This window comes from Catharus ustulatus, chromosome 5 (assembly GCF_009819885.2).
Source record: "Catharus ustulatus isolate bCatUst1 chromosome 5, bCatUst1.pri.v2, whole genome shotgun sequence".
Classification (NCBI taxonomy): Eukaryota; Metazoa; Chordata; class Aves; order Passeriformes; family Turdidae; genus Catharus; species Catharus ustulatus.
This window is the reverse complement of record NC_046225.1, coordinates 62,359,120-62,423,102: the sequence shown is the minus strand read 5'-3', so window position 1 is coordinate 62,423,102 and position 63,983 is coordinate 62,359,120. Positions and strand designations below refer to the sequence as shown.

The window sequence follows — 63,983 nt, the reverse complement described above, 5'->3', positions numbered from 1 at the left end:
AAAATGTACAAATATTGAAAAGTCTTGAAACTGCTTATGCATGTTCAGGGAAAAATCCAGCTCACACCCACGGCTGTAATAAAGTAATGCCTGCAATCTAGTACTAAAAATAGTGTTAGAGACTTTGATTTATGCCAACATTCTCAATGACAGAAGGGCTTGTGAATTTAGTAACACACAAATCAAAACTGTTCCAAGAGAAGCACCTAGAGCACCTGATTTATCTTCTAGCTTATTTACTCATTCTCTTTATTTTATTTTTTGGTGAACCTTCTCTAAACACAGCTGTTTTATAGTTTTGTAGTTGAGATTCAGAGCTGAAGGAGCTGGGCATGTCCAGCCTCAAGAAGAGATATCTGAGCAGAGACCTCATCAATATCTGTAAGTGTCTGAAGGGAGGCTTCATGAAGAGATGAATCCAGGCTCTTCCCAGTGGTGCCAAGCAACAGGACAAGAGGCAGTAGAGAAAAATTAATTGCACCTGAATATTGAGGAAGAACTTCTTTACTGTGCAGGTGACAGATATTGCAGAGATGTTGTGGTGTCCCTCATTGGAGATCTTCAAGAACCATCTGGGCACAATCCTGTGCCAAGTGCTCTGGGATAGCCTTGCTTGAGCATGGAGGTTGGACCAGATGACCCACTGTGGTCCCTCCCAGTCTCAGTCAGTCTGTGATTATGTGATCTGTCTACCTGTGGTTCTCGTAGATCCACAAGCAGCAATCAGCACTTCATATCAGATAATTTTGTTACAGGACGGAAAGGAATGCAGGATGGCAACAGGACAAGCAGTGCTGGTGAATTCCTGGTGACAGGACCATTTTCATGGACAGCAAGGCTGCAAAGGATGCAGGAAGTCAAAGAGCTTGGTTGCTGCTTCTGTTTGCCAGTTAGCAGCACTGCTATCAGCGTTTCCTACTCGGGTGACAAGCCTTGGCACTTCCAGGTGCCGACCCTCCCTTTAGGAGCTTCAGCAGGAAAACTCACGAACGCCGAGCCAGCACTGCATGGGGCTGATTCACAGGACAAACAGAGAAGGAGAAAAACACCAGGCTGGAGCTGGAATTCGGAGGTCACCAAAGACGGCTTGCAAATGGCAAACCAAAGGGGACAAATAAGGTGGAAACTGCTGGGAATTTCTCCCTGTTTGGTGGTTCAGGGCTAGAGCCTAAGTGAGAAAGAGATGCTGAGATCTGACCTGATCTGTCCAACTCCTGTCCGCAAAGAGAGAATTCATGCGACATGGAGGGGAAATCGAGTTGCTTTGGACGCAAGATTAGAAAATGCAGGGAGGGGCTGAATTTAGGTAGCTGTAAAACACTGAGGAAGATGCGAATTGTCTCTCAAGCGTTTATTTGTTTCATTTGATTTGTTTCATTTGGCCTTATTCAAATACTGAATAATCTATTTGCATGTATTAGAGGAAATCGCCATCCTAACCTCAGAACTGGCTAGCTACACATAGCCAAGAAAGAGAGGTAAAAGTGCTCAATCAGTGTTGAGTGTCAGATAACTGATTCCGTTTTACTGACATGAAGTATACTTATTGCAGTCTAGACTTTCTCAGATACAGATAGATGTGATCAGAAAATCTGTTGGCTAGCAAACTATTTCTTGAATTATTGTGTAAAATATTATAATCTTGTATTTTAGGAATGTTCCCAATTCTTCTGGTTTTGAAAAAAAATGATCTGCTAAATATAGCTCACTTTTATGAAAATTTGCAACAATTGGTGCTGACCAAGAGAGGCCAGGAAACAAAGTATAGAATTACAAGAGTAAATATTTATTCATGTGCATGAGGTGTCCCAGCCGAACTGGGTCATCCTGAATGTGGTTTTACACAGGGTTCTTATACCCTTCAACCACTCCAGTACAGTATGATTTGACAAATAACTAAGACCCACACTACTGATTTCTAATAGTTGTAAAATTTTGCCAGGCAACTGTATTTCTGCAGCATTCTTGCTGCTTGTCTATTGATCCAGATGTCCCTGGGGTCAGTTTTGCCAGATAACATTGGAAGGGTTTCCAAGACATATTAGAGTGACTAGAATTCTGGCTTTATCTGGGTTTTCCATGGGTGTCCTCTATCTTTTGTGGACAGTTCTATGCTTCCAAGAAGCAAAGCCCTTATTTCCAGGGCTAGTCTGTCCTTTAGTTTGTTTTACTTGAGTATGAACAAAGTCAAAGTCTCCAGTAAAATTCCACTATCTCATTCCATTCCACTGTGTTATGTGTACTAATACATAGTAACAAGGTGCATACATTTTCATTTTACAAATACTTATTTAACAGTTAGGGAAGTAAACTTTCGTAACACTACGTATTCACCTTTGCAGAATAGCTGACACCAGACAGTAACTGCAAATTGTCCTTGGTGGCTTTCATGGGATCCACACACACAGGTTCCAACTGTGACTGCTACAATGAACACTCATAATTTTTAGCTCTTTGTTATATCAATAGTATTTTTAAAAAATCAGATAGAAGCTTTCTTAGCTGTTCCTTCCGTGAAAGTTGAGAGCAAAGTACCTTTGATCATCTTTTTTACCTTTCACTGAACCTTTTCCACTACTATTCTATCTTTCCTGAGCTGAGAGAACTTAGAAACTCAAAGAGCTTTTAAAATGTGTTAGGTCATGAATTTACATGGCAGCATTAAACTGCTTTGTTCTCTGTTCTTTTTCAAATGTCAGCATTAGCCTTATTTTTATCAACTCGATTAAGCCCAGAAGTGAGACTTTCATAGAAACTTTTTCTAAGGTCAAGATTTTGCTTCTGTACAGCACTAGTCAGCTTAGAGTTCATGATTTTTTATTTGAAGTCAGGGTGTTTTTCCTCACTGTGTATCACCTTTGTCCAAAATCTAATCCATCCTTTTACTGTCTAGTTATTCACCTGCATAACGTCCTTCCACAGATCTTTTGCGGGTTCTTGTCCTCAGGTCCCTCAATAGCTGGGTACGATCAGAAGGCTGTCACCTGAGTGCCCAGCCCCCTTTTCAAGCCACTTGTATGCTGAGCAGGTCCAAACAGAGATTGATACAGTAACACAACCATCATCTCTACGCTACAAGGACCACACACTCACTCCGCCCTCGACCAGCTATTCATGCCAAGACATTTGGTCTCACACCATCACAGTTTCGTTTCTTTGACAGTGTTTCTCAAAAGCCTTATAGAAATCCCAATCAGCCATAAAAGTTTCTTCACAAGTTTAAAGATATTCAGTAGACTACAGTGTTCGAAACTGCCATTGAGAGTGCTTTCTTACAATGCTAATCAAAAGATTTAACAAACTCTTGACGGCAAGATCTCATTTTGGAACTAAAAAAATTATAATTGAGAAGATTCTTTACCCCCAGAGTTCCCTTTTCTTTTGCTATGGCCTGAAGAGCCTATCCTAAAATCCAAGATCCCTATGTCCATGCCTAGACAAGATCAAGCACTCTAAAATCATTCCAGTAGAGAATAGCTCGGAAAATGTGTCATGGCAACACAGATTTCAACTTTGAAGACGTGTTAAAAATCTTTCATTTCAAAGACCTCATCTGGCAAGATTTCAGGCCCTGTGTTAGATATGGTTTGTTTTTAAAGTGGGGTTGATTTGATATTGCAGTGACATCAAAGGTATTTTATAGGGCAATATGCAGCCAGCTAAATCCTCTGCTAAGAACACTATTTCAAAAGACATCTGGATTTCATAGGAAGGATATGAAAATACCCAACTATGTCACTGCAGTGCTTCTCTGAGTGATGCCCGTGAAATGTGTGCCCATACCCCAGTGAACCACAGCGGAATGGGATGTAGAGAGGTTGTTGGGATGAAGAGCGCATCCTTTGGCCTGTTGTGGCAGCATGGAGGGGCAGCCAGCGGTAAGCACCCACAGCGCAGCTCCTCACACACGCGGCCCGGCGCTCCCCTCGCTGGGTTCCACCCGGTGCCCGGTGCCCGGTGCCGCAGGCAGGTGAGCGCTCGGTAGAGCTCTACGCGCGGCGGGCGGGGCCCGTGAGGTCAGTTCCGCCGAGCGGGCGGGGGCGGCCCGGCCCGGCGGCGGGGGCTCGCTCGCCCGCCCTGCCGGAATGAGCGCCGCAGGGCGGGGCGGCAGCGGCCGCGCAGGACGCGGGGCGGCGCTGCGTTCCTCCTGTGTCCGGAGACAACCGGAGCGGCGGCGGCCGGCGGGGTCAGCGCCGAGGGAGGCCGCCCTTCCTTCGTGCCCCTCGTCCCGCTCCGAGCCAGGTAAGGCCCCGGGCCCGCGGCTCCCGCCGCCCTCGCTGCCCGCCCGCGCGGGGCCGCGGGGCCGGGGCGGGCACGGCGCGCGGTGCTGCCCCCTGCGGGCCGGCGGCGGCAGTGCGCGGCGGGCGGAGGGTGCGCGGCCCGCGCAGCGCCTTCTTTCTCTCAGCGCCTTCTTTCTCTCAGCGCCTTCCTTCCCTCAGCGCCTTCCTTCCTTCCCTCAGCGCCTTCCTTCCCTCAGCGCCCTCCTTCCTTCCCTCCCTCAGCGCCTTCCTTCCCTCAGCGCATCCCCGCCGCACCGCGCCGGGCCCGCGCACGGGGCTCCCTTCCGCGGACAGGCGGCAGCACTGGGGCGTGGGTGGGCTGCATGCCCAAGAAAAGGAGGGTTTTGGTGCCTGCTGTCTCGTGGACGCCATCAGGCCGCTTTGGACTCGTCTGGACCGAAGCTGTTGTTCAGGTTTGTCGTCTTGGTCATCCTGAAGAAAAGGAGCTGTCGGGTTAGTAAATGTATTCATGAGCAAAATAGAACATCCTGTGTTTTGTGTGCAAATGAGGTTCTTTTGAGTATTTTGGCATAAGATTGGCTTAATTGAATCCCATATTGAATTTTGTTGCAAGACAATCTATCATTGGAAAGTGTTACATTGGACTCTTAAAAGAATTTAGACGTATAAAACGATTTTCTTCTAAATAAATAATCCAGTGTTGTCGTAGATGTAGCCAAAATGTCCTGTAATGTATATTTATTTTAAAAAGTCTGTTGTATGTTTAAGAAGACTAATGGTGTTTTACAGGATTTTTCTAGCAGTCTATTGTGCATTGTTACTGCAGTAGATGGTTGCAGTCAAGGCTCTTTTCTTGCACATACAAACAGTATGTGGCTGGTTTTAGCAGGAATGAAATCTGTGGCAATCAATTTTAACATCTACATGAGTGCTTTGAGATCTAGGCATGGAAGGATATGTGCTTTTAATGGGACTCTTCCCTCTCTTCTGTTTTCTTCAGTGCCATACTTTGCTGTATTTCCTACAGGCCTTAGAACTCAAGAGTAAGGTAATGCTTTATACTAGTCAGTATGCTTTGGATATGCAGAAAGATTTGGAAATCGTTGAAAATTGTGTGAAATGATGAAATGAGCAGCACAGATTTTAAGAAATTGATCATACATGTAATGACAACTCTATAAACGTCTCTGAGCACTCTCTAGAATACTGCTTTTGATGCAGTAGTTATTTGGTAATGCCTTGTTTAGCTTATTGCAGGAAGACCACCAAGCAGTTGAATGATATGACAGAAGTGTGTATCTTTCAGATACAAATAAAGCTAGGCCTTGTTCCTAGAGCTGCAGGGAAGCAGACCTCCATTTCAGTAGAATGCTGCATGGTGCATACATGTACCTGCGTCCATACAATGCCAAGAAACGTTAGTTGATTGGACAGTTTATCACTTATGCATTCAAAAAATAGCGATTTCCTTTCAATTGGTGTTTTGCATGACTTTATAAGTAATAAACATTTTAAGTGTAATTGATTTTTTTCCTGTAGAGTGAAAGAACTGTATATTTTTTTAATAAAATGAGCTCTAAAAACTTGATGCATGGTCCTTGCTCTTCTTAATTGTCTGCATTGTCATTCCTCATTCGTTTTGCTTTGAAAAACCTCATGTGTATTTCAGCTAAAACCCAAGAACTGTTACCACTGTGTGATTAGCTGTTGTGAGACAAAATGGCTTTTTAAGAAGAAATACTTGTAGACAAAATTTCTTTGGTGTATTTGAATTGTTTGTTTTTAATACAAAATTAATTATTTCAATTAATACAATATGTAATACTTGAGTGAAGCACTTTGACTCTCTCTCTAATTTAGGCCTAAAATTAGTGACTGGTAATCTGCAGCTGTGTAGTTGGGTCAGTAGAACAGTTAACTCTGCTGAACAGAGATAGCCAATGTTAAACAGTCAGTATCTATACAGACATATATATATAAAATTATAAAATACAGACAAGGCAAGGTAATTTTAAGCATGCACAGAGATTTAAATTTTTCACAGTGGCTCAAATTTTATACTCTGCATCCTCCTGATGCAGTGATGCAGAGTGTCAACCAATTTAGTTTAATCTTCTTGGTTTTTTAGTAATGACTTATATGGGGTATTTGGTACCAAAGCACATCCCGATTATTGGCTGCAGTCTATGATCTTTGTGTGTGAGAGGTGTGTGCTTTGCTGAAGGGCTCATTTATTTCATCACATAGGCTAAATGCATCCTGCTCATCACACCCTTTTCATTGATAGCAGCATATAGTTTGAACTAAAGGAAACTAAAGCCCTGGAGTATACATATTCTTCTTTGAAACGATGAACAAATTTTCAATTTGAAGTAAATAGAAATTTCCAGTCTGAAAGTGGCCACATCAGTGGTTTGTAACCTACTGCAGTGCAAAAACCCTTGTACTGGTTGAATTTGGCATAGTCAGGCTGCAGAGGATGTTGTGTCCTATTTTCCTTTGTTTTAATGGATCTTTGTTTTTCAGCCTTTATGTACGTGGGATATCCACAGTTTGGAATGCCTTTTAATTCCTGTGGATCTGTTAATCTCTTGTGTCTTGAGGAGCAAAGTTCAAAATATGATAGTATTGTGTGTAAGGCAGAAATGTTTGTTTTGTTGAATGCCTGACCTTTTAATGTCATTGAATTGCAGGTGTTTGGTAGAGTGAATGGGAAAATTTGGTGTATCTTTCTTGTGATGTCTTTTTTCCATGTGCTTCTTTTTTTTACTTTTTCCCCCCAAACTCGAGTCTCTAATTTTTTAAATATGTTTCCTAATTTGGGTATTTTGTAGTGTTTCTGAATATTCTTTTTTTTTTTTTTTCTGAATTAATTCCTGTGAAGACAGTGGCTGGAATTGATTTTGACACTCTTAGTGTCTGTTACTTCATTTTTCATCCATCCCATTCCTGTTTTTGCCATTGAGACTCTTTGTAGATTTTCTATCATGATACCTTTGTGTTGGTCTGTGTGCACTGCACGTGATTATAACTCATGAAATCAACTATCTGTCTTTTAATTAAATCTTCTGGAGTGTGTTACTGGCAACCCTTCAAATACCAAAGCAAATCTTTAGGGGAATTCCTCCCCTTCCTCACCTTCCCCAGTGGCATGGAGTGAATGTATGTAATGTTCACCTCTCTGTGTACATTGATGATCTTGGCTTTCTGACGTAGCAAGAATTTTTTTTTTCCCTTTTTAATACAGGCATTAAATATAATTTTGGGCTTGTTTTACTCAAAATAAGTATAAATTGGAGCTGTTTGTATCAAAACCTTTGTTATTAACTGGTCAGTGTTCAGGGTACACGGTGAAAAACTAGGAAGACAGTAGGGATGTTATTTTGACATCAATTGGTTATTCAGTTCTTTTTTTACCTTTTACTGGGTCTGGTTGGGATGGAGTTAAATTTCTTGAAAGCAGCCTGTACAGTGCTGTTGCCTTGGGTCTGTGGCTAAAGCAATCTCGATAACACACTGGTGTTTTGGTTGTTGCTGAACAATGTTTGCACAATGTCAAGGTTTTCTTACCCCCGCCCCCCCCCACCTCACTCTAGTGGGTAGGCATGGGGTGGGCAAGAGACTGGGAGGGCACAAAGCTGGGACAGCTGTGCAGAATTGGTCTGGGAATAGTCCTAGCTATACAGTGTTATGGTCAGCCATGAAAACTGGAAGTAGAGGAAGAAGGGCAGAGAGGCGCTTCCAGGTGCCTTCCAGGGTGGCAGCTGCTCGGAGACTGGCTGGGCATTGGTTTGCTTGTGGAAGATGGTGAGTGATTTCCCTTATGCCACCTTCCTGCTTCTTTGCTTCTGTTAAACTGCCTTTGTCCTGCCCCATAAACTTTCCTGTTCTGCTTCTCTACTTCACTCTCCTTGCTACTGAGAGAGGGGAGGGTGGGACAGCAGCAAGCAGTTCTGTCTGTGGCTGCTTGGCTCCTGCCTGGTATCAGCCTTGGCGCATATGGAACGCAGGCACACACCAACGCTTGAAACCTGCATTCTAGCAACATGGTTACTTGTCACAGGTCTGCATGAGAGTGTGGGTTTGGGCTTAAACATGGCAGACTTTCCTACAGAAAACTGTTTGAATTAGAAACATTTGGAAGGATTACTAGCCTGTTCTTTGAATTACCTCTGTTAAATTGTTCTGGCATAGTCTTGGACTCAGAAGCCCAGAACTGGAAAATTCAAGTGTTCTGAAAATGTTGGGCTGTATTTCTTGTACTTTCTTGCCCTTTAAAGGCTGTGGATTCTTTTTCATGTTCTCCCATAAAATGAAATCTACAGAGTTTAAAAAATACAAGAAAATTCTCTGGGTTTATACTTTTTTTTTGTGGTCAACGATGTTGATGGCATAAATCCTCTATACTTAGCTTTCAGTTAGTTCACGTGGAGGGCAGTTTCAGTATTAATGGATAACAGCAGAGAAAGGCAAATGCTGATGCGTTTTCTCTGTTTCCTTTCAAATGCCTTATTACTTCTTTCTTAAAGCTGTATAGAAATGCATAAAGCATCTTTGATCTGGATCTTGAGCTTATCAAGATCTCTTATCATTTTTTTCCTGAGACAAAACAGTGGATGTCCTGAACACAGGCCTTCCACCGCCCTTGTGTGTCAACGGGTTAATCTTATATCTAGAAAGTGGTAGTAGCCAGGGAAGGATGTTCCATCTGAACTACTGCAAATGTTTTGCTTTTCTTTCCTCTTTAGAATCAAGGTAATAGAGCACATGTCATCCACATTAGAATTGCCTTAAGAAAATTCTCCAGATCATGATACAGCAGTCATGTGTACTTTCCTCCTTGCTGCAAGGCCGCTATTGATTTGTTTTTCACATTGTGTGTATTTTCACAGCTGTCTGCATAGCAGTGAGATGAAATGAGATTACTGCAGTTCTAGAACTACTCACTAAAGAGTTTGAGTGTACACCTATCTATCTGCTTCAGCGTGAAAAGCTTGTAATGTTGTCCCTAACCAGTTTTGGAACTTACTTTTACTGTTATTTGTGGTTACTTCAGAATACTTTGAAGATACTCATCTTTAGGGCAGCATTGCTATAGCAGTTATGGAAATCGATGGAGTACAAGGAAGATCATGGAGTCACTGAGTGGTTTGTGTTGGAAGATACCTAGTTCAACCTGCTGCCATGAGACAGAATGCTCTCTACTAGACCAGATTGCTCAGGGCTCCATCCAGCCTGGCCTTGAACACTGCCAGGGATGGGGCATCCACAGCTTCTCTGCACAGCCTGTTCCAGCGCCTCACCACACTCACAATAATGAACTTCTTCCTCATGTCTAATTTAAATCTACCTTTCTTCATCTTGAAGCCATTCCCCCTTGTAAAAGTCCCTCTCCAGCCTTCTTGAAAGTCCTCTTTTGGTACTGGAAGGTGCCATAAGGTCTCTGTGAAGCCATTTCTTTGGGCTGGACAACCCCAATTCTCTCAGCTTGTCCTCTTAGGAAAAGTGCTTCAGTCCTGTGATCAGCTTTGAATGGGTCCAGAGGAGGGCCATCTTCCTTGTGTTGGGGGCCCCAAAGCTGGCTGCAGCAGCAGTCCAGGTGGAGTCTCACGAGAGCAGAGTGGGAGAATTGCCTCCTTTGACCTGCTGGCTATGCTGCTTTTGATGCAGTGCAGGGTATGGGTTGTGAGCACATAAGATGCAGGAAAACCTTGTTGGATCAGATGTTTAGTCTTGTCAAGCCATTGGGGAGATCGCAGAATTATATAGGCTGGAAAAGACCTACAAGATCATCAAGTCCAACCTGTAAGCTAGCACTGCAAAGCCAACCACTAAACCATATCCTTGAGTGCCCAGTCTATATGTCTTTAATCACCAGGGAAGGTAACTCCACTACTTCTGTAGGTAACCTGTTCCATTTCCTGACAACCCTTTCAATGAAAAATTCTTAATGTTCAATCTAAACGTAGTCTGGTGCAACTTGAGGCAATTTCCTCTTTTCCTGTCACTTTTATCTGGGAGAAGAGACTGCCACCCACCTGGCACAGCCTCCTTTTAGGTAGTTACGGAGAGCAGTAAGGTCCCCCTGAACTGTGTTTACTCCAGGCTCGACACCCCCTGCTCCCTCAGCCACTCCTTGTAAGATTTACTCTCTAGACCTTTGACCAGCTCCCTTGCCCTTCTCTGGATTCACTCAGGCACCTCAGTGTCTTTCCAGTACTACAGTTTAATTTCATGATTAGTGTATGATTACTGTGATGAGAAACTGCTTAAGTGAATTCAGCATTGTGCTTTTGGAGTCCAAATTAGGCCCTGATCTTTGTAGGTAGACTTGGTGAGGATCTGGACTTCAGAAGCAGAAACCTTTTGTAGGGTGTGTTGAAAAACAGAAATCGCCTCATGCAATTGAGTCTGTGATGGCAAGTGTGTGCAACAGTGTGTCTATAACTAATGGTGTTAGAATAAGAAAGGTGTTGATTGGACTTCATGTATGTCTCAAAAGCCTAATTTGATTGTTTATTTTCCAAATAACAGTGGTCTCATAGTCCTGCCAAAAACTTAAAGGTTATTCTTTCTGCTAAATATAGTAGAGACACAGTGCTGGAACCTGTGGGGCAAATACATTGCATGGGTTAATTTGGAGTTTCACAGTGATATTACTGATCTCCTTCTGCCTTATGTTGCATTGTTTATTTTGCTTGATTGACATTCTGTTTTACTAGGATGAAGTGAATTATTTATATGCTTGTCCACCTATATAGAAGGGATTACACTGTAATATTAATGGAACAGAAAGTAATTAATTTTGCAGCCACAGATTGTTTTGACTTCATTACTTTGAGAATATGTGAACCATAAATCACATCTTGTTATGAATTAGTGTTCAAGACTCTTTGTATCTGAAACATTGGCACTGATTAGAAAGGAATTCCTTCTGTATGTCAGGAATTTCCGTGCTAACTTAAAAATTATTTTATTTAAAAACAAACTAATAGTTCTGTGTTTCTAGTAACCATCGCAGCCACATTCTGTTTGTCTGCTATTCACATATGAATGACACTTGCAGTGTTTCATGCTATCTTGTCCTGAGTTGAGGGCTATATATGAACTGAAATAATACTCTGCTGCTCAGTTCTGTTATCAAGTATCTTGTTTGGCTTATAAATACATTTCGTAAGTGTAAAATTTTTCATGACATGGGAGAAATTCCATGAACTCCTTAGGTTTTGGTGCATAGCAGGTAATTATATAAATTTGGGAACATTTTGAATGAGAGCAAATGTTAAAGGATTATTTTATTTGGTGGGTTTTAGGGGTTACTGGTTGTCTGTGCAGAATACGATCAGTGATATATTAACAGTAGACTTGCACTCTGTAATTCATCTGTAGTCCACTAATAGTTCAGTTATTAATTCATTGAATTTCAGTGATCACTGAATCTTAATTAATTTAATCTTCTTTTTTTTATTCTTTAGTGCTGCAAGCTGATTTGCTAAGAACGTGAAATATAATATGGATGCAGTTGCTTGAACACCATTTCTTCCAAAGCTTTTATTCTACAGATTGGTGGCCTGAATGATTGACTGATAAGCAACATACGCAAGACTAATACCAAGAAAACATTCTGCCTGTTGCCGCTGTGTTTAATGAAAATGGTGCAAAATTGCTTCTTCTGAAATGCAGTTGAAAAAAATGAGGGAAATTTTACCAAGATTGTACCCTGGCCAAATTAATGATAAAAATAATTCTTTAACTACATCCCCGAAGCAATCTGATGATAAAACAAATCTGTCAAAAGGGGCGGATGACCAAAACTACTGTTACCAAGGAACTGAGGCTGAGAACAATAAGTTGTCACTGATAAGCTGTATAAAATGCAGAAATGTTCAGAAAATTTCAATTCAAGATATAGAAAAACATAAGAAGCTTCAGTGGACTGAAGACAAAAATTTCATCTGCAAGAAGTGCAGTCATATTAAACCACCAGGTTTCGATTTTGTTCCTGAGGGTGCCAATGCAGCAGACTATGAAAAACATGGAAGAAAAACTCCAAGTAAAACCCAGAAAACATTTAAAGTAAAAAATTTTCTGCCAGGTAAATACTACTGTGATAAATGCAGATTTTCAACAAAGGATCCTTTACAGTATAAAAAGCATGTAGGGCAACATGAAGAAATTAAGTTTCTTTGTTCCCACTGTAGTTATGTATCCTACACCAAAGGAGAATTCCAGAGACATTTGGTGAAACACACTGGAACCTTTCCATATCAGTGTGAGTACTGTGAATATGGTGCTGTTAGACATGACTATATAGTTAAACATACAAGAAGAGTGCATGAAACACCCAGAAAACGGCTGCCAAATACTCTCATGAACCACAAGCAAAAGAAACAGAGTCAAAGCACTTTATGTAAAAAGCAGAAATACAATAAAATTCCTCTTCAGAATGAACTTTCAAATTTTTCTTCAAACATGGTTTGTGAGATTCCAAGTAAAGCAAGTAAAACTGTCTGCTCATCTCAAAATGTAGAATGTAGCATAAACACATCATCAGTCCAGGATAAGACTATATTGGAGCCATCTGAAATGAGTGTATGTGAGAATCAGAGTGTGGAGGTTGAGGTTTATTCTCCAAAAACAGAGCCTTTACAACCTGGGATGCCTTTAACAGTAATTGCACCATCTGAACTTGTAGTTCCTTCCAACTGTTTAGCTCAGATAGTAGAGCTTAAAATAGTGAATGGAGCACAACAACTGGTTCTTAAACTAATTCCCATGAAAGAAGCAACTTACAAACCTGTGAACTGTGCTGAAGGGGAACATGAGAGTCAAGGTATAGAACAATCTGCAGAAGTAAAAAACCCGTCTTCTGTGTGTCAAAATGAGTTACTAACTATGGAAGTGAATGTAAACAAATTATCCAGTGTTAGTAACCAGCCCAATTTGGATAATATGTATGACAAGAATTCTGAATGTTTTTGTTCTTCTGATCCTCAACTCTCAGGCTATAACTCTGTATCTATACAGAGGGAAGATACATCAAAAGTATGCTTTCATTTGGTGAAAGGTATTGATGCCCATTCAGGTGTTACAGAACTTTGTTCTCCATCTCTGGTGATGAACAGTACTGAAAAAAAAAGTGATCTCAAATCCTCAAGGGGGAAAGTAGATGTAAAAAATAGTGATCTGTATTGTTATAAAGAAGGTGAAGACACATACCGTGCAAAATACACTTCAGTTTCTGAAGGCAGAAGTTCTAAGAATGCTTCAGTAGAATCTGCTCAGGAGGGCAAAAATTCTTCTGCTGTCTGTAAAGAAAAGGATATATTGTCTGTGAAGAGGGTTGACAAGGAGCAAAGGAGACTAGCAGTCAGCTCTACTGAAGCACATTCAACTGGAAAGGATTTTGATAAAAAACCTATTACATCTTCTGAAGCAGGAAAAAACTTCCATGTTACTAGAACTCCACCTTTTGAGGATATAACTTTTGGCTTGAGCAAAGTAAAGAGAACTGAAACCATAAATCAAAAGAGCGGTCATCTTCTGGAACCACTAGAACTACAGAAGATGGAAAAGAAAGGCCGTCCTTTTGAAGGACCTGTTATTTCATCTGTATTTTCTCTTAGCTCTGGGGCTAAAAATATTCCAGAGGATATCAGATGGGATGACACAACACGCAGGAAGAAATCAGCAACGTTGCTGTGTAGAAAGATAGCTCAACTCATGAATGCTGCTGAACCTAACATGAAATCCATGCCCTTGAGATGTCAGGCTTCTAGTAAGAAGTTGCTTTTGCCTCAAGAAAATTCAGCAAGTTGTGCCCCTGAAGTGGAGCAACCTGCGACTGTGTCTGAAGCACATGGTGGAAGAGGTGTGATTAGTAATGAAGAACACAGTGAAGATCAGCTCTTTACATTTGCAAGAACTTCTAAAAACAGGGTAACTAAAAATTCCCATGTTGCTACCCCAATGTTTATCCCCAAAGGGACAATGCTAAGAGTGCTGAATGCTACTAGCAGTCAAAGCTCATATGGAATAGAAAACAGGAGTGAAACATCAGCTCCTGTGCATCGCAATGAAATGTTTCTGCCTCGCCCAGTCCCCGTGAGTGTTTCTGAGACGCCTAGCAGTAAGTTCCCATGTTTGCCTAATCAGAGCGAACCCAATGCTGAGTCCCAAACTATATCACTCAGGCAAAGACCAAAGCGAGAGGCAAGTGCTAAAAATAACAGCAAGCAAACTGGTGTACCATTTCAGAAAAGCAGTGATGTAAGCAAACAAAGCAAGCCCTATTCAAAAAGTCAACTAAGTCCCAAAAATAAGACAAGACAAGCAAGCATCAGAGAACTTCCTAAGAGGAAAGCAAGAGCTCAGTCGGAAACCACTTCAAGTTCTGATATGTCATACCTGTTGACAGCAAGACGTCTTCGACTTGTTCCTCTGAAAATGAGTCAGTTGATAAAATGCCCTCGTCGTAATCAACCAGTTGTGGTATTAAACCACCCTGATGTTGATACACCAGAGATAATTAATGTCATGAAGACTATCAACAAGTATAAAGGTCAAGTCCTGAAAGTAGTTCTATCAGAAAGGACAAGAAGTTGTCTTGGTGTCAAGCGTTACCGAAAGCGTCTTACTCTACAGAATGCTGAGACAGGAAACCAAGCAAAAAAGCAGAGTATGCTAAAAATGAAGCTAAAGAAGACCCACAAAAACAACTACCAAGTGGTGGCAACTTCACCAGCTGAAGCACTTCAATGTCTGTTTAAGTGTTGGTTTTGTGGAAGAGTATATATGGACCAAGAAGAATGGATAAGTCATGGACAGAGGCACTTAATAGAGGCAACCAAGGGTTGGGATGTTCTTTGTCAAGGAAAAAAACATTAAGTGAGAGCCTAGGGGAGGTTTCCCCTCTGGCTTTTAATGAGTGACATTAACTTGCTTGGAATGGAGGGTGGAAATAACTGCTTTATTTTGCCAAAAGTCCTCTACTGTTAGCAAAGAGGAGAAGAGAGTAGAGGTACAGAGAGATAGAGAAGCTGATAGTGAGGATTAAGCGCTATTTTGCACTCTTATGTTTGAAATTTGTTTTGGAGGTCAGCTTCATCTGTTTCACAGGAGAAATTTGAAGAAGATTTGCTATGCAAACATCTTTCTAGTTACCTTAGGATACTGTGCTGTATGTGGTTTGTGCTAGGTCTGTATGGATTAAAATCTTAGATGATGAGATCTTTGTAAATTTAACAGGATTTAGTTTGCTTTATTACAGCATGGTGTTTCAGAGATCGAGCACATCTGTATGGAAATACACCTTTGGTCCTCTGTGGGCAGCAAGTGTATGTCATAGGTTTCAGTGGCAAATTAGGCACTATGCATAAAAAGTAAAATTTAAATGCAAGTGCTCTGTTTCAGTGAAGTACAAACACTTCTGCTGACTTCAGAGGAGGTACAGGGGTGTAAATGAAAAATCGATGGAAACAGTTACTCCTGCTAGATCAGACAGCACAAAAAAGTTTAATTTTGTTTCGTACTGAGTCCTTACCTAGACTGTATTGTGTAGATGTGAGGGAGCAGAACGGTCAGGATTCTGTACCATCAAGCCAGAGATAACATCAGGCTTGGGCTGATAGTTAAAAGCACTACTCTGTATGGCCTCAAGGCTGTTCTCAAATAGTATTAGCCAAACATAAACCCTCTACCATCTTGTGTGTGATAGAAGCATTTACAGACTCAGTATTTGGTTAGAGCTCTAGTTGGTGAGTTTGTTTACTGGGGAACTCGTTGAAGACTTTTCAAAATGAAAAGCCATGTTGCACAGCTTTGATATTGACAGTGTTGAACCACATTTTCAGTGCAATCTTTCATTCATGCTTATGAATTTAGATGTTGTTCCAATTTATTTTTTTGTAGGCCTCAAATTCATACAAGCATGTGCCTAGTTACAGATTATGTCTGATGCATACTGACTTAAGTGTAGTGTAAACATTGCTCAGTTACTTAAACACTTCTCTAAATCAGGGCCAAATTGCAGTTTTTTAGTAAAAAAAGGGATGGGATGACACTGAAGTTACTGTTTCTGTATGTGAGCTGTGGATGTTTCTCTTCGTATTGTCAATTCTAAATAATTTCAGAATCATATAGAATGAAGTATATTGAAGCACATACTTACAATTAACGTGTTACAGTTTAAGAAATATGAAAATCAATACTGACTCTAATGCTGGATGTGTGTTCTATGTTTGAACTGGGACTTCTCTGGTAAACTGGTAGTCCCTAACTCTTTTCACTGATGGTGCATTTTTGTAAACAGTTTAGCTGGGAATATTTTTTTATCTACTCCAGCAGATTATACATTGTTTTGATAAAATATTTATCATATCTACATTGGAATGTAAATATTTTAAAACTACATCTGACTGAGGTTTATTTTCAAAACCACTTATTTCTTTCCCATAATTTTGCAATACAGTGTTAAAATCCTTGTGATAGCTGGTGCTTTAAGTCAGATCTTTTTTCATCGTGTACACGTGGAAAATTTTTGTATCATTTGTATCACACTAACCTATTCCACAGAACAAACTTTGTTTTTCCTGTTTTGTCAATAATAAGGAAATGACAGTTCTCATTTTGTATTCAAATGGAATTATATTTTTTTAGATGGGTACTCTAGAGGGTTTTTTTTTTTTCCGCTTCATATACTTTGATGCCAAACCTAACAGTGCTATTTGCATTTTCAATGGTGAAAATAGTTTCCATTTTAAAATTATAGTGTATCATATACAATAAATACTGAAATGGTTAACACAAAAACCCAGTGGTTAGCATTCCTTTGTTTAAATTCCTTCAGTCCAGGTTACTGGTCAAATTAATTTTGTTTCCATAGAAGCTACCAAATAAATAGTTTCGAATTTGCTTTGTAAGAGTTGTCACTGGCAGAATCAGAACATTGCTCGTGAAAACTGTACCGGGGGGATGGGGAAGTGTTGCTGCTCAGCTTTGTGAACCCTGGGTGGTTTAAGGATACTAGTAATGCTTGTCTTCTGTAAGAAAGTTTGCTGTTTACTTTAGTAAACATCTGCAAAGCTCTGTATGTCACTGCCATAATCTGTTATCTAAATTGTTAAGCCTTGGGTTTTTTTAAGGTTTTTATTTTTAATTTTTTTTTTTGTTTCAACACGAAAACCTGTTGTATGTTAAGTTGTATTGTGGTTATGAAATTCTTAAAGCAGGTTATGTCATCGTTTTTTTTAATGAACTCTGCTAAACTCTATTTTAGCAGCTTCTGTTTTGTTACTTTTATCAGATAAAATTATGTCAATTTCCTTCAAGTTTAATGCTTTCATCAGTTAGAGAGAAAATAATTTGCAGTGGATGTTTTCTTCCCTTTTGATGCAACATTGAGAAATAAAAAGGTTGCAAGAAAATAACAATCAATTGTTAAATTTTTTTAGAGCTAGTTTGTGCCACTACATAATAATGTCATAAATTGGGTTGGAATGTTGTGGTTTTGGGCTTGAGTGGTTTTGTTCTTCTTGTTCCTATTCTATAAGGATAAAGTAACGAAAGTTCCTTTTTTGGTATATTGCAATATTATTTGGTATATTACAATAACCTAAGTATATAACCTAGGTATATTACGTAACCTAAGTCAAACTTCTGAGTGAGGTTGGGAAGATTATCGATGCTGTGCAGAAAAATCCCTTCATGTGCATATGGAATGGTTTGCCTTCGTATACACACAGAACTTAGCTGGGCTTCCAAAACTTACATTGTGTGAATGAATATTTCTGCATTTTTTTTCTGGAAAAATAATCACATTCTCATGTTTATTGCTCATACACACTGAAGCGTGTTTTCTTGCTGATTTTGAAGTACATCTACTCTTCCTGCTTACAATTTTTATTTCTACATTTGCACCTGATATGAATTTAAAGTGACTGTTTGCATAATGGTCCTATTACATAAGTGAAGGCTCAGGTATGGAATACAAGTATCTGCTACTTTAAACTAAATAATAAGTACTCATTGAATAATAGAATTTACATAATTACAGTCAGCTTTAAAATCTCCAATACCTATAAACATCAGCTGACATTAACTTCAGTGGCAGCTGAGCACAGCTTGTTGTTGAGCAAACATGCACACCACATGAAATTGTTAGACAGTGAGAACTCTGACACACAGGGTTTCATGTGTATTTTTAAAAGCAAGAATATTTATTTAATGACTGTGGTATTGTGCTGGTATACTTTATTGGGTTTTGCTACTTAATGGAGTTTCAGTGACATTTAGGTAAGCAAGGGAGAGTTTCATTTTCATCTTAAAGCAAGGGCAAGTTTCATTTTCATCTTAAATTAGAAAGTAGAGTACAAGATAAGCAAATTGGTCATTCATTGTCAAGATACCAGGAGTTGGCCTCAACACCTTCCTGTGAATTATAAATTGATATATTCTTTACTTATATCCTCAAAGTGAAAATGCAACAATCAAATAATAGAGTAGATCTGAAAAATGCTTCATTATGTTATGGGGAGCTCCTTGCTCAAAAGGTGAATCTGATTCTTGAGACATTTAAATAAGTGTTCTATTTATATCTGTGCGGATAAATCAGTAACAATAAGGCAGAAAACGTCAGCGTGACTTGAATGGATGTGAGAGGTAGCATTGTTCTCTGTGGTTTCCTGACTGATCCTTTCCGTCAATGAGTGTTATGGGAACGGATTTGTAGAAGTCAATGATCTCTTCCACGGAATTAAATTTCTGGGGGGGGAAAGACAGTAATCAGTGATGGAAAATGAAATTGCTAGATGGTTTAATCTATAACATTAAAAGACTTGCAAATGAGAGTATTAAAAACAGGTAACATTTTGCATGGAATTATGATTAGATGAAAGCAGTTCTACAAGGAAAAGCACCATATTTTGATCCCCATATTTCTTTTTTGTATCTCTGTTGTGTGCAGTACAAAGCAACTAGCTCCTTAGGGCAAAAAGAGAGCATGTCTAAACCCTGGTAATGCAGTATCACATATAAAAGATTGTGATGCCAGATGTGATGATAGATCTTGAAATGATGGAGCAAATATAAATTGTTACTAGCTTTTTCCTGCCACAAGTTACACATAATTAGCAGTACATGATGTTTTACACTGTGAGTTTCAATGTATCTTATTAAATGTACACTTTGTTCTCCCATTCAGTTTATTAAGTTGCTATAGAATCCCTTTGAAGCATGGAACAAGAAACACCTTGTTCTCTCACACCCAAAAAAATGACAGTGTCTAAGCAACTTCCGAAGTGATAAAGGTCTGGTTCAAGGTTGCTGATCTGATCAAACAGCAGCAGAAAGCTATCCAAGGTGTTTATTCTCATCTGCCCTAGTGGAAGAATAACACTCCAATGATTAGCAGTCCTTCAGTTTAAATAGTTCTCTTCCCTGTGTGCACCTTCTAAGCTCTCATCAGACCACAAGCTTTCATCATACCTGTTTTCCTCTTGAGCTGGTCTTTGTACTCATTGGTATTAAACCACCAGAACTGCACACAGTAATGAAAGCTTACTTTGACATTATTACTTATCACCTATTTATATAACATTTACTGTAAGCATGGTTCTTCATTGTACACCTGGTCGTGTCTCATGGTAGTGTCTCTCACCCCCGCCTGATTCACGCCTAGTTTATAACAACAGAATCTGATTAAGGATGTGATTTGGTGAAACTGTTCCTGTATTAAAATGAAAACTACTTGGTCTCAAAGCCAATATGGTAATTTTAAAAAGTTTGTTTTACTTCATATGCATTTGTTTTACTTCTCTGTTTTGTCTTTGCTTATGTTCAAAGTCACTGTTGCTACTGAAAACTGAGGCAAAACCGTGGTTGGTATTTCATGCCTTGTGAAAGTAATCCTTACTTTTTTTATTCTAAATTAACTCTTCCAGCACCAGCTCTTTTCCTGTTTTTGAATGTTTTCTGTTGTTTGGGAAGTCAAAAGTACTATAACTGTTCATCTGCTTTGGCAGTTTAATTAGGCTTCACTAGGTTAATGCCACATTGTTCATTTTTCTAGCTCTTTGGTAATGAGTGAAAAATGTCTCAGTTTTATGTCCTCAACTCTTTTAATGGAGCTCCACCTTTTGTTAGGCATAATGACATCTAAAGACATATAGATGAAGAAAATTCAGTATTTGATTTGTTTCACTGTGTGAAGAATCTCAGCCCATCTCTGCTGTTGTAGGAATTTTCAATCTGCAGGTCTCCAGTCTGTTCTGGGGAGGTGGGAATAGGGTCTCAAGGGCTGCTCATGAAAGGTGTAGTCCTGAATTGTGTTGGGAAGGTGGGAACTGTGGTCTGTGTTGCACATCCTGAATGAGACTGTTCATCCCTGAGCTGTCATTTAAGCGGTGGACAAGATGCTTATCTTCTAAGCATCTCTCAGTTGAAGGTACTGGCTCTTTGTTGTGCCTCTTTTCCTGGCAGTAACTGTTGACATAATACCATCAGTGGGAGTTACTCCCTAAGTGGAAGTGCTCCCTAAGCTGCTTGGACGGGCCAGGCCAGTTTGGTGGCTGCTGAAGGTGGGTGCAGCTAATCCACTTGTCTCACATGGAAATTAATCAAGTGAAATGCTGTGACTGATAGTTTGAAGATGAAGGGTAGCTGCAAATGCAGTGGTGAGGATGGAGAAAGTATCTGTGGCTGGAACAAGGAGATCCAGAGATACACACCAGGTTCTGCTTTAAACTTCTTTGTAAAGCAGACACCAAGTTGAAGTGGTGCCTACTTCTGCCTTTCATTTTTATGCATTTTTCACTGCATAGGGAGTTGAGATTGATGCTACAGACCTGCTAAAACCATGTATTTTGAGTGTGGCAGATTGGTTTTGAAAAGGAGATAAGAAAAATATGTACATTTCATATAATGATCAGCTTTAAATATGAGCAAGATTTGTATTTCATCATTTTCAAAAGAACTGTGCACATGAAAAAAGCTAGTGTTACAGGGATCTCTGGATCTTTAATAGCGAAATTACCTGGGTAGAGGAAGACAACAACCAAGTAAAGGGTGCTCAGTGTAGCAGTTTTGAATGTAAATTCCTCAATTCCATGTATGCGTCATTTGGGGATCTGCTCTTTATAGCTTTGTAATTAGTATATTAAATATGTACATGGGTGTGAACATCTGTGGCTAAATAGCTAGCAAAAGATGTACCTCCACTAAGAGAGTGATTTTCTTTTTTTTTTTTTACCCTTCTATTTATTATATTAGAGTTTGATACTACTTTAACTGCATGGAACTTCAGATACTTTTACCATAAAAATCTGATGATCAGCCCCTTTTTTTCCCCTTTATGACCTTATAGGGCTATATGGGAACTAATGATAAAAGTACTCATGAGAATTAAATGAAATACATTTTAAAAAATAACTGTTAATTTTAAATCTCATTTGATGATATAATATGCTAACAACTTTTAGGCTGTATAGTAAAAACTGAAGGTTGCAATAAAATAGGGAAAACTTGTGTTTCTAATGGATGAAAATAGACTAATTCAAAAGTGAAAACAAACTGCAGAAAATCTTAAGACCAAACCTCTGAATAAAATCACCAGTTGGGGAAAAATGCAATAGGTCTGCACATGTTTGCTGGTGTTTAATTTTTCTCTGGCTGATGAAGAGGGAATATTCAGCTAATCTAGACAGAGCAGCAAGGTCTGGCTGCACTGCAAAATGTGGTGTAACAAAGGGTATCCAAGCAGAGGGACAAAGCAGAGTGCTCTGGAAAGCATTTTAAGAAGTTACAGGCAGCAATTGGCTGTAATTCACAGCCTTACAAAATGTTTTCACCTTCTTTGGAAAAAATCCTCAGATGAGCTGCAAAACTGGAGGTGACAGTTTTCAAGAATGAGCCTTTTTGGGGAATGCTTTCAGACTGCCTGAGATGGAAGAAGCTCTTCTGAGCATATTTGTGCCACTGATTGTTCATTACTGCATATGTGCTTTGTGCCCAGTTCTGTTTTCGTGTCTACTGCTGAGAATAATACATAGGAGTGGAAGATTGCCACGTTTGTGATTCGCTGGTACAACGAGAAAGAATCCTTAAAGAAGAAGGCATGAGGTAGGCAGTCATGATTACAGATTTGGCCTGGCAGAGCTACGTCTTGGATGCACTGTGTGTTGTTAACTACATGCTTGGAATCCTTACTTTGAAGTTGTACTTTGCAATTTGACTTGTCAGTCCAGACCCACTGTTTAAGATACATACTGTCTGTGCAGAAGTTGGAACAACAAAGTCATATATTTTGGTATTTCCTGAGATGGGAGCGATTGTGTTCTCCTTCCTTTTAGTTCAGTAAAAGTTGTTCATGTACTGTTCAAGTAATTTTCCAGTTACCTTAATTGTTATAGCTGTTAACATAATGAAAATTTAGTCCTATGTCTTTATTCTCCAGTGAGAATACACATATAGTACATTATGCTGTAATGTGCCTTATTTTCTGTCACTGTTTTTGTTCTGAGCCTATTTGTATTAGGGCCATTACAGGAAGACTAAACAATGTCAGAACCATGGAAAACTAAACTTGCTTTCTCCTGAGTCGTACTAAAACTCCAGGAAATCAACTGGGAGTTTCAGTTCAGAAATGCAGCCAATCCTTTGCAGAAGACTGATGGTTACTACAGCAGCACCAGGATGATGGTTCCTGCAGTTCTTGATTTGTGCAATCACTCAGCTTCCAAACTGTTTCACTGTCCTTGCATAATGAAGGATTTTTTTCCCCCCTTTATCATTAAACTAATGTCCCTAAAGAACAACTTGCCAGTAAACCTTGTTCTTGTGAAAGCTCAGGAATCCTATCACTTGTTTTCTAATAAAAATTCTAATATAAATTTTGGACCCATCAAATGCCTTAAATCAGCTTGGATCATTTGTGATTTCAGGCTTTTAAAAGTCTATCTGTACAAAAGGTAAGTTCTGAGTATTGATACGCATGAAAAGGATGTAATTGAAGATTCAGCTACAGAGTCTTTGCTGTTTCACCTGAGTTGGATTTGTGTCAGTGATTTAAATAGTTAATCCATAGGAGGTTGTTGCTTTGCTTTTTTGCTCTGCAGCTGAGCATTCTTTATGTCATATTTTTCTTGTTTTATATATGTTTTGGGGTTTTTTTGTTTGTTTTGCAAGTATCACATTTTTATAGAGTTGACTTTTAATGTTTAATTTTTTGTTGTGTGAAAGACTTGCAAATACAGTGTTTATTATTTAACCATATATGCAGAATGAGAATTAGACTCTTATCATGACTATAATTGAATTTAATTATGTAAAAAAGCATTGCTCATCTAAAGGAATTTTCTAATTGAAATTTACCATATCTGAAAGACTGATTGCTGGGGACCCAGATGATTTAATTGCTTCTGAATATCCATGACAACTGTTGTCCTATTGTTTCATAGCATGAGATCCTGCTGTCACATATATGGAGCTGTCTATATTTGAAAATGCCTCCTTAAATTATCATGAGTTTAAAAATATGCTAAAATAATATGTATACCAGAAAAGGTAAAACTTCTCTTTCCTTTTTACTTTGCAGGTGTTACTTACAGTAGACAGAACTATTGTAAATAATTTCACGATTATAAGCTGCACCTTTTTGACTAAAATTTTGCTCCCACCCCGGAAATGCGGCTTACACTCAGGAGTGGCCAATATATGAAAAAAGTTCTGAAATTTCCAAACCCGGAAGTGCGAACCAAGGTGCCGAGCCAAGCACCTGCCATTAAAACCCGGGATTGCGTGATTGTTACAAATTGATTACTCTGTTGCGTGGCGGATGGAGGTGGGCTCCATGCCGGCAGCACGGCGGGGAGGCGGGGGGCTCCCTCCTGCCTCCCGCCACTGCCGTGGGAGCAGGTGGGCTCCATCGCCACCGTGGGAGCGGGCGAGCTCCGTCCCTGCCGGCCGCCGCGGGGCAGTGTCAGGCCGGGGTGAGTGAGCCCGGCAGCAGTGGCCAACCCTGAGCGGCCCCTCTGTGTGACAGTGCCGAGCTGGGCCACCTGGCCCCATCAGCAGCCCCGAGTGGGCCGAGCCCGCCCAGCCCCGAGCCAAGCCAGTAAACCCCGCAATCCTGCGATTCTGTTTCTAATTGGCAACTTTGTTGCACGTAGGTCCTTGCTGCGAACAACAGAGCGCCTTATAATCAGATGCAGCTTATATATGGACAAAGACCTAAACATTGCCGGCACCCGGAGGTGTGGCTTGTAATCAGGTGTGGCTTGTAATCGTGAAATTACTGTACTTAGGAAATTTTTACATTACAGTAATTTCACAACTATAAGGCTTACTGGATTATAAGGTGCACTTCCAGGTGTCGGAAAAAATATCCAAACATTTTCAGTATATAAGGCACACCAGATTATAAGGCACACCTTTTTTTCCCAGCGACCATCCGTCCACAACAAAGCAGCCAATAAGAAACGTAATAGTGCGAACCCTGCCAAGCCGCGCGGCCCCACCCCAGCCCCGCTGAGCTGCGCAGCCCTGCCCTGGCCCCGCCCTGGCTGAACTGCACGGCCCCGCACGGACCCCACGGGTCCATGCCACCCACCCCTGGCCCTGCTGAGCCACGTGGCCCCGCCCCGACCCTGCCAAACCACGCGGCTCTGCCCTGGCCGAGCCGCACAGCCCTGCCCCAACTAGCTTAGCTCGCTGCTCACACTTCTGGGTTGGCAGATTTCTGAACATTATCCATATATAAGGCGCACTGAATTATAAGGTGCACTTCTGGGTTCGAACCAAAATTTTAGGCTTTAAGATGTGCCTTATAGTTGTGAAATTACTGTAATTTAAATCTGAATTTGAGCATGGTACACAAAATTTGGTTTTAAATTATTATGAAGCTGCTTGAAACTTGAGACATACTTAAAATGAGGGTATTGTGAAAGAAACTTTAATGAAACAACAAGTTTGTTACGTGGGAGAGTTTGTTACTAATGTTTAGTATTAAGAGCTTGTGAAGTCCGATATAAAAGCTATAGGCTGTAAGGTCAGATGGGATTTTACTTACACACTCTCCTCTGAGCCCTGTTCCCAATGCGTATTGTTGGCTTTCTTCCAGAAAACGGACTTTGATGTTGTATACTCTTCTTCCATAATAAACAACCAAAACGTATGGTTCAGCCTTTGATTTCTTTGAACAATCTCTAACCAAGAATGTCTCGTCCTATATGATACAGATTTAAATTATGGATTGTATGGTTAGTTCACAACAAAACTTGTAAGCCTTTGTGGACAGCTTACAGAAATTTTCCCCCAAGAGTTTACATCCCAGGTTTTGAGATAAATGGTACTTACAAGGTTTTTCTGTAGCAGTATCTTCTCTGCTTTATGGCGATCATATTCTCCAACGTACCATTCACATTTGTTTAAATCCTTAATTTTAAGATCGCGTAATCAGTGTATGGAAATAAACAACAGCTGGCAGAAGCAAAACCAGATTCTATCTGATCTGCATTTAAAGGACATTCAGCACAGTATATAATGGTAATGCATCTATATTGTTAGGAAGTTTTAGTCAAATTGGACATTTAAATTCTTATCCATGGTTTCAAGAGCTCATATTGGACTTTCTCAAAGGTGCTGACCACCCACAGCTTTCAGAGGGGGTCAGGGGTTGTGCCGTACAGTTTTTATCCTGTTTCCTGAAAACTTGTCTTTTTATGTAGCAAAGCTGGTCTTTACCTTTTCAGTGGGTTGAGATTGCATTTCCTGTTCCACAAGCAAATGTTTTGATTTATTTTTGCATGTTGCATATGATGGAGGAGGTGGTGGCTTCTTTACTGTCAAATTATCCACACTTAATGTGGAACCTGTAAAAGTAAATTCAGAAGGAAAAAAGTTGCATCCTTAGAAGTTATAATTTTACACTATGTTTTACTTAATAATTTTGAGAATAGTATTTTTAATTTAGAGTATTGTGATATTAAACTTAAAAATTCAGAGCTGTCAGTTATGAGTGGTCTTGTGCTAATGCAGCATCAGTGATTTCAGATTAATGCCCCCAGAGATTTAACACATTAGTTTCCTGATGGTTTTTAATTTACTTCAGTCTGACAGGCTATTATGCACATAGCAAAATAATAAGCTCTTAATAAAACAGCAAATGCTAAATAAAATACTAAATATGGGATGAGGATAATGGTTCATTCTGTTCTACTTTCACCTTTTGAGTCCCTTTTGTTTGCGTTGGATTGCAGGTGCTGTTATGTTGGATCATATTAAAGCCCCTCACTATTAGATTGCCAGCTAGCATTGTTTCTACCCAGCTGTTGAAACCTCAAATGATTCAGAAGTTCTGCCATGCTGATGAATTTCAGTCTGCTCCGTGACTTGTTTCAATTAACGAATTCAGGACCAAGTGGTGAGATTGCTCTCACATTGAGGAAGTGGTGCTGGTCTTTGGCTGCGTGTGCCTGCTCCATACAGTGCTGCTGGTGCAGCCTGGAATTGCTGAAACCTTTCTCCCAAAGCAAATGTGATTTGCTGTCTGCAGTTTAGGGCTACCCTTTACTAACTAGACCCAGCTACCCAGGTCTCTGTGGAGCTGAACAAGTGCAGTGGGTGGGTCAGGAACACAAGAAGTTGTGTAATATGGGAGGCTTGGACTGACTCTTGAGTATGCAGCAGAAGCAGAAACAGCCTGGAAAAAGCAAGGGCTTCCTTTCAAGGTAAAGATCAAATGTGATTTTCAGATATGTGACACAGGGAAAAATTGTTAATTGAAGATAAAAACCCACCATATCCTGTTGTACAACAGAAAACAGTTCTGTGTGTTTCATGCAATGTTGGTGGGAGAAATGATCTAGTGTCCATTTTAAAAGTAGATGAGCGAAATCTGGTTATCAATGGCTTCCATCTTTTTCTTCTGGTTACTGTCACCCAAGTGCTGTTTGTCAGGGGTGTATTTCATTGTGCTTTATCTGTTCCTGCTTTATTATCTGTTCCTAGTTTATTATTGTTATGCTGGTATGCAGCATATGACAATATTAAATTTTACTAGGAAGTCTTTCTTTTACAGAGGGGAAGCCATTTTCACTGCATTTCACTGTTCCATTTATATATGTACTATGTTCTGATGTATAACTGCATTACTTTTGTTTTTAAAACAAGATCCACTGATAGCAGTAGACAAAGAACCCTGATCTCCAGTAGGCAATCAGTCTGTTCAGTAATGAAATCTGTTCAAAGGGTCTGGTACAGACATCAACCTTTTGTTTCTGCAATCACTTTGAGCTGTCAAAATGTGAAATACTCTTACTGTTCAGCTTATTGGATCGTGATTTTTAGCATTTTCACATTGCATTTTTAGGGGCTATCCCCAGAATTTTCGTTTTGTTTTGTTTTGTTTTGTTTTGTTTTTTTTAAGAGACCTCACTACTAGGACCATAGTTACTTTGTGACCTGTGCTGTGTATATTTTGCAGATTTTTTTTGTGGTGTGTCTTAACTAACGTGTAGAACAAGAAGGGTAAAATTCTTTTGCAATGCTTATATACCAAATCTGACTGAGATGGAACTAAAAACAGTTTGTCAAGAAATTAGATTTAACAAAATTAATATTTGTTCTTAAAATATTTTTTAAGCCAAGTATAGACTTTAAAGGCAATTGTAGGGTAGCAAGGGAAAGGCTACTTATTTGTTCTCTCCCTGTTGCTTCAGGGGGGCAAGGAATTGACAGAGGAAAAAGGTTACTCTGTTGTCCCAGAGAGCCTGAAGGAGCAAAAGCCCTGGTAGGGATGGCAGGAAGTGTCTGAAGTGGCAGCAGCAAACAGAGACCTAGATGAACTTTACAAATTATGTAAAGAAGGATTTTTAGTAGGTATCCAGAAGAAAGTGTGTGGAATTTCACCCCAGCACTAGAAGGAAGCGGCTCAATGGAGGGAACCCAGCAGGATCTGGGAGCTGGGGCCTGTGAGGCAAAGCTGGGGGAGGTGGGCTTGGATAGCCCAAAGTTAATTTGAATCCTACTTGATTTGAACAAATAATGCAGTCCATATGTTCTTTCTGGTGGTATTTGCTTTTACCGTAAGTTCGTGTTATGCACTCATAGGTTCTTGGCACAGCTTAGGGGTTTGTTTTTTTGATTAAATTGCAGAGGCAGTTACAGGAGAGTAAAAGTATGCTATGTAGTCAAGGACGGTAGGAAGTGCATTGAAAATCCTCAGTGCAGACATACAAGCATAGTAACCTGAATCTCTTTCTTACTCTTATTTTTCCATGTTTAGTTTGGCTTTCAAAGCATTCTCTGGTTCTTACCTGATCTGCAAATGTTTTTAGAGCTCCATGTACATTGAGGGCTGGGAAAAAGCAATGAATAAAAGTAATGTCAGAAAAATATTTCTTTTAGTGGCAGTGTAAGAGTCAAATTAGAAAGCAAAGCATAGCTGTGTTTCCTCAGAATACCCCTTCCTCTCACAGGCAGCTTTGGGCCTTCTCAGGTTTTGGGTGGTAATACTGTATTTAGTGTCTTTTGACAAATTTCCCTTATTTTCACAGCCATTTTTTCAAGTTGCATTAGAGTTTTGGGTTTTTTTTGCTCTCCATTAGAGTTCCACATTTTAATGGCGTATATAGTGAAGCACTGTCTGCTTTTGTTCACTGCTGATTTCAGCTGATGTTCCCAGTGCCTCTGTAGGAAGACCCAGGGAGCAGTTCTTCCCTGCCTGTTCTGATTTTCTAGACTGCTCCTGAGTGGCCAGTTAGTATTTTGTTATGTTACACTGGGAGAAATATTGACCAAATAACTTTACATGATACAAGCATAAGAAGAAACAGAATACTAGGGGTCACAAATATGGTCATATTTAGTCCATACAATAATTTTTATCACAGAGAAATGCCATTATTTTAAACAATGCTACATGAGAGATTCTGTGTTTGTCTAGGAACGATGTTAAATCATTCATATGCTTCTTATGCCCTCTCCTATATTTTTTGGTTTTGTTGCATATTTCAGGGGGCAAAAAAGAATGCAGGCAATTGGAAAGGAAAGATTTTTATAGCAAAGCCAGGCATGTATCCTTTGTAAATAAAAATAGAAAATGAGGGGGAGAGGAAATGCTGAGGCTGGAGATAAAGCTTCTTTATACAATATATTTAACACCCTATCACAGAAATAGTAGCAGAAATGTAATACAGCAGCATGCTATTAAAGATAAAAATTGGCTGTGCAATTACAATCGCTTGAAAGCAATTCCCAAAGATGGTTCTTGTCATACATCAGGGTAAAACATAATATATCACTGCATGGCATCTGAAAGTGGTATCATCTTGCTGTTATTGCATAGTGAAGTATAATTTTCTAGGGCAGAATGTTTAGTCCTTGAAGCATCCAGTACAAACTCATGAAATTCTTCTATTCTTACCTGGCTTCAGGAGTATGCTGTTGTGGTTGAAAAGATACTTCAGGTTTCTTCCCCAAACTTGTAACTATTCATAAAAAAATTAGAAATTAATATTTCCTCTTTTGTGTAACTGACAGCAACTAGCAACTACTAGATAAATTAAATAAATTCATAGATGAGGGTGATGCAGTTCAATAGAAAACCTTAAAGGGCTGTAATCAGTCTGGCTTGAATGAGTCAGCTAATGATTTCAGTGGGAAACATTTGGACTAGTACTGAATGTTACATGGGGGACGTTACAGGCTTTGCTGAGCCAAATATGGCTCAACAAAATTGTAAATAATGTAGAACGTTGAACTAAAAGTATGTGGAGAGTTCATAAATCCTTTTTATAGGACAGGATAGGCATTGAATTTGTTAAAGCAGTCAATTCTATTTCTTACTGAAAATCAAGAAATGGTGCCTTGATCCACAGAAGGAAATACCAGAGGAAATGATGAACTCATTAACACAAAGTGCAAGCAGCATGAAAGCCATGTAACCTGTATCTATCTTCAAAGTATTTTGGAGTCACCTTTGTCATGGACCTTTGCACACACAGATACAGTGAGTGGTTTAAGCCATTTTTTTCAAAGCTGTATGTATATCTAAAGAACTGAGATGTTTTTAAAACATTGGAGGTTTCAATTTTTACATATTTTTTAGCTTCAAAAGCCGAAAGCTTTTAAAAACCTTTATTTCAAAATTCTCCCCCTCAAGGGTAGAGCAGTAAGAGAGAGGGGTGATGTCCTCTGTGCAGATCTCTTTTGGATATCATTTTCTAGGTTTTTTAGGCACCAACACTCCTGTTTTCCCCAAAACCTTAAGACATTTGCTTAGGACAAGTGTGATACCCTGGCTCCCCAAATAGCTGTAGCTAAGGCCAAGTTAAGTTTCCTTTTTTTCCTACTACTCATCAGCAACTATTGAGGTCTGTCTAACTCTCTCCATTCTCAGCAGATGAATTCCTGAGGGAGGTCTCTTGTTTCAGCCAGAATTATAATGATAGAATATTTTAGTTTTAGATCATAAAGGAAAGACAACAAATGATCATATTATTGAATACTGACCTTGGTCTCTTCCAGGTACCTATATAAAATGAGAACATAGTAAATATTTTTCTTTGGATTTGTAATTTGAATTTATCCCAACAGACCCAACTATCCACCAGTTTAAAAATAATTTATAGACATTCAATCTTTAATACTTGATAATTTTGTAAAAACCTGGGCTGAATACTGATCTCAGTCTGCTAGCAACATTGAGAATTGGACTTTTTAGGGGTGTAAGTAAGCATTTAATGATGACTATTGTGTATCAATTTAACTTAACAATATGGTTTTCCATCATTGATCTTGTATTAAATCAAGATTGATTATGGTTGACTGGAGAGACACTATCCAAAGATGAAAATTAGTCACTTCTTTTCGTGCTCTTTATTTGACAGTACAATTATTTTTACTGTCATGGCAGATATTTCATTCAAAATCACTGTGTGGAGAGTCTTAATCCAGCATATTATGTTAAAAATAGGAATGATGGGTTTCCAAAGGTTGGAATTTGACTTCTGTATTTTGATTCACATATCAAAATGGTGGGAATATCAATTATTTTGTTTGTTAATTTGATGCATCTAAGACTGTAATACATGAATATTGAAAAGAAAAATAGTTTATTCTTTGTAGATGTTGCATTTTGAGCTTTCCTTATAAGTTACTTCCCCAATATTGTTTACCTATTACTTAGAAATTTCAAGTCTTATTCAGGCTGGCAGGTCCTAGTCCAAGCTCCTGCTTAAAGCATGGAGAACTGTGAGATGAGACCTGGTGTCTCAGAACTTTAACCAGCTGGGTCTGGCAAACTTCCCAGAATGCAGGTTTCACAGCCTCTCTGGGAAACCTCTTTCAATGTCCTCATAATTAATTTTTCTTCCTTATTTCTCATTGAAACCTTCATAATTTCAAGATTGTTGCCTTTTGTACTTCCACTGTACTTAGTAAAGCACCGTGCTCTGCCTTTTTGACAAACATCTCTCAGACTCTGACTGGCAGCTATTGTGTTCCGCCAGGGCTGTCCCCTCTCCAGGCAGAGGGAACCCAGTCCCACCAGACTCATTTCACAGGGCAGGCACTGCAGGTCCTGGCTTCCTGGTGACCCCGTGCTGACCTTCTCTGCTCTGTCAGCTTCAGCCTTGAGCAGTACTCCAGGTGTTGTCCACTGAGTGATGAGTAAAAGGGAATAGTCCCTTCCCTTGACCTCTTGGCAGTGGTTCTGTTGACTCAGCTTGATATGCTGTTGGTCTTTATGGCTACCAGGGATACACCAGTGGCTCATGTTCAGCCTTTGTCCCCAGGTCCTTCTGAACTGAGCAGAGGGTTTGGTTCACTCTTGGGTAGCATTTTGCCTTTGTCCTTTCCACTTTCAAGAGGCTCCTCAGTATTCTCTCCTGCAGCCTATCTGGGTTATGGTGAAGAGTAAACCTTCTCTCAAACCTATTGACCTGCTCTTCAATGTCTGAAACCCTGACAAGGGCACATTGTCTTCTCCTCCTCCAGGTCATACTGAAACTGTTTAGGCCTTCTTATCTATATGAATGGGAAGTGATCAAAATTAAATTTTATCTTTTCAATGTCATGACACACACAATATTTCTCCTTAAGATGTAGCCAAACTAAAAGCCTGTTAAGAGATGAAGTATTTGTGCAGCTGTACAGTGTCCAACCAGAAATATTAATTAGAGCTGTAAGATATTTATTTTTCTTAGGAGTGTTTTCATATTTTATTTGTAATGAGTCAGTATCCAGGACAAGACTAAGTCCTTTTTTTTTTTTTCTTTTTTTTAAATGTTATCCTTCTTGCCAATATAGAGCTTTTTAAAGCGTTAAGTGTTGATTAAAATATTGCTATCAAACCATGTTTTTGTCACTATCTTTCAAACTAAAGAAGCTTCTAACCAAGAGGAGAGAGGTTTGGGGCAGCCTTCTGATCAGAACTGTGGAGAAAGAAAACTCAATTGATTTAAAAGTTAGCACAAATCTACAGACTTGTCTACAACCTGCTGTAGAAGGAACAGTTGGGATTAACTACTATAGATTCCTTTCTTCTGTTCCTTCTAATAAGAAAACAAAAACAATTCAGTAGGAGCACATTAGTGCAGGAACTAAAGCATTCAGTGAGAAGCTCAAAATGCTATAAATTATAACCTCTTTCCAAATTTTACAAACACTGCATGATTGTAGGGACTATATCTCTTAATAAGTTTTATGGGAAACCACTTGTCGTAACTAAGCTCCCTTATTGCTAAAACCATTTCCTCTGCTTTGCTTCATTGGTCTGAGTAGAAAGTGAGTGGGGAAGGAGAGGCAAAAGGGAGCTGGGGGATAGCAGGGATTGTTAAAACTGGATTTAAAAGTTGTCTATTTTTGTTTCATATTGAAATTGGTCATCTTATATTTGAAGTATTTATATTACATTAATGCTATTACACTCCTCTATTGGCCTTACAATTTCAGTTTTCTGTTTGTAAAAATGTATGTAGAATCTCTGTTTGAAGGGGACTGTCTCCTGCTGCTCCCTCTTCACAGGCATCCACATCAGGCAGTTAGGAGATGCTTTACGTGAATAGTTGGACAGGTAACTATGTTTTTATTTCTGCAAGCAAATTCAGAAACTTATCCCATTCAGGAAGTAGCAGTATTGAAATTGCAACACACATTAAAGATGGACACTTTTATGACACAAAGCTGATGTTACTCTTGCAGGTTTTTATAAACTAATAGGCTAAAATAGTATTAGAAGAGAGGCTGTGGAGCTGTGAAATGTGTTTGGCTTTTATGGTTCTCAAACATACAAAGATGAATACTTACTATATTTGATTCTCTAACAGATGAATGTCTGGAAAAGAAAGAATAATATGCAAATCATTTAATTATAATAATTAAAATAAAAGTCACTTTGACTACATCATCACTGGAAACTAAGATCCCTTGACAAGGGAAGGATTTTGTTATTGCTGGAGAAGTTCAGAGGCTGGTTATTTTTTACACAAATTATTTTCAGGAGGAGTATCTTGTACTTCCTTAGAAAATGAATAGTGTCCACTGAATTCATTATGGTAAAAGACAATTTTGTTAAGGATTTATATTGGGAGGAGGGGAAAAAGAGGAATATCAACTTCAGTACATTTCATCTCATGCCAAAGGGTCTTATCACACACTTTAGAGTCAGCTATAAATGGAAGTAAGTTCCTTGAAGATTGAAGAATTTAATAATTGAAACACTCATAGCTGAAATGGAGAGTACAGCTGAAAGGAAGTGCAAACCAGAGAAAGATGAGTGGAGAATGTTCCTCATGGCCCTGATTAAGTAGGTGATAAGGTATTTCTCTGCCTCCTCCTGATATGCCTGATCAACAGGAGTATCTTCCTTTCCTGGGAAGGAAATATTCTCCCTCCAAAAAAAAAAAAAAAAAAAAAAAGGACAAGACATTGAGTCTGACATATTTTGTTAGATGTTTTGGTTATGATGAAAGCTTATGCTTTTTAGCAGCATGTATCTCCTAATAAAAGAGACAGGACCAGATTTTACAAGCTACTTAGCAACATAAGGTGTGAATAAGCATCTAGTAGCTTTTGGAAGGCTCTGAGATTTAGTCCTTGTTTAGCCTATCTCCTGACTGAAAAAATATGACAGTGAGATATTTGGATAAATCAGCCAGAAGACAAAAGGAAGATCTGGTATAGGAAACCCTGGGAGCTATTTTTCAACAGTGACAAGGGCTCTCTTCCTCATGTCTATGTTGAAAACATCCATCAGCACGGAGGCCCAAGGCAAGAAATTTGGAAATTATCTGTATTATTCAAGAAGGCTAGGAGAAAGGAGCGGAACTGTTTTGGTTTGGATAGTTGTTTTTGTGTTCATTTCTTCAATTTTTTAGCTTGGTCTCCAGGGCCATTACTTAATGTGTGAAAGCCTATATTCAGGATGTTGGGTGTGTGGTAAAGTTCCATGACATTAAAGATGTGCTTGCAGGGCTGGCCTCCACCTCCGAGGGACATGGCCCTTGCATGGCCTGCAAGGTTCAATCACACCAGAGCTTCTAAGATGCATTCCAGGACCCTGCACTTGCCCATTTTTTATGAAGCTATTTTTAGGCGTGTATAAATAATGATGTGTTAAATTTTATAAGTCTTCCAAATTTTGTTGGAAAACAGGACTTGTGCTTCTAAATCACATCTGTGGTTGGACAGCTTTGCTTACAGTCTAGCAAAGGACTGTAAGCTGTAGTGCCTTATTCCTACCCTGTGCAACTCATATGCATATTTGCTCCTTAAAGCTGTAACTGGACTTAGGACAGGTGAGAAATATTTTGAGGGAAGTGCTTGTGGGAAATTTTTACCTTCCCCAGATAGTGTGTGATCTTATTCTGTGGCACTTCTATCTTACTCATGTGATAAAAATGCCTAGTAAAATAGGCATGACGTGTTTATATTACAGAATTTGGCTTTATAATAGGACCTTTTAAATCCAAGTGCTCTGCATGCTGATATCTGCTGGCAACAGGGATTATAACATTTCTCACAAAGCTTTCAATCTGTGCTGTCCTACCAAGGGAGGGGATCAGTCGTGGGATTTGGAACTTTGAAGCTCTATGTCAGGTCCTGTGTCTGAATACGAATCTACATCATATTGATAAAATGTCTTAGCAACCAACAGCTTTTGGGACCTAATCCATGAAAGAATTTAAGCACCATTCAGGAAAAAAACCCCACCCCAAAAACCATAATTAGAGCTCACTCATTAAGAATATACAGTAATTTCACAACCATAAGGCGCACCGGATTATAAGGCGCAGCTCTGGGAGTCAGCAAATTTCACAACTTTGTACATTATATAAGGCGCACCGGACTATAAGGTCCACTTTTTCTTTGCCGCGAAGATCCATGCTGCTCTCAACAAAGTAAGGAATTACAGTAATTTCACGATTATAAGCCGCACTTAGTATAAGCCACACTTCCGGGTGCCAGCATCTTTTCATTCTTTGTCCATACATAAGCCGCACCTGATTATAAGCCGCACGTTACAATACAGAGTGTGATAAAAGGTATCTATTCTATCACCATCTGTTGAGGGTGGGGGCAGTGATCCTTATCTCCGTGGGCAGATATTCTGCTAATGGGCCATCCATTGAAACCAGGCAGGGCATTGTTCTTTATCTTTTCACAACCCATCCTTCCTCCAGCGAGTAATTTTCTGCTAATGGCCGTTGAGTCCCACTGTGTGACTGATAAAATTACTGCATCCCATTGGAAGTTGCTCCAGCCAGGGGGAAGAGCCCAACATTTCTTACCAAGATAAAAACAGAGGTTTTGGGACACTAAGGGAGCCCCTTTCTCCATTGGACTCCAGAGGAAAACCGGATTTCTCCACATCACCACTGGACCTCCAGAGGGAAACTACACCTTCTGCAGGAGCACTGCTCCAACTAAATCACATCTGTCACTGCAGGAGGATGCAGCCACCATTTAATGGAACTGCAACCAACACCCTGCCTGGTGGGGTGTCAGGTTGTACTCTGACTTTGTCAGGGTTTGGGGTTTGTTTCTTTGTAGTACTGTATTTCTATTTTAATTTCCCTAGTAAAGAACTGTTATTCCTAATTCCCATATTTTTGCCTGAAAGCCCCTTGATTTCAAAATTACAATAATTTGGAGGGAGGGGGTTTACATTCTCCATTTCAAAGAGAAGCTCCTGCCTTTCTCAGCAGACACCTGTCCTCCAAACTAAAACAGCAACTTTTCATTCTTTGTCCATATATAAGCCGCACCTGATTATAAGCCGCACTTCGGGTTCAGACCAAAATTTTAGTCAAAATGGTGCGGCTTATAATCGTGAAATTACTGTAGTAATGGAATCCCGCGATCGTGGCGTTTACTGGCAGGTGCTCAATTTGCAAACATTTTTCACAGATTGGTGTAGCCTTTAAATGCAGCCTCAAGTGCCCTCCCTGTGTGGGGGCCGTGGCACTCCTGCCCGCCCCCGGCTCGAGGTGGTTGCAGCTTGCAGCTGCGCAGTTTGGGGTGGCTCGAGGTGGCCGTGGCTCACGCTTCGGGGTTCCTGTGGTTCAGGGCGGCTCAGGGCCGCCTGCTCTCTCCCTACCCATACAGCTCCTGCTGGCTGGGGTCTGCCCAGTCCCGCCCACCCCGCGTGGCTCCTACCGGCCGCGGCCGCCCGCTCCCGCCCCCCCTTGCAGCTCGGCGCTCCCTTGTGGCTCGGCTCACGGCTTGCACTTCCGGGTTGGCAAATTTCACAACTTTGTACATTATATAAGGTGCACTGGACTATAAGGCGCGCTTCTGGGTTCAGATCAAAATTTTAGTCGAAACGGTGTGCCTTATAGTCGTGAAATTACTGTACTTAACTTTTAGTAAAAACTTATTTCCTTGATTTGTAACTTATTTTCCCCCCAAGGGATTTGAAGTGACCTCTGTAAAATGAAGCAAAATTCCATCGAGATGAGCTGAAATTGAAATAATTTAAGGAAGGATGGACAAAACTGACAGAGCTTCTAGCTGTTATAGATTTTTTCTCAAGAGTCATTTGAGCATCATACCCTGTGGGCCCTGGATTTGTGTCATTCCTCTTCTCAGCATGTGTCCAACACTGTCCCCCATTAGAAACGTTCATTTTGGTTACACAGCAAGAGCACATCTGCTTATGGGGCAGTGAGCACATCTGACCAGCTGTGTGGAAAAGGCAGCCAGACTCATAACCTGGCATAAGCGTGTTCTGGGTCATACAGCTGGGCACAAGTCGTTTGTGCTTCAGGTGCTCATCCTCACTGCCATGTCAGGATGCTGAATGACCACGGTTGATGTGTGGCTGAGGAGTGCAAAACGGAAAGGGCAAGAAGTGATTTGTAGCCTGGATTAATTGGTCTCATGGGCTGAAACCAGGCTTCTGCCTACAGATGAGTCCTTTCTTTTGCTGAATGTAGTATCTTTGGGATGTGGAGTGTGTTTCTGTATCTCTGGTGCCGTCAGTGGGTTTTCCTATCACTTGATTCACTAATTGTGCTAAGTAAATAGCATTTTTGTTCTTAAAAGTGGTTGCAAGACCTCTAAATATTATTAAGGGAAAAAAAATAGGACAAATCGTAAAGGGTTCATGACAGTTTTGTCTACTTTTCTATACCTTTGCTTCTTTACTGTTATTTTGTCAATTCTTTTTTTTTTGTTTTAAATGCCAGTGTCACATTACACTAAATACCACTTCTCTCAATTATTCACAGCTGTCTAAAGAATAACTTTCTTAAGTAAAAGCAGAGGTGTGATGGAAGTAAAATTTTGTGGTTTGAGCAGGGAGAGTGTTTTGATTCTCAGGGAACGAAGATGAGAAATGCACTGTACCTTGTGACTTGTGCTGATATTGGAAAGGTGGGATCTTGGCGGACCGTGTTCCTCTTGTGAAAGACCTGGCTGCTTGTTCTTGGCTCTGGAGGAAGGGGCTGATACTGCTTTGGCAGCATCCTTGGAGGCCTAGAGAAGTCAGAGGAGAACTTGAAGAGCTCTTAGGGAATAAAGGAGGTGCAGGGACTGGGTTTTAAACACAATTTCTAGAAGAAACTGGAATTTTCTGAGAGTACTTAAATGCAGTTGTTCTGAGCCAAGCTCAGATCCAGGAGCTCTTCAGGGCCCTTCAATAACTATAGTAATATTGGATAATATTCTACATTTGCAAGACATTACTGAAGTGTGTTGTGTGCCACTAAATACTGCTTTTGTGTGCCTCACCAGGGTGTGCCAAGTACAGCTCTGCAGTGTGGATATTTCTGGGTGGGCATGGCTGTGCATATGGACCAGCCAGGGAACACACTGCAGTTTCAGACATGGGGAAAAATGTTCTTCATCCCAGAAAGCTCCCAGGTAACATGGGCCTGGTGTTTTCTGAGGGATGTGGGCACGCCCTGCCTGTGCTCTGAGACCAGCCCAGCTCCAGCAGGGAGAGGCTGGCTGGACAAAACTGGAGCTGCATCCGAGGCGCCTGGCAGAGCTGCCTTCAGTGGTGGGCTCCTGCAGAGGGAGCTTTGTGTTTGGACAGTACATACCCAAATTAAGTGAGAAAATTAAGAACCATTCTGGCTGCTATGTTACAAACAGAAACAAATAGTCAAATTTTGTAGAATTGTGGATTGTGAATGTTCTTATTTCTGCATATTACGGTTTTGAATTTGTGAAATTTTACTGCCCTTTTATGCTATTTCATATTTTTTAAGAGTCAAATTTAATATGTAATGCTAATGATATTTTACAATTCTTTATAAAAGAGTTTCTTTTAAAGCATTCAGTGTAGGTATGGAGGAATAAACTTGCCATTCCTAGATGACTTTTTGAAAGGAGGGTTTTTAATTATAGCAGTTATTGAGGTTGACCAAACAAAGAGGTGATTATTTTTTTATTTGTGGGCATATAATAGAAAAATATATTTGTGGAATAGAGCTTGGTCTATCTTCTGTGGGAATAAGTGGAAATATTCCAGTTGATTTCTAAACATGATTTAGAAAAAAATTGTGTAGCAAAAAGCACTGGTAAATTGATTTAAGTGAGAAGGAAGTCAATATTATCATATGGAACTGAGCCTAAGGCACCAATAAAATTGGTAGAATATTTTTTTCTGGGTTGAACCAGATTCAATATTTCTAGGCTTTTCACTTGTCTATAGGTACAGCCAAGTTGGTTTTGGAGATGCAGGCCTGAGCTCCTGCTTTGAATGCTTAGACCTCATGCTTTGTTCTCCCTAATTCCATATCAGAACCTGTAAGTCCAAAGAGAGCCAACAGTAAAAGGATGCTGGCTCCCTTCCAGTCCCTCATTACCATGAGCAGCACAGATGGATGTGAGCATTCATTAGCACTGAGCTCCCCGGGGAGCACAGGTAAGGGATCTCTGATGTGATCTTACCGTGGGGGAGGTGTGGGCTCCTGGAAAAGAGAGGAAACAAAAATCTCTGTAAGCTTTTCCCCCTCCTTGGTTTACTAGAGAGAAATGTGAAGGATTTAGATTAAGTAGACATGCCTGTGTCAAGAGTCTACAGCATAAAACATCATGCTATAACATACCATTTTAAAATCACTGAGGAAGAAAAGACATCCTCATATGAATGTGAGTGAGCTGTAGATAGGAATTCTCTTTTCTTTTAGCTAGTGCTAGCAAAATGGCAGCCTGCTTTTAAAAATCTGTTAAATGGTAAAATAACCTGTAACAATTTTAATTGATGAGAGATTCTGCTTACCTGGTGTCCATGTATTTTCATTCTTCCTCCTAAGAATAATTACAAACAATTCTTAGTAGAGTGCCTCCCATATAATTCACAAATGAAGTTACAGCTTTATTCTGGTATTGTTATTATTATTATGGGCAGCCCAGCCCCATTCCTTACCTTCCCCTGGCTGTACCTCCAGAACTCTGCTCTTGCTTTCAGAATGAATCATTTGAGGGTGATATTTATTCAGGTATTGTAAATATTTTTCAGAGACTTTATATACATATGTATATGCTTATCAAATTAGGGATGCTTTTTTTTCTTTTTATTTTTGTATAGAAATTTATAAAAAAACTGAAAGCCAATGAAATCAGTTCTATTTTTTTCAAATATATTCAAAATACGACTGATTTTTAAAATTAGCATCATACTAATAAAACACCTTATTTTTGCTCTATTGAAATTATTTTCCTAACTTCTACATTCTGAAATCGTAACTAATGCAAAGGGCATGCAACATATCTCAAGCTCTCCTTCAAGTAAACCATAACTAATTGTTCTGAATAAAACAATGGTAGCTCAAATGTTTAACGTTTCTAGAAAATACTGCTGAAAAAAAGTCTTCTGTGCCATTCATGCCATCTTGTGGCAAGGCCACTTAATAGCACTGCGCATGAGAAAAAATGTTGGGGTGTATTTAAAAACAGTGTAGCTATTATCTAAAAATACTAGTGTCCTCTATAAGCACTATTTACTCAGGAAGAACTAAAAATATGTATCAGTTGTGTTCTCTAACAACAGAGTTTAATTTACCTTCCTGCATGGGCTTTGGTTCATATTAACATCACATGGAGACATGTAAATCCAATTCAAAGGAATTTGAAGATTTAGATAAACTGGCAAGCTGTCCTTGCCCACTGATTTCAGCAGATTTTGAAGCTGGCTTACTGGAATTTATCTCAATTCAGCTTTTTTTCCAGGCTACATGGGGATTTGCTCACAAGAATCAATCTAACCTTTCATTTTCAAACTGTATAGTGCTTACTTTTTCATCATCTGTAGGAATAATTTCTCTCTACATTTTGCATTATAGAGTGAAATAAGAGGGGGGGGGAAGCAAATGCTGTTTTACATGGAATTCTTTAAGTTATTTTTCTGGCTGATCAGATTATAATACTATCTAAAAATCAACTGTTACAGCAAACACGAAAGGGTCACATTTTCTTGGCTTGGCAATTGCAGCCTTTTTGACCATATTACCTTATGGTTCGAAGCTTTGAAAATGGCAAGAAAAATTACGATTTCTTTTCAAAGATAATCAGATATTTAATCCTTCAGTAGCTGACTTCATGATGTACTACTACATCCAAAGTAAATGAAATATAAAAAAGTGTATCGAAACCTACTTTTAAAACAATCTTACAACTAAGAAAAACTGCCAATTAAAGGATTTAATATTTGTACCCTTCATTAAGTTTTTGGAGAATAAGATTATCTGTCTCTGATTTCACCACAAGAAACAGAACAAAAATTAAGGATACATTTTTGACTCAAAAGTAAAGGATTTTGAAGCAAATTTAGGGTTAAAGTTAGAGCAGCAGTGAAAAAAACATACAGTAATTTCACGAATACAAGCCGCAGCAATTTGACAAAAATTTTGGTGGAAACCCGGAAGTGCGGCTAATAGTCGGGGGCGGCTAATATGTGAATAATTTTCTGACATTTACAACCCCAGACGTGCCAGCCAGAGTGCCGAGCCAAGCACCTGCCAGTAAAAGCCGGCATTCCGCGATTGTTACAGTGTTACCGTGTTGCCCTGGCTCCCTGCAGGCAGCACAGGGGGCGGGGAGAGAGGCGGGAGAGCTCTCTTCTTCCCTCCTCTGCCGCAGACCAGGGGAGGGGGGGGGGGCGGCGCTGCCGTTGCCGCGGCCCGGGGAGGGGGGGGGAAGCGCGCGCCGCCATTGCCGCGGCTCCAGGAGCCGACGGGAGCCCCCCGCAGCCATTGCCGCGGCCCGGGGAGGAGGCAGGGTGCTTTGTCCGCGCCCGCCGCCGGCGCCATGGGCGCGGGAAAGCTCCGTCCCCGCCTGCCACCGCTGCCATAGGAGCGGGGGAAACTCCGTCCCTGCCTGCCACCACGGGGCAGCGCCGACCCGGGGTGACCGAGCCCAGTGGCAGCGGCGGCCGGCCCCGAGCGGCAGCACCGGGCTGGGCCACCTGGCCCTGTCAGTGGCCCCTAGCGGGCCGAGCCTGCACAGCCTTAGCTCAGCCAGTAAACCCCGCCCTCCCGGGGTTCTGTTACTAATTGCATGCGGGTCCTCGCTGTGAACGACAGAGCGGCTTATATTCGGGTGCGGCTTATCTATGGACAAAAACCGAAATATTTGCCAACACCCAGAGATGCGGCTTATACTCAGTGCGGCTTGTATTCATGAATTTACTGTACTAGGTGATGTACTACACAATTAGCATATTCTGAGTAGGTGAGCATTGTCAGACAGCCTTGGTAAGTAGTCATCCTAGGATGTAAATCCCTAGTGGGAATTGCTAAAGTTGGTATTACTAGTTAAAAATACTTATTAGATTATGTTTTACAATGTATTCATGGAAAAAGCTGAGAAGGATAGGGAGTAAAAAAGAATTGCATTGCTAGAAGTAAAGCACAGAGGGATCTTGCAGCCTTTTGGTGGAAGAGTTCAGCAGACATTGGCTTTTCCCCGCCCCTTATGTCCTTACAATGCAGTGAAAAGGAAAATCTGATTTTTAAACTGAAGGACATTTTTTCCTCCTCGTATAGGAACAGGGAACTCCTGAGATAAAATATATCTCCTGTAAATAATTTCTTCAATGTTAGTTTAAAGTGTACTGCAAAATTTGCAGGATGATCATTTTGGAAAGCAGCTGCTGCTCTGAAAACCATGTCTATTCTATCAAATGTAATCTCTGCCTATGTACAAAAGGTAAATATGGAAGTAGCAATTACTATTTCTGTTTGTAGAAATTAGTAGTTTGTTTTTTTATTATACCTCTTACATTTGGCAGTGTTCTCTCCTCTGGATCAAATGTGCGAATCTGTTAATAAACCAAAATAAAGATGTGATGTTAGTCATCATTCTGGAAGCTATGGCCAGTGTAAAGGTGCTGCTGCTGGCTGGGATGCCTCTAAGACTTAGCAGAACCTCAGCAGTCAATGAGTGAAAGCAGGAGGCGAGAAGTGAAACAGGAACGGCTCCCAGGAACCTGGGCTGCCTGGTGCCAACGAAGGTGACGTGGCTAAGACTCGAAATAGACTGCACTTGGGAGATCTTACAGAAAAGGGGAAATCTGGTTGTGAGCAAGGCTTAGTGTCTTTACTTACAACTGAGTGTTGAAGGGGCTGAGGTGGGCTCTTGCTCGTTGGGGAAGTGGTACCTGAAGGCCTTAAGCAACGTTTATCTGCAAAAGAGGAAGAAAAATCAAGCCTGAGTAATTCAGTAATATGATGTTTGAGGAAGGAGGGGTTTTAATGTTCAAAATGGGTTTTTCAGGTCAGGTCTCACCTTCACCTCCTTTTTTTTTTCCCCCCCAGAACATAACAACCATTTTAGCAACTGTATCAAGGGCATAAGCATGACCCTGGTAATAGCTTTATGGTTAACCTCCCACTGTGTTATAAATAAAAGCCTTCATAAGCTGGTAAACAGTTAAGGCAGACATTTGACCTTAAATGTGGTTAGATTACTGAATTTGTTTGTCATTTGAACCTTTGCTCTTGGCAATGCCATTGTGTTCTGGTTTTGCAAGAGTTGTAGGGGTTTTATTCTCTAGGTAGTATTTTAATTTTTATTTTAGCTTTTAATAAAAACTACATCCCTGGTGATCAAAAATAAATGATCAGGTGGTATGCTAACATGTTTTCAGTGATTGATTTTACATCTCAATGGCACTGGTATTTATCTAGAAAAGATGGCAAAAATGTTAGCATTGAATTTTACCCTTTTGAAATATATTTTCAGTCCTTTCCTCACTCTTGTATCTTGCCATATTATAGGGCACAATACACAGGCAAAACACAGATTTTTGTTTGAAGTGTTTTACCTGAAATCACAAAATAAAAATGACGTCTTTTGGCAATTTCAGGACAATCTTACATAAGCAACAAAAAGTGCTGACTGCTAAATGACAGTTTTTACTACTAACCAAGACAAAACTGTGTTTGGAATTCAATTCAGATTTCCAAATAAAATGGATAAATTAGTCTTGGAACATAATGTAGAATATCTGGTTGTTCAGACTGATTGTGATCCTTTCACACATGGATAAATTTACTCACTTTAAAAGCCATCGATTTGTTTAGACATTAAACTCCCACAAAAAATGAGTAGAAAAGGTCTTTGCTGACGTTGATGTGAATTGGGAGCAAGTTATGTGGTTTATGGTTTCCAGTCTTTCTCATCTAAGCTTCCCCACCATTTTTGAAACTATTTTAAACCTCTAGAGTGTTTATATTGGGTTGGAGCAATGCACAGCTAGGATGACACTTCACTTTCCATAAATGGGACATTAATTGGCTCTGTATGCTTAGGCATGAAATGTAACTTAGAATACGTTTAGTAAACCAGAAGGTGATTAATGCAACTCCTTTATGAAGTTAAGAATGCTTGAGAAATACACTCAAAGTAATTGCTTATTACTGCTATTCAAACCATCACAGAACACCTTTAGAAAAAATACCTTTATCATCTGGAAGAAGTTTTAGAGGGTTCTTTGATATGTTTTCCATCTTAAAGGTTTCTAGGCTTAAATAGCAGTGAGATTTTCTGAAATGGCTGTGGGTTTGATCAACCAGTTTTTTCACATTCCATGTGGAATGGGATAATAGAATTTATCCCATGAAGGTAATGTTAAAATTAAAAAGAGTGTGTAATTATTAATTTAGCATACTCTAATGAAAATCAGAGTAACTGTTAAACATGAAGAAGCAGACAAAGATCTTCTCATGTTTCTGCCCACCTGTGTAATTTTCCAGTTGAACCATTTAATTTAAAAAAAAATCTGGACTGAAAACTTCAAGTCTGTGCTGTACCCATATAACTCTAGGTTTTGCTCAGTTTCCACAGATAGAAAATGTTACCTGCATATTCAGATTCTTGTAGAGGTTTGGCAGGGAGGATTCTCAAGGAATGAACAGCCTCCAGCATTGAAGAACTTACAGTCTCGTACACATTTTCTCCCTCCTCGGATGGCTTGGAGGAAAACTGTAAGTCTCTCTTGCCCCTCATTGTCAAGTATTTGCTCTGGATAGAAGACATATACAGATAGTACAAACAAATTGAACTTCAAGATTGATTTCAATGTGGAAATATATGATTGTCATAACCAGACATTTTGGTGCAGGGGAAATTTTCTGATGGAAACTGAAGGATTGGAAAGTATTTGAGGAAGTGGTTTGAGAACATGAATTTTTAATTTAGATTAATGAAATAGCCATTTGGGAGACAGTTTAAATGTCTCTCTGAATTTTGCCTCTCTGCTCTTGAAAATGTAATGAGAGTGTTTTATGATCATTGCATACATTTTAAACTGTATATTTTATTATGATATTATCCATGTAGTATTTGTATTGTACTGACTGTTTACATATATTACCTGCAAGAATATATTAACTAGCTCATCACAAATGTCACTCTTCAAAATAAAAACATACGGTGTTTTGGGGAGTTTGTTCTAACAAATGTGCACACCAAGTGAACGTGATTGTGAGTACATATTGAGCAGTGGAGTCCACTCCACTGAGACTCTCTGCTGAGACTGACTCAGGATGGCTCTGGATGTGTCTACAGCCTTGTATAGGTTTGTTCTGGAGTGCTGCTCCACCTTTCATCCTCTCTTTTACTCATTGAAACAACTGCTGGCTTCCTTCAGCACAGAGCCAACACTGCTGCTGAGGAAACTCAGCTGAGGGTACCCCATGCCTCTACAAGTCATATTTTGTTACCAACGGCATAGGTGCATCCATGCACTTAGATCTTCTTTGATGTTTCTTTTATTCCCGAATTCCCTTTATTCTCAAATTTATTCCCTGATGTTTGTTTTATTCTCATTAGTAATGGGGAATCAAATAGCTTCCTGTCATACCATCTTCTACATGTTAACTGCCCTTTCAGTTCATGCTTTTTCTCTTGAGTGCTAAAATTTGTTTTACTCTCTAAGGACACAAAAAAATTGATTACTATGCACTTTACTTCAAACTTTATTAGGCTAATACCTATAATTGTGTTTTTAAAATTCTTCTCACAAAGAAAATACACTTCTTTAAATCTTTACTGGATTGTCAACCACCTTAAAAGACTCTGAACCTCATATCCCCAGTTAACACTACTACTGACAATACTTTCCTGTGAGCTCACTCTACATTGTACACATCTTTATTAGAACATGAGGCAGACATTTAAGAATTGTTCTTTACAGTACATGGCAGGGCAACGCTTGTCTTTATGACAGTACATAAAAATGTCACCACACCCTAGACAGACCCCTGCAGGGTATCTGGGTTTTCAGGCTCTTCTCTGCACAACTCTTTCCAGTTCAAGAGCAGACTACTGTCAGCTAGGCTGAGAGTGGCTATTTTTTCAATCAGTTGTGCAAGCACTTTCATCTAGATGAAATGCATTTTCATCTAGACCAGGCATGTACTTGTGAGACTGTCTTCTGGGAAATATCAGAGGCCTAACAAAAATCAATATATATCACATTTACTGTTTTCTTTCTTATTATTTTAGTCATATTTCTGCTGAAAAGGAAATTGCTTTTGGTTTGGGGAGTTGATGAGATGTTCTTCATGTTCACATTAACAATTCTTTACATAATCAGACTTATCATTTCCAAAAGATACTTTCAGACAGAATTTGTTTAATAATCTCTCCAGGTACCAAATACATCATCAGGATTTGCTTTCTTTCTTGGAAGAAATTATGATTACCATTGTTCTTTTCCATAATTTTAGGAACTCGGGATTCTGGAGAATTCCCAAAGATAATAAATTAATATCTCATAAATTTCTTAAATAATTCTTTAAGTGTCTTAGCATAAGTAAATAATTTCCTGACCATTCTTTTTCCATTCTGCTCTGTGTAGTTTTTGCCTTCTATTTGGTATTAATCCCATATAGCATCTGATTATTATTAATCATTCTGTGAAATCTGAAGCAGTCAAAGTATTGATTGCATCAAACTTCTTTAGTCATCCTTTATTTTGTCCAACTTGCTTATTAAAACATAGACCTGTGCCTAATTTTCATCTTTCTATGATTTAAAAGCTATTGACACTGTTTTCTTATATGCCTGAACTGAAACTGAAATCCAGATTTCAGATGCAAATGGAAAGACACTGAAATGTGCACAGTTTGCTTTTCAGTTTTCATTTGTATTGCTTACATATTTAATCTCAAGATTTATGACTTACATCCTTGTTCAACTTGATTCCCGCTATTTTTACCTGATCTAATGATAAAGGTGTATTTTAGGTTCAGCCCGTAGATGGAGAATTGGCAAGTGAGTCACTTCTCCAGTCTAGATCCCACTAAAAAGAGTGAAAGTTCTCATCTATATTTCACAATTCTCACACCTTATTTTGCACTAAAACCCAGTGATTTTTGCATTTTTTGTTAGTATTATAGCCCAGATGATATTAACATACATTGGAAAGTGAAAGAAAAGTAAAACTTTAGGAAGAACATGTGGTACTTACAGAATGATGGATGTTAGCAGGAATTGTTCTCTTTTCTGTATAAAATGGAGAAAAGCTGTCAGCAGGTCCCATTCTGTAGTAAATGATACAGTAGCTAATAACTTATATAAAGCAATAAAAGTCTGCCAACCGCAGATTTTAAAGTATTTATTTACAGTATTTTAGAGGTACTGAAAAAAGGACATGAAGCAGGTCCACCCGTGCGTTTGTGGACCTGTACAATGCATGAGGAAGTAGCAGTATGGAAATGGGATTCACAATCATGAGCATGTCTAAGCCCGCCCAAGAAAAACACCCAAAAAAGGGTGTGCTTGAGCTCCTCTCTCTCCCCTGAGTTTTATTTCTTGGTGGAGAACTTTGAGAGCTATGGGACTGCTGGTCTGGAAATCCCTCTGTGAATAGAAATGTGTTTTGTCCTCTTTGTAGCAGAAGAAAATCCCAAATCTGAGAACACTCCATCTATCAGGCTATAAACTATTCTCAGAGGTGTTTGTCTGCCCATGAAGCTGTCTCATGGTATAGACAGGAGAGCATGAGCTACAGAACTGGTGAACAGAGATTCCCATCTTCTGCACTTAACCCACTTTGCACATTTAACCCAGTGACTCTTTAATGCAAAACAGCCAGGGTACGACCTTACCCAGTGTGTACTCTTGTTCTGGACTCTTTCAGTCCCTTTTTAGGCTGCCTGTAACCCCACAAATCTTGCATCTCTGGCTACATAATGGCCTGATTTCAAAAGTAGAGCATGAAAGTCCTTCTATTAAGACCAGTCAATAACAAATAGTAACAGCGTGTTGTAATGCATAGAAAAAAAAGGAAATTGTACACTGAAATACTTTTATGCTAAGGAAAGAGTTAAAACCAGAACTACTTCTTGTCCAGGAGTTGTACCCCATGGCTGAAGGATATTAAGGACAGCCGGCATCCCAAAACCCTCCCTTACAGCTGTGTTTTGGAAGAAGCAAATTTCTTCCTAAACACCTTCTTTGCATTTGTTGTTCTTGTTCTGTGAGCCTGGTATTGCATATTTTCCATACCCCAGCAGATGGCATTGAATGTTCATTTATTCAAGTACTTTAATCTCTGCTCAGAGGATCATTCATGGGTGCCAGTGAAGGAGACTTACTCATACAAACTACTTGTCTGATTTTCTGTTTAGTTATACTGGTGCTAACCAACAGTAAAACCAGTTAAAGGTGGTGCCAGGACAATAATAAAAAAGCAGTGTCCTAATTTGCAACCTTTGTACTTCTGTTCATAAAAAAGTGTGGTTGTTTTATCCTCCACAATAACCAATGAATAACAGTGGTAAACGTCAATGCCATTGCCCAGGCATTTCGTGGCTTAATGCTAAAAGAGACAGTTTGACACAAGCCTTTGGGGTGTTGTATTGCTATCCAATATCCAATTGCTTACAATGTGATGTCCAGGTCAGTTTATCATCTCTTCTCTTATGCATGAATCACCAGAGTTCTTTCTTAGGCCTCCTTTACTCTGGACCATTGAAGGGAGCAGCCCTGGTGTTGCTTTTCTGTGGGTCTGCCCTCTACATAAGGTAACAGCCCAAATATTTGCTCTGTGCTAGCTGAGGAGTGCAAACCAGTGAGAAATCACTCTTACTGTTATTTAAGAATATAATTTTCATAATGAACATGAATATTTAACTCTGTCAATCTTGCTGTACATATCAGACCTTCAGAATGAGAAGTGCTGCACGCTGTCCAAGTTTTAGATGAGGCGCTATCATGAAGCTAAGCACACCTAAGGGGAGAATATTTCTGCTATCTATCTCTCTATCTATCTATCTATCTATCTATCTATCTATCTATCTATCTATCTATCTATCTATCTATCTATATATCTATCTCTCTGGAACATCCAATTTGTTATAGAACCAGGCTAGTCTGGGTTGGTAAGGACCTTTAAAGGTCATCTAGCCCAACTCACCTGCAGAGAGCAGAGACATCTTCAAATTTTCTGGCTTTTGCTGCACTGGCTGTTGAACAAGGATGAAAGAGGACAGAATCTTTGTGCCAGGTAGCTGCAATAACTGGACCTTATGGCATAATTTTTTTTCACTACGAGCTAATGATTTAAAGCTGGCACAGACTAGAGTCTCCTCGAGCTGTAGGGACTCATCATGTTTAATTCAGGCTGAAATTTTTTTGTTGCTTTGCTGCATTGCCTATGAAATTGATAAGTAGAGACTATCACTTATAATAATAGTAATGTGTTATATTTCTGTGTTATACATGTGGGTGTGTTTCTGCCAGTTGACAGAGAATGCCTCATGTCAAAACAAAATGGAAAAAAATTATTTTCTCTTTAATTTGCAATGGATTAAAACTGTGTGTGCATTTTGTGACAACCTTCTCTTTTCATGCTGACCTTTTGTTTAAAAGGGTGGCAGGTTAGGAATTTGTACACAAAAGTCCAACATCAAAAACATAGCCCTTGAAGTGGGAAAGCAGAAGGAAAATGTGTTCCCATTGGCTTCTCTGATTCTATGAATGCACAACGGTTTTTCCAGTCACTGTGGTGTTTCAGCCAGTGGCAGAATGCTATAAAGAATTCTGGGTTGCGATTTAATAAACTTTGTGATCCTGACAGGGATCCTAACCACTTCAGTAGAAAAATAAAAGCTTCAAGCTGGAAATGCTGCAAGGAAGAACTGTGTAGACATTTTCAGAGCCACTTTTTTACTCCCTTACCCAAAATTATGATGCAAAACCTTGTCCTGCTTAGGTATATAGGCATCTTCCTTAAGCCTATAGAGGAGCTAGATTAACAAGTTTCCTGAATAATATAGATTTAATTAGAGTACCAAGTAAAAGATTAGGCAGGTTTCACTTCAGAGATGTGAAAAAGGCATGTGAATATATATCAGTTATGGTGGGCATTTGGGCTAAGGCCAGCTATCCAAATAATAAAAGATTTGCAGTTAGATGATAGATTGCTGGGTTTTATTTTTCCCAGAACTACTTTTTCCAGAATTAAATCTAAATCTTTTATATTATATGGATCTTGAATGCATTTAAACAAACTCCAAATAACACTATAAACATATGGTACATCAAATAAATTTATCTGGCTAGTTGTGCCACTTTTTAGTTTGATAATTTTATATGCTTTGTGTTAAATAGCTCAGCTAGAGTTGTGAACTGCAGTGTCATTTATGACCAATTCAAGAAAGTGCAGTGTTTTACTTTTGAAATTAATGTAGTTTAAACACATGCTTGCTACTGACCATAATCTGTCATGGAAACAGATTTAGAGATTCTATGTCATTGTCTTGTATTGGAACAGCAAACAGGGAGAAGAGGTGAGACCAAAGGTAGCAGCAAAGGGAAAAAGAAAGTTGTCTCAGTTGCTTTCTAGAAGCCATCAGCCAAAGTAATGTTTTCAGTCTGCATCAAGAGAATAACTTATTCCTGGCTTTTTGCAGTGTATACCATCATGAAACCAAACATTTTTTGTGGCACAGTGGAAGTAAACACCTTTTTTTCAGCATTGGTGAGTAACCCCTTGGTGAGTATCCATTATTTTTCATTTTCTCTACCAATTCATTTTAATTTTTATGATATTAAAATGTTCAGATCTGTCACAGACTTTTACTCGCTCTGAGTAAGAAGTAGGCTACATAGACATGTTATAGCACTTTTTTTCAGCAGTGAAAGAATTTTACCTTTTGTGTGTCTATTTGGATTCATTACTTCATGTATGTTTGGGCAAGATCTAAATAAAAAGAAAAAAAAATCCACTTAATTAAATATTAGACATTGCCATTGTTCTGTGAACCTTCTCATAGAGTCCACTTTAAATTAATGAATAAATGTTGCAAGGATAATAAATACATTTGAGAAATTGGCAGATTTGGAAATTCAACAATTATGGGTCAGACCTTATATTTTTGTTCACTTACAGCTCCAAGTTTGTTGCAGAGAACTGTACTCATTTTGAAAACATTCATTTTAGACATAAATATTGTAACAGCCTTATTGATGCTTTAGCATAATCAGTATATTGTTGGAGGGATGAGTTTCCTTAGGGAGACAGGAGTTAAAACTCACTTTCCACATGCAGCTGTGCCACTCCACATGGCTCCCTTCCCATTCTGCCAAATTAGTATAGCACTTCCCCTATTCCTCATGTGCTATTCTTCCATCCTGCTATTACTCTGCATGGAGAATATATGAGATGTATTGGGTGTGGAAGAACCACATTACCCTTACTCTGGTGTTGGTTCTCTCACCATGACCCTCTTTATCCACTGCAGCTCTGTATCAGCCTGTCCAACCACATTTGTGGATCACTGCAGTAGCAGTACTTAGTATTCATGAGCAACATCAAAAGTTATTTTGCAATGAAGATTTGGCCACGGATCACATTAAGACTGCATTAATGCACACTCATTTTATCCATATCTAAGCATCCACCCTTGGAACTGCATAAAGTTTGGGAAGTACCACCACAAACCTCTGAGTTACAACTAGCCCACTCTTACAATTACAAAATAATTTAGGTTAGCAGCAGCTTTTGAACACAGGGTGAAGCTGAGTGGTTTCCTGTTCAGTGAGCAAGCTGTAAACCACACAACAGTGTACTAGAGTGTGTGATAATAGCATGGACACATCAATATTAAACCTTTTATTTATATTACTTACAAGTGATTTAAAAAGTAATTTATTTACTTACTTATTTTTTGGCAAAGCTGTTTTCCTGCTGCTTGACTCTGCTGGGCGATATTGTATTTTTTTTCTGTTGACTCTGACAGAATTGAGCAAAGTTTGCTGTTAGAGAGCAGCAATAAGCGGGGAAGGAATGCAAGTGCAAGCAGAGCTCCAAAACTAATTTTCAAAACTTTTCAATGCACATATGTAAATGATTACCTTCTTCTCTACCTCAAACATTTTCATTCTCTGAATATTTTCCTTTGTTTTCAGCTATTTGGAAAAAAGATCAACGGTTTCCTGCCGAGGGAATGAAAAGCTAGAAACTCAATTCCTGCGTCCTGTTTTGGTTACATTAGAATAGGGTACTTATTGAATGCAACTGAATAGGAATTAAAACCCAGAGGCACCTATCCAAGATCTTTATTGCTGGTCAAATAGTTGCTAAACACCAGTGGTGTAGTTACTAAAACAACAGAGTTCAGTTCTCTTGGCTTCCCTACTTCTGATTGCTCTTGAGCCTCTCTTAGAAACAGAACTCCTTATTTTACTCAGGTGAAATAATATTGATTTATAAATCCTTGAAACAAAAACTGAGATAATTATACTTTTACCTTTTGACTATCTGACATTTCAGTGTTTTCAGCAAAAAGAGTTAGGATTATCTCACAAATAATTCCTACAGATGGAAAGACGGTCATGTACTTTTGGACCTGCTCATTTAAATTCATAGAGCCTATAATTAGTGTTTCCAAATCAGGTCTCAGTTTTACTTTGCAAACATGCCCCAAAGCCTGTTTGAAACAAACAAACAAACAAAAACTACCCACACACACACACACTTTAATCAATATTTAAATGCACACATTGTTAATGAATTGTTCTAATTGTCATGTTAGACAGTTTATTATGGAAATACTGAAGGGCATGAATGCAAAGATGCAAATTTTAGAAGAATGACAAGATATGTTTATTTTCAGAAGTGGATTTAGCAAGAGAGGTATGCTTGAGCAGTTGCTATAGCTATAGAGAATTTTGGTTAAGTGGTTAAATCTGTGCTCCAGTGATATGTGTCTCTAGTATGTGGAATATGAACAGGTAACTGATTTCTGTCATCTCAATGCCCTTTATCATTCATACATAGTTTTTTTGTCTTTTAAAAGAACAATTTAATTCCTTGCAAAAGTCTTCCTCCAGCTCCCCCGAGGCAGTCTGTATTACAAATGCAAAAGGGTGTTGCATGAGTATTATACATACAGTGAACATCATTTTTGTGTGTTTGAATTTGCTTCATTCCTCCCTGTCCCTTCCTGTGGCAAATTTCCCAACATGAACCTGCAGAGTGACCTTCTGCAGGCTCTCCTTTGCCTGCAGCAGGGAACTGCTTCAGTCTCTTGGTAGATTTTGTCCCCATGTGAGATGCAGCACCAAGGTTTCACTGGTATCTCTATGAGCCCATACACATAACATGTAGCAGCATGAATGGCTCAGGATTTACCAGAAACTCATCATGGCTGAGACCATGAGGACATTTAGAACCTTTTGAATGTTCTATGTTAATAATATCATGACCTTGCTTAAAAATAAATATTTTTCACCATTTTTGCTTTAAAGTACTGCTATGCTGTTTTTAAAAATCCCCATGTCTAATCATAGGGCCAAAGCATCTTTCCTTCACAGAATTTTCTTCATTCTCTGGTCAACTTTGTTTCCTCTGGCAAAAATGGGGGAATTTTTAAATGCAATTTATGACACTTTTTTTTTTTTTCTTTTACTTAAACAAAATGTAGAATTTCATTTAGCTGGGTATGTTTTGTAAGTTTTTCCATTTATGAAACTCATACCAGACTGACCAGATACAAAATCCTAAGTTGTGTGTTTGTGATAGTACAGGCTAGTGGCATAGACAGAGCAGCAATACCCATTCCTCTCAGGACTCAAGTTACATTATGTACATCCAGAAGATATGTTGGAGAGAAAAAGTGAGAGTAGACTTCATTTTCGATGACTATTCACTCATATTTAAATGCAGACCAATTGTAATGGAGCACCTACAAAACCAGAAATTACATTTACATTAAAGTTGACTGAATTCATCTTGATTGTTCTGTTGTGATGTTATGATTAATTTATGATGAATTGGTTATATGAAAGTGTTTGTTTCAAAGATCTCATAATTTCCAAGAGCCATGAAAATATTAGGTAAATTTTACACTCCATTTGAAAGTTTATTTATTTCACAGCATTTAAGGGGACTGTTACCAAAGTAAATTTTGCTTGTTAGGAATAAAAGTTGGCTAAGTGCAGGTGATTAAGAGACAAAAGTCCATTTCCTCTTATTTTGATTGTCTCTCTTTTCTTCTGTTTCAACAGTGAAACAACAAGAAGAAAATTAGTGATTATATTTACTAGCTCTCCTCTGACTGCAATGCTTTGCATGTAACACTGAAATATTGCCTGATGTTTTTTTCCATCAGTTGCTACATTGCAAAGACCCTGCTGTATTCATGTCAAATCCTTCTTCATGACAGACTGTAAAGTGCCTAATCTGGCCCAAAATATCCAGAAGCAATTCCTTATTGCTCAAACATTGTTTTGGTTATTTGGTTTCGTTGTTACTTATTTTTGCAGTTATTTGCATATTTATTTGGTTTTGCAGATATGCTTGAGAGCTCCTATCATAGAACAGCCCTCCTGTGACAGATGAGTCACAACTGTAAAATTAGTCCCTGTCCAAAGGATGCATAAACCAAGGGAAAATAGGTGGATGCAACTGAAAAATGGGGATAAAACAAAAAGCTGAAGGTAAAAGGAGTTTTTCTAGAAGGAAAGGAATAAAATATGGAGCATACAACTCTCTGCTGACTGCAGACGTTTAAAGGGGGTCAGCCCCCAGTTTGAAAAACAGGCACCTCTCAGGTCTGTGGAGAGAGAAAACCACATTTGTATTTCATATTTGCATTTCAATTACTGCTATTGAAAGAGGCCAGTATTTTATTTTGTGGGCTACTTAATACAACAAAAGGATCATACTATTTAGCACTCTGATTATATAAATCCATAGCTGAAAGATATTTTCTAAATAAACTGTTGCTGGGGTGACTATTAAGGGATGCTCTCATTCAGGAACCATCCTGGTTCCTGGAACAGCTGCTAAAGGTGGTATATGCATCACACGTGTCAGCGTGATTGGACTTGGGGGCACTTGGCAATCACAAGGTCCTTCAGTTACATAGTGGTTTGAAACTGTTCATTTTGTCTTCTGGTCACATCTATATCTGTAGATGCTCTTACTTAATAGCAGGGTTTGGGTTGGGAGGAGGTTTAACCACCTCTACTGTGGCCCAGATTAAGGAAAACCACAGTCAGGATGGCAGAAGTAACTTTGAAATAGTTTAAATCTAACAACAGTTAACATAATCAAAAACTTCTAGGGAAGTGCATAGAAGAGAGTTCACTTTTTAAAATGATACCTGCAGGTAAGAGAGATTATGAACTTGGCTTGATTGGGCTAGGTCACTCTTGAAGATAAGCTTGGGTTTCAAAGTTGGCTGAACACAAGTGTGCCTTTCTGTTCTTGGTGCCTGTGAAGCACTAATCTTAGAGAAATTAGAATTTTAGTTAAAAGTTAAAAGAAACTGGGGTTGAGATAGTTATCTGAAACTTAAATAAATGATTGCCTGTCAATTTATGTTTGCTTAACTATGCTTGCAATGGGAAAGGATGAAACTAGTAGTTAGGTCCAAAGAACACGAACAATTGCAACCAGAAACTCGTTCTTTGCAAAACTGGAGTTGCCCCAAAAGCCATTTGTATTGTCATTAATAGAAAAGGTCAGGGTGAGGAAGACTCACCTTACTTCCTCCTTTTAAGACCCCTCCCCACAAAAACGACCCCAGACTTAATTCAAGAAACCAACTACGCTGCTGAATAGCCATTCAAGCTAATTACCATAGGAAGCAGGGGATGGGAGGGGCTGGTATTATAAATATGTATTTGTTTGAATCTTTTGTCAATAAATAGACTCTGTGACCACCTATAATTTTACTGTGCCTATTAGGGGGCTACCCCACGCTGTTGCCGAGTGCTGAATAAACATACCCTTTCTAACTTTAAATTGTTAGAGAGTCTTTTGTCCGTCACAGTTGAGTATCGGTATTAGACCAATACTCATATTTTGGTAAATCAGCTGGGCATATCCTGCTGCTCAGAGGGCTATAGGTCTTTTTCAGACCTTGAACTTCATTGGTTGGTGTCTGTTGAGTTAGACGCCTCAAGGAAGGGTCTGAAATCTCAAGCTTGCTGAACAGGGAACTGCCCGGAGCTAGCAAAGAGCAGCTGCCTAGAATGAGTGCTGGTGGCTGCTCAGGCTGCAGAGGAGATGCAATCAGTGCTTGCAGTACACAGCTGGGAGCACCAGGCAGACACATTCCTCTGAGGAAAAGTGAGGGATAGCTATCCACCATCTTTTATATGAAATAATTTAGTACTCAGAGAAAGTGTGTTGCTGTGTACTGTGTTTTGCTTAGATATTTGTTCTCCACTGAAAAGAAAAGAGGTGCAGAAACCCAGTGTGGGCTCCTGTGCCCCAGCTGGGCACCTGCACCCCTTGGATCTTCCCTTACAGTTTGCTTATGCGCTGATGAAGGAGGGGAGGTTTTCTGCGCAGTGCCTGGGCAGGTGATGAAGGCTTCTCACCAGAGTACCCTGCAGCCCTCATCCTCTGGTGCTATCCACAAAGAGGGCTTGGATCTCCCAAAAGGTGAGCCCAAATATTCCTGTTCCTGAACGCTGTAACTACATGTGGAAGGAAAGTGTGAGAGTTTTGGGGAGGCACAGTTACCTGCCTAGGTATGTCAGATATTTTGGCTGTACTGGCTGGGATGGAGTTAATTGTGCTGAGAGCAGTCCGTTGGGTGCTCTACTATGGGTCTGTGACCAGAGCAGTGTTGACAACAGACTCTTTTGGCTGTTGTTAGCAATGCTTGCACAGCACCGAGGCTTTCTCTTGTTCCTGTTCTGCTCTCCCAGTGGGTAGGCTGGGGGTGGGCAGAGGCTGGAAGTGGACAAAGCTTAACCCCAGCTAACCCCAGGGATATCCCACACTGCACAGCATGTGCTCAGCAAAAAAAACTCAAGTGAAGGGGTTTTTGGAAAGCAACCACTGCTCATTGATTGCTTTCACACCCCTTGTTTTGTTTCAGGCTTTTTTTCCCTTTTTCTTCCCTTGACTTATTAAACTGTGTCTGTCTCAATCCACAAATTTCCTTACTTGCTTTCCATCTTTCCCCAACCCGGGGTAGCCTGCTGGGGCACAGCAGCAGGTAGGGATTGCAGGAAAGGAGGGAAGAGCTATTTGACCTTTCAGCTCATCATAGGGGGTTCAGGATCACAGTTTTAACACTGGTATACAAATATCATCCAGGTCCAAGGCAAAGGCCTGACCATTTTTATATAATCCCAACCACTGCCCAAAAATTGAACTTTTTTTTGTAATTTTAATTTTTAAAAGTCAGTTTTATGGACCAGTAATAAGATCATCCATGGCAATATTGTACTCACTATTGTGACTTACAATAAATACTCCATAAAACAGATGTTCTTCTGATTACCACATTTAAACTACTACAGTCCTCCAAGTGTGCCATGCTGGAGGACACTTGTTCTGTTCTTTTTACCTAAACTAAGTGCTAGGAACATAATAATAAATATTAATGGCTCTATTATCTTAGCAAAATTACATAACTGACCACTTGCAAAACTACTTAGAATTTATGATTGGCACAATTGATTCAGATCCTCTTCTTCCTAAAAGAGTGCTCTAGGTTTCCCTGGCAACCTGTAAAACGCTATGTGTAAATACAGAAACCAATCACCATGCTATCAGTTCAGATAACCCCACAAAAACACAAGCATTTTGAACAGCAATTTATTATTGTGTTAGTTAAATTCAGATTTTAGAACTGTCAAATAGAAACCCTGTAGTATCAAATTGCAGTAACAAGCTACAAAGTGGAAACTCCTTGCAATAATCATATAATCATAGAATAGCTTGGATTGGAAATGATCTTAAAGATTATCTAGTTCCAACCAACCTGCTGTGGGCAGGAACAGCTTTTCCCAGACCAGGATGCCCAGGACCCCATCCAGCCTGACCTTGAACACTTCCAGAGACTGGGCATCCACAAATACTTATTGTATTTCATTGCCTCACTACACTCAAACTAAAAAATTTCTTCCTAATATGTAATCCAAACCTGCTCTCTGTTTGAAGTTATTTCCCCTCATCCTGTTCCTTCACACCCTTTGTAAAAAGTCTCTCTCCATCTTCCTTGTAGGCTTCCATCAGGTACTGGATGGCTGCAATTAATTAGGCCACCTCGCAGCCTTCTCCAGGCTGAACAATCCCAATCTTCTCCTCCTTTCCTTATGGGAGAGATTCTCCATCCCTCTGGTCATCATGCTGGCCTCCTCTGGGCTCACTGCAGCAGGTCATTGCCCTTCCTGTGCTGAGGACTCCAGAACTGGGTGCAGTGCTCTAGTTCCACATACAAAATTGTAGAAGACATTGAAAGCAGCTTTATCAGAGAATCAAGTCCCTGGTGAATGCATAATGAATACCACTTCTCTAGTACTGGTTAGTACAGGTATTCAGGCTGACAACTAGGGTACACAGAATCCACTTTTGTTTGTATTACAGTATCATCTTGTGTGCAAATGTTGTAATGAATCCTAGTTAGGTGACTTTGCACTGGATAAGAGAAAAAGAGAACAAAGGGTAAGCCACTGTGGTTGAAGTAAAGGTTGATACTCTACTAGGGCATGATTCAAGCCAAAAGCTTGCAGTCTTTCAGGAAGGGAAAATATTTCACTCAGTCTCAATTGCAAATACTGACAGAGGCTTCTCCTCTTAAGCCACTGCTGTTCCAAAAGTGGTATTTGATCTTTGTTGTTGTGCATGACACCACGCCTTGCAAAGAAATTCTGGGAAAAGATTCAGTGTTTGGCATGATTTTCTTCCCACAACTTCTGTACTGAATCAGATAAAACATATTCACACAGCAACAGAGTAGTATGGGTCATTTCAAGCCAAATGCAATATAATCTGAACCACATGGCAAAGATTTCTTGGGGAGGAGTGTAATGAAAACTTTGCCTCTGAATAAAGTGATATGGACAATGAGCCTGTCCCCTCCTTGCATTACCCTTCCTGTATGTTTACCTAACGGTATGCACTGCACAAGGCAGCATAATTGCTTAATTAATAATATGTACTTGTTTAAGCATAGCACCTCTCACCTCAAGTCCGTGCATTTGAGACCAACCTGCTTTTACAGAATCCAGAGCATATTGGAAGGGACTCACAGGAATGATCCAGTTAAACTCCTGGACCAGAGGACAACCCAAATTTAGTCAGGTTCTAGTCTGAACCACTGCTAAGTCGTCAGGCAGTGACTGACTGGCTGAAGTGATGTTGTCAGGCAGGACAGGGGCTGTGGGCTGTGAAAGGTAACCACAGATATTTGGCACTTGGAAGAATGCTGCTGGGGAGGCCTGGGTACCTATAATTACTGTCCATATTAACGTACTTGCTTGTGCCAAGCACTTTCTTATCTAAAATAACAGCTCTGCCATGGCACAGTCTAGAGAGATTAAGCAAGCAGTGGATTGAAATAGAAATGCTTATTAAGAATGAATGCAAATCATCTCTCAGTAAGTTTTGCTAAACTCACCAAAAGTCATGTATTCTATGAGAAGATGAGTAAGACTACGAAAGAACCAAATCTATCATGTGGACAGTGTTTTCACATTTTCCTGTCCAAGCAGGTAAATACTAAACTGAGTGGACGTGACTGAGGGAATTCTTTATGCATTGAAAGTGGTTTATAGTAACATAACAAAAAAAGATGCTTTTGAAGCACTGGCAGTTTGTGATCACAGAAATGAAAGTCACTGAATTACAATGCTTCATCTGAATTTGTTCCTCGGATGATATTAACACTTTGTAGAGGTTTAGGGTTGCATCATTATGACTACACAAATTTTTGCATTACCTGGCTTCTGTGCAAATCCTTGAGATATTTCACATGTAAATCACAGAGGATTTATTCTGGAATGAAGATCAAAGATGTGAATGGGCAACAAATGTGTTTTAAGTTTCACGAAGATCCTTGTAACAAAAGCAGTCTCAGAAGACACACAGAATTTGAAAACATGCCATCTAAAGATAATTTTACCTACAGTGTAGTTCTTTCTGAATGTTTATATATATATATATATATATATATATAATTATTTTCTCTTTTTTTCCCTCTTATAAGCAGTATAGTTTACAGACTTTTTCTGTGTTGGTACCTACCAAGTTATTTTTATTCTTTAAGTTTGTACAGCAGAATATATTGCTTATTTCTGTCCCTGCATCTTGTAATCAAGGGTGCAAATCCCTGTTCACCTGGTGAAGTCAGAGGGAAAAATATTTAACTTCTTAAATCTCTCACTAGTCCTTGAAATCTTGGAGTCACCACCTGCCAGACATTTTGGGGATAGCTTCATGTGAAAAAGGAAGCTAAAGCCTTCTAGTTTCCCGCTATTTCCACTCACCTAGGGAGTAGCTAGGAATTCCAACCTCAGTGGTCAGAGGAGCTGAAGGTTTATTATCTCCCTGTTCCATGGATGAGTAACATCCTGGGGGCAAACAAGAAGCCAGGTAGATGATGTTGTGTCTCAGAGGATGCAGTGCCAGAGATCCTCAGCGGTGCTGTGAGCTCAGCACTGCCTGGCTGTTGTCATTACATGTATATATTACATGTGTGCTCTTTCTAGCACATACCAGAGACCAGAGTCTGGCAATCTGCCCCACAGCCCCAGGCAAACCTACTGTTCCAGCAGACATTTGACTTAGAGTTAAGTGCCTGGATCAAAACTCCCTCCCTATTCCCATTATGTTGATGGTTTGCTACTTCTCTGCAACAGCAAATCAAAAAACAACCTGAGCCTACCTACTGCCTATGACAGGCGATAACAAGGTAGAACTTGAAGAAAATGCCATTTCTGCTCTTCTTTGCTACCTACTGTCAGGAAGGAGCTAGCAGGTAAGCAGCTTTTAATTTAATTTTGCTCTGAGTCAAGGTGGACTAATCTGCATAGAAATGTAATAATGTAAGTCCTTGATCCCTCCCTCACAGACACAGAATATAGCCTAAAATATGGCTCTTAGCATCCAGGGAGGATAAAATTACCCTGCCCAAGGTTGGAGAGAAATATGTGTCTAGTAAAAAGAGCAGGCACTAAAGCACTCCACAGCTACTGTCCTCTAAACCTATATCCACCTTCTTAGCGTCTGTGAATCCAACAGTGTCCTACTGTATTTACAGGTTGCCAATGAAATCCAGCTTATGGAAGGATAAAAATGATTGCTCCAAGTGTTATCACAGGAATGGTTTCCATGCTGTATTAGAGGTAAGTATAGTGGCAATTCTTCCAAGTAAAAGTAAAAGTAAGAAAGTGCCTTCATAGCTGTTTCTTTTTCTTATAAGCATATTGGTGGAATTTTTGAAGCATCAGCAAAGCACAAACAAAAATAATTAATTTTATTATTTTTTATTTTTTAAATTACCTCATTGTATTTTTTTTTTTTTAGGAAAACAGCCACTGGCATTTCCTAAACACAAAGTTCTTCAGGGAGAACAACAAATCATAAACCAGTGGTTTCTGCAGGGGATTTCTGACTGTAAAGCTGTATTTATTAATTACATGTAAATTTCATAATATTTTGATATCTTGATTTAGCAATCTGTAGAGCTCACACTGAAAAATCAAAAGTAAGAAACGCTTAATTTGGGAAAAAGTGAAGAGACTTTGTTGAATAGATTATATTTGCTTATTTAAACATTCATATCACTCAGATTGGGGTCTTGAATTATAAATTACATGGCTGAATTAACCTGCTGTTGACTCAGTGTCAGCACTCATGTTTGAGAAGAGTAGCTTTTCTCTGCTGTAGTTAAGTGCCTCTGAAAATAAAAAACCCACCAAAAGTCCTCCACTTCAGAGGAATTCTCCTTTCCTCCCTCTCAATGATCCATCTTGGCATAAAAACCCATGTTCTTGACCCCTCCTGCATTGCAATTGGTGTCTGCTCCTGACTAATCCCCGACTAACCCCTTCCTCACTTCTGACCACATTTGTGACCCACTCTGGAGGTATAAATTCCACAGAAGTCATGGCTGGCTACCTGCTCATGCTGCTGGCTACCCCACCTCGTGGCTTCCTGGGATTTCAGCTCAGGCTCTGGCAGCAGCAGACAGTGCAGGGTGTGTGCATGAAAAGCTTTCTAAAGGAGGGGCACTGGAAGGGAATAGCCCTTGTTGTTTTGGAAGCCTTTGTAAATAAATGCCTGACTCTGGTAGCTACCAAAGATGAAAACCAGACACGTTTCACAAGCAGCAGGGTGTTACTTTTCAGAAAGATTTCTTGAATCGTCTTTCAGCTGCAGCCTGATGTTTAATCTTTGTCTCAGTTCTTCTCTTCTTGAAGGCCATTCAACAGAAACACAGTCCAGGAACCACAAACAAACTGCTTTGTAAATAACTGGATTTTCATAAAGGATCAGCACAAATTTGCTAAAAAAATAGTTTGTGTGTGATGCCTGGGGATTTGAAGATGATATAACTTGAACAGTCCTCAAGTTGTCCATCCTTTGTGCATGAAATAGTCTTGAAATTAGACTGGGAGTGGGGCTAGTTAATATCTTCCAGTTAATTGTAATAATTTTTGGGGGTTTTTTTGTATTTATTTCTTGCATCTTTAGTTGCTGTCAGATATTGCTTAGAGGAGCAGAGGACAGAAATGCTGCTTTTGTACCTGGGGAGAGTACAGTGATTAGGCTACTTGGTAAAAACCAATAGTGCTAACTTTATGTCATAACTTCCTCAAAAAATCTGCTTCATTTCTTCTACTTCTACAGTTCACAGCAGAAAAGTAATATTACATGATTCCATCATCAATTCCATCCATAATCTAATAAATACCAAATAATTTTATGGGAAAATTCCCACCAGCTTTCAAAAGATTTGATCAGATTCCAATAATTTTCTTTGCGATAGAAGACTGTCCAAAAGCAGGAATGTAAATAAACTGTTTTTCCAACATTCCTATTTCAATAGTGGTACCATTACTGCATGCCCTTATTCTAGAATGCTGGAGAATACTTTAGTGGGGACATGTTAATGTGTAGAAGTACATTCCAAACAAATTTAAGAATTCAGGAAAATGAGCTAAAGATTCACAATGAAAACAGAAGACACTTAAAATAAAGCTATCCCTAGTGTCCACTGTTCAGATTATGTGTCTAGCAAAACCCAGCTCTGACCTCCAGTCCCAAATTAAATAATGCAAGGTTAAATATCAGGAAAGTGTGTGAAAAATATCTGCAAATAGAAAGTTATGCTGGGAAAGTCAGGCAAATGAGAACTGATAGGCTCCACTACAGGAAAAAAGATACTTCACCAGTTCCTTTGGTGAAAGCTGAAAAGAGTTATGCTGGATTTTAAGTCAAACTTAATCCATTTACAACAAAGTTTCATTCAATATGTATCCAAAATTACCATTGTTGGTATTCTTTCTCCCATTGCAATATGGGACAGAACC

The 63,983-nt window shown here is 39.4% G+C and overlaps 2 protein-coding genes across 4 annotated transcripts; one reads left to right on the top strand and one right to left on the bottom strand.

Annotated features, from left to right (window-relative positions):
* Positions 1–4,143: 4,143 nt before the first annotated feature.
* On the top strand, positions 4,144–15,616 carry ZNF518B (zinc finger protein 518B). 2 transcript variants are annotated; one of them, XM_033059822.1, is made up of 2 exons: positions 4,144–4,242; positions 11,717–15,616. In XM_033059822.1, exon 2 carries the CDS (start codon positions 11,919–11,921, stop codon positions 15,126–15,128), a length of 3,210 nt encoding a protein of 1,069 aa, XP_032915713.1. In that variant the 5' UTR covers positions 4,144–4,242; positions 11,717–11,918; the 3' UTR covers positions 15,129–15,616. The 2 variants fall into 2 exon arrangements, with proteins under 2 accessions (XP_032915713.1, XP_032915714.1); XM_033059823.2 differs by lacking the exon at positions 4,144–4,242 and adding an exon at positions 4,488–4,693.
* Positions 15,617–15,826: 210 nt separating this feature from the next.
* Positions 15,827–56,001, bottom strand: CLNK (cytokine dependent hematopoietic cell linker). 2 transcript variants are annotated; one of them, XM_033059824.2, is made up of 17 exons: positions 52,360–56,001; positions 51,350–51,399; positions 47,662–47,696; positions 45,047–45,209; positions 43,292–43,368; positions 42,960–43,005; positions 39,967–39,995; positions 39,636–39,655; positions 38,085–38,213; positions 33,543–33,570; positions 30,747–30,765; positions 29,659–29,722; positions 28,550–28,590; positions 25,977–26,104; positions 25,590–25,667; positions 25,303–25,458; positions 15,827–19,001 (listed from the first exon to the last, which is right to left on the bottom strand). In XM_033059824.2, the coding sequence occupies exons 2-17, from the start codon at positions 51,372–51,374 to the stop codon at positions 18,873–18,875; spliced, it is 1,167 nt and encodes a 388-aa protein (XP_032915715.1). In that variant the 5' UTR covers positions 51,375–51,399; positions 52,360–56,001; the 3' UTR covers positions 15,827–18,872. The 2 variants fall into 2 exon arrangements, with proteins under 2 accessions (XP_032915715.1, XP_042635197.1); XM_042779263.1 differs by lacking the exons at positions 51,350–51,399; positions 52,360–56,001 and having other exon boundaries at positions 47,662–47,733.
* Positions 56,002–63,983: the final 7,982 nt, after the last annotated feature.

Excerpts from the sequence above, each read along its gene's own strand:
- ZNF518B (XM_033059822.1), top strand. The coding sequence starts at position 11,919 with ATGCAGTTGAAAAAAATGAGGGAAATTTTACCAAGATTGTACCCTGGC.
- CLNK (XM_042779263.1), bottom strand. The coding sequence starts at position 47,733 with ATGGGACCTGCTGACAGCTTTTCTCCATTTTATACAGAAAAGAGAACA. Across the intron at positions 43,369-45,046 it reads ACAAGAATCTGAATATGCAG|ATAAACGTTGCTTAAGGCCT; the intron begins GTAACATTTTCT and ends CCTCTTTTGCAG. Across the intron at positions 28,591-29,658 it reads CAGCATACTCCTGAAGCCAG|CCCTCAATGTACATGGAGCT; the intron begins GTAAGAATAGAA and ends GCTTTTTCCCAG.